This window comes from Triticum aestivum, chromosome 6B (genome assembly GCF_018294505.1).
Source record: "Triticum aestivum cultivar Chinese Spring chromosome 6B, IWGSC CS RefSeq v2.1, whole genome shotgun sequence".
In the NCBI taxonomy this organism is placed as follows: domain Eukaryota; kingdom Viridiplantae; phylum Streptophyta; class Magnoliopsida; order Poales; family Poaceae; genus Triticum; species Triticum aestivum.
Genome location: NC_057810.1, coordinates 458,851,717 through 458,923,805, shown reverse-complemented (window position 1 = coordinate 458,923,805; position 72,089 = coordinate 458,851,717). Strand labels below are relative to the sequence as shown.

At 45.2% G+C, this 72,089-nt stretch overlaps 2 protein-coding genes across 3 annotated transcripts; both read left to right on the top strand.

The window, feature by feature from the left end:
* Positions 1–26,997: 26,997 nt before the first annotated feature.
* LOC123137458 (uncharacterized) lies at positions 26,998–36,952 on the top strand. The gene is made up of 10 exons (XM_044557224.1): positions 26,998–28,374; positions 29,939–30,418; positions 30,507–30,808; positions 31,927–32,658; positions 32,742–33,020; positions 33,270–33,431; positions 33,533–34,462; positions 34,550–34,765; positions 35,084–35,344; positions 36,296–36,952. Exons 1-10 carry the CDS (start codon positions 27,078–27,080, stop codon positions 36,623–36,625), a joined length of 4,989 nt encoding a protein of 1,662 aa, XP_044413159.1. The 5' UTR covers positions 26,998–27,077; the 3' UTR covers positions 36,626–36,952.
* Positions 36,953–39,015: 2,063 nt separating this feature from the next.
* LOC123137457 (H/ACA ribonucleoprotein complex non-core subunit NAF1) lies at positions 39,016–43,040 on the top strand. 2 transcript variants are annotated; one of them, XM_044557223.1, is made up of 4 exons: positions 39,016–39,823; positions 40,284–40,361; positions 40,879–42,127; positions 42,773–43,040. In XM_044557223.1, the coding sequence occupies exons 1-3, from the start codon at positions 39,323–39,325 to the stop codon at positions 42,067–42,069; spliced, it is 1,770 nt and encodes a 589-aa protein (XP_044413158.1). In that variant the 5' UTR covers positions 39,016–39,322; the 3' UTR covers positions 42,070–42,127; positions 42,773–43,040. The 2 variants fall into 2 exon arrangements, with proteins under 2 accessions (XP_044413158.1, XP_044413157.1); XM_044557222.1 differs by having other exon boundaries at positions 39,021–39,823; positions 42,753–43,040.
* The last annotated feature ends 29,049 nt before the right edge of the window (positions 43,041–72,089 follow it).

Below are 72,089 nucleotides of genomic sequence, written 5' to 3'. Positions count from 1 at the left end.
TTTTATAATGGACTAACCGATGCTTCCAAGGACCACTTGGATAGTTGTGCTGGTTGTGTTTTCAGGGAAAGAACAGTCGACGAAGCTGAAATATTATTGAATAATATGTTGACTAATGAAAATAATTGGACTCTTCCCGAGCCAGTTCCTGAAGTAATTCCTGAACCAATTGAGCCAACTCCTGAGCCTATTCCTAAACCCACTCCGAAGAAGAGAGGTGTTTTATTTCTCAGTCCTGAAGATATGCAAGAGGCAAAGAAATCAATGAAAGAAAAAGGTATTAAAGCTGAAGATGTTAAGAATTTACCTCCTATTGAAGAAATACATGGTCTGAATATACCGCCTGAAGAACCACATTGTCTTGATAACCCGACACAGGTAGTAAAGGTAAATTCTCTCTATAGATATGATAAAGTTGAAATACCCTCTACTAAATTTCATAGCCCATGCTTAGATGAATTTGATGACTTTATGGCTAGACAAGAAAGTTTTAATGCTTATGTTGGTAGAGAGTTAAAGAATAATGCTTTTGAGATAGGACGCGTAGGTGATAATCTGGCTAGAGTTAAAGATGAACTTCACCGCGTTAGCAAATATGCTTCTATGGTTGCTACTCAAGCTGAGCAAGTGCTCAAGGCTCAAAATGATTTGCTTGAGGAATTGAATAATAAAAATGAATTTGCTGTTAGAGTGGCTACTAGAACTGGAAGAATGACTCATGAACCTTTGTATCCTGAAGGCCACCCTAAAAGAATTGAACAAGATTCTCAGAATAATAATCTAGATGTTCCTAGTTCTTCTAAGAAGAAGAAAAAGAAGAATGATAGGACTTTGCAAACTTCTAGTGAACCTAATGTTGAAACACTTGAGAATCCCAATAATACTTCTATCTCTGATACTGAAACACAATCCGGAGATGAACATGAACCTGATGATAATGCTAATAATGATGTTCATGTGGATGCTCAACCTAGTAATAACAATGATGTAGAGGTTGAACCTGCTGTTGATCTTGATAACCCACAATCAAGAAACCAACGTTATGATAAGAGAGATTTTGTTGCTAGGAAGCACGATAAAGAAAGAGAACCATGGGTTCAGAAACCCATGCTCTTTCCTCCTAAACCATCCAAGTCAAAGGATGATGAGGATTTTGAGCGCTTTGCTGAAATGATTAGACCTATTTTCTTACGTATGCGCTTAACTGATATGCTTAAAGTAAATCCTTATGCTAAATACATGAAGGATATCATCACAAATAAAAGAAAGATACCGGAAGCTGAAATTTCCACCATGCTTGCTAATTACACTTCTAAGGGTGGAATACCAAAGAAACTTGGAGATCCGGGTGTTCCAACTATACCATGCTCCATTAAAAGAAATTATGTTAGAACTGCTTTATGTGATCTTGGAGCCGGTGTTAGTGTTATGCCTCTCTCTTTATATCGTAGACTTGAATTGAATAAGTTGACACCTACTGAAATATCTTTGCAAATGGCTGATAAATCAACTGCTATACCTGTCGGTATTTGTGAGGATGTGCCTGTTGTGGTTGCAAATGTCACTATCTTAACGGACTTTGTTATTCTTGATATTCCCGAGGACGATAGTATGTCTATTATCCTTGGTAGACCTTTTCTTAATACTGCAGGGGCTGTTATTGATTGCAACAAAGGCAATGTCACTTTTCATGTTAATGGCAATGAGCATACGGTACACTTTCCGAGGAAACAATCTCAAGTTCATAGCATCAATTCTATTGAAAAAGTTCCAACTATCATTTTTGGAGGTTTTGAATTTCCTCTCCCTACTGTCAAGAAAAAGTATGATATTCTTATTGTTGGGGATTTTCATATCCCCGTTGAGGTAACTTAGTGTTATTCGAAATTTCTCCGGTTCCGTGTTATTCGGAATGAGTTTGTTAACAAGACTTGATCAACCTTGTTAGCGGGTTCATTTTGATGATCACGAGATGGATGAAACTAGAAGGCACAACCTTCTGTACCCTCTTTTTACTTTCTGTTATTTAGAATAAATAAAGCAAAAATAGTATTATCTGTCTGTTTTCTGAATTATCCGTGCAATAAAAAATAGTCAGAAAATAAAAGTGCTCCAAATACCCTGCAAATTTAGTATGATTTTTTCTGGAATATTTGAGGATTTTAGGCACTGAAAACACTGCAGGAGGGCCAAGCACCAGGCCACGAGAGAGGAGGGCGCCCCCCTGTAGGGTGCGCCCCCCTGTCTCGTGGGCCCCTGGTGGCTCCCCTCCACTTATGTCAGCACCCACACACTCCATCTTCTACCCAAAAAAATCCCCATCCAGCTCAAGCACGAGTTCTAGCTCGTTTTGCTGCGATTTTCGATCTCTTAGCTCAAAGCTCCATTCACAAAACTGCTTTGGGAGATTGTTGCTTGGTATGTGACTCCTCCATTGGTCCAATTAGTTTTTGTTCTAGTGCTTTATTCATTGCAAATCCTTGCTATCTTGGTGACCCTGTTCTTGAGCTTGCATGTTAAATTTTTGAGGTCCCAAGTAATTTTAATGCATGATATAAGATCTAGGCACTTGTAGGAGTAGTTGCTATCAATCTTGTTTAGTTTTATGTACTTTCATTTTTGAAGTTACTAAAATTTCAGAAATTTTCAGAAAAAGAAATATGCTTAGGAGAATGTATCAAGATGGTTCCTCGGCAAAGAAAGAGCCAAGGATTGCTATACGTGAGCAAGATGTTGAATTGCCAAGGAATGCATGTGTATGAGCCTGTGGGTGGCCATCCGATGATTTTATAATTGAAGCAGGCTTCAAGGAGGAATTTGACGCGTATGTGCGTAATGCTGAGTTGGAGGACTTCTTACAAGATAAGTGTCCTCATTACTCTCAATTGACCGATTCCTTTGTGCGGAGGTTTAAACATAACTGTACACGTAATTCTCCTAGTGTCCTATTTGATATTTATGATACATCTTACACCATGGACTTAGAGGATTTTACAACTGCTTGCAAACTCCCGCAGTGGGGTAATATTAATGATCCTCCCAAATCTGAATTTAGAGATTTCCTTGCGAATATTACTGTGGGAGAATCTAGGGACGTAGCAAAAGCTACCATAGGGAGCATTAATTTTCCTGCTTTACATTTCTTTGCTCTCTTTATTGGTAGATGCATTAATGGTAAGGACGAGGTATCTCACATGTGTGCACCTGATCTCTGTGTCCTCAAGAGTGTTGTGTCAGGTTATAAAGGTTATAACATGGGGGCAATTGTTGCACGTAGGTTGCAGAATAATAGTAGAAAGGGAAATTTCTTTGGAGGAATTTATGCAACCCGTGTGGCTAATTTTCTTGGTATAGCCCCGCGAGAAGGAGATATGATAATGCCTCCTGTTTATTTGGATAAAGAAGCTATGTTTAGTCATCATTTTCTTGAGAGGAATGTACAATTCCTCCATTATCGACTAATCTATGACAAACGCAACGTCGTTCCTGTCACTCTTCCTGCTCCCTACCTTTTTGATTATCAGGCAAGAGGAAGATATGTTGTCACCAGGGAAGAAGCCACTAAATATGAGAGGGGAATGGAGGTAGCTCGCGAACACGCTGCTGCCCAGGAGGTTGTTGCCTCTGCCTCTCAGTACAACCCCAGTTTCACTTATGGATATCAGCCAGGCGGTCCTTGGTATTAAACCAACTTAGGCCAAAAGCCTAAGCTTGGGGGAGTACGTATTTCTCACCGACTTTACATTCATGTTCACACATTAGTCATCGGTGCTCACACTCTTTCATTGTATTATCCATGTTAGTTTAAATTTCTTTTTCTAGTCTTCTTCTTGTGTGTTTGATAAACCTTGAGAAAACCAAAAAAAATAGTTAGTTTAATTTCCTTGCTTGTAGTAGAAATTAAAATGAAAAAAACCAAAAAGATTTCTAGTTCTTCTTTTACTTGTTGGGAGTTTTCCCGTGTAAATAGTTTTATTTTCTTTTCTTTCTTTTGAGGGTCGAGAAGACCATATTGAAAATGCTTAGTGTCTCTTATATTCATGATTGATTATTTAATTTAGAGACCATATTACTTGTCTTCTCTCTTGAGTTGAATGCTTGCAGATTCCAGCTTAGTCCAATGCACGTACACTCTTATTATTATACACGTCGTTTGGTCGTGCGAGTGAAAGGCAATAATGATGATATATGATGGACTTATTGGGATGAGAAAAGCTGGTATTAACTCAACCTCTCTTGTTTTTGTAAATATGATGATTCATCGTTCCTGAGTCAGCTATTATGAAGTAAACATATTTGCAATGACATTTAGAGATTATAGTTACTTGTGCCATGCTTGATTAGCTATGAGTTATAATGGTTTACCTTGCGTGCCAACATGCTATTAGAATGATTATGATGTGGTATGATGGGATGGTATCCTCCTTTAAATGAATTGAGTGACTCGACTTGGCACATGTTCACGCATGTAGTTGAATCAAATCAACGCAGCCTTCACGATATTTATGTTCATGGTGGATTATATCCTACTCATGCTTGTACTTGGTGTGAATTAATTTTAATGCATGCTTACGACTGTTGTCGCTCTCTCAGTTGGTCGCTTCCCAGTCTTTTGCTAGCCTTCACCTGTACTAAGCGGGAATACTGCTTGTGCATCCAAACTCCTTAAACCCCAAAGTTGTTCCATATGAGTCCACTATACCTTCCTATATGCGGTATCTACCTGCCGTTCCAAGTAAATTTGTATGTGCCAAACTCCAAACCTTCAAATGAAATTCTGTTTTGTATGCTCGAGCAGCTCATGTAACAACTAGGGCTGCCTATATCTTCCATGCTAGGTGGGTTATTCTCAGAGGAGTGGACTCCGCTCCTCATTCACGAGAAAGGGCCGGTAACCGGGATGCCCAGTCCCATGATCCAAAAAGATCAAAGCAAATCAAAATAATTAAACAAAACTCCCCCAGGGCTGTTGTATGTTGGAGGCACTCGTTGTTTCGAGCAAGCCATGGATTGATGCTTGTTGGTGGTTGGGGGAGTATAAACCTTTACCATTCTGTTTGGGAACTGCCTATAATGCATTTAGTGTGGAAGATACAGCCATCTCATAGGTGTTGCGTTGACAGCAAAAGTATGCCGCTCAAAATGTTATTCAATCTCTATTTTAAAATCGAGCTCTGGCACCTCTACAAATCCCTGCTTCCCTCTGCGAAGGGCCTATCTATTTACTTTTATGTTGAGTCATCACCCTTCTTATTAAAAGCACCCGCTGGAGAGCACACTGTCATTTGCATTCATTATTATTGGTTTATATTGGGTATGACTTGACTGGATCTCTTTTACCATGAATTACAATGTTTAGTCAGTCCTTGATCTTTAAAGGTGCTCTGCATTTATGTTTTGCGGTCTCAGAAAGGGCTAGCGAGATACCATTTTGTTATATCATGTTATGATTATTTTGAGAAAGTGTTGTCATCCGAGTTTTATTATTATGGCTCGCTAGCTGATTATGCTATTGATATGAGTAATTGTGAGACCTATGTGTTATTGTGAGTATGGTTAGTTCGTAATATTTGCTGAAACTTGAATGCTGGCTTTTCATGTTTACAACAACAAGAGCAAACAGAGTTTGTAAAAGTTTTTCTTTTTCACTTTCAGTTTATCAACTGAATTGCTTGAGGACAAGCAAAGGTTTAAGCTTGGAGGAGTTGATACGTCTCCAACGTATCTACTTTTCCAAACACTTTTGCCCTTGTTTTGGACTCTAACTTGCATGATTTGAATGAAACTAACCCGGACTGACGCTGTTTTCAGCAGAACTACCATGATGTTGTTTTATGTGTAGAAAAGAAAAGTTCTCGGAATGACCTGCAAATCCACGGAGGGACTTTTCAAAATTAATAAGAATTTTTGGCGAAAGAATCAGGGCCAGGGGGGCCAAGGCTTGTCCACGAGACAGGCCCCCCCCCCTAGGGCGCGCCCCCTATCTCGTGGGCCCCTCGGACTTCCTCCGACCTCAACTCCAACTCCATATATACCGTCTCGCGGAGAAAAAAATCAGAGAGAAAGTTTCATCGCGTTTTACGACACGGAGCCGCCGCCAAGCCCTAATCTCTCTCGGGAGGGCTGATCTGGAGTCCGTTCGGGGCTCCGGAGAGGGGGATTCGTCGCTGTCGTCATCATCAACCATCCTCCATCACCAATTTCATGATGCTCACCGCTGTGCTGAGTAATTCCATCGTAGGCTTGCTGGACGGTGATGGGTTGGATGAGATTTACCATGTAATCAAGTTAGTTTTGTTAGGGTTTGATTCTTAGTATCCACTATGTTCTGAGATTGATGTTGCTATGACTTTGCTATGCTTAATGCTTGTCACTAGGGCCCGAGTGCCATGATTTCAGATCTGAACCTATTATGTTTTCATCAATATATGTATGTTCTTGATCCTATCTTGCAAGTCTATAGTCACCTATTATGTGTTATGATCCGACAACCCCGAAGTGACAATAATCGGGATACTTCTCGGTGATGACCGTAGTTTGAGGAGTTCATGTATTCACCATGTGTTAATGCTTTGGTCCTGTTCTCTATTAAAAGGAGGCCTTAATATCCCTTAGTTTCCACTAGGACCCCGCCGCCATGGGAGGGTAGGACAAAAGATGTCATGCAAGTTCTTTTCCATAAGCACGTATAACTATTTATGGAATACATGCCTACATTACATTGATGAACTGGGGCTAGTTCTATATCACCCTATGTTATAACTATTGCATGAGGAATCGCATCCGGCATAATTATCCATCATTGATCCATTGCCTATGAGCTTTTCATATATTGTTCTTCACTTATTTACTTTTTCGTTGCTACTGTTACAACTACTACAAAACCCCCAAAACATTTATCTTTATTGCTACTGTTACCATTACTATCATACCACTTTTGCTACTAAATACTTTGCTGCAGATACTAAGTTATCAAGGTGTGGTTGAATTGACAACTCAACTGCTAATACTCAAGAATATTCTTTGGCTCCCCTTGTGTCGAATCAATAAATTTGGGTTGAATACTCTACCCTCGAAAGCTGTTGCGATCCCCTATACTTGTGGGTTATCACTGCCCGCCGCCATGATGCACTGACCAACCTCTTTTTCACGTGTGCCGGCACGGACGCAGGGACGGTTGCTGCCGCTAGTTCGTATCATCTCGCACGCGTGTCTCCTCAATGTAGATCATTGTTTCACACTTTTCGATCCACTCGCATCTATTCAACATGGCAATTAAAACTTGTTGGCAATTAAAGTGGCATATCGATCGACGCGGCTCGTTTGAACGTAGCAAATCCAAAGCGCGGCCGGTGCCACTCCCCTTCCCTTCACCTTTCCCTATTTAAACCACCACCCCTCGACCTATTCTCCACACATCGATTTGCACCGCCCCCTTCTCTTCTTCAACCAAACCCAGGGCACTCTCAAAGCAAGGCGAGGATGTAGTACAACAACCCCACCTTCAAGCTCCCACCAACCATGCTGGAGAGACGGTATCCGGTCGGCTTCGTCACGGAGAGGACGCTCCGCGTGTGGGCGTTCTCACACTAGAGGGGTGCAAGGCGGTTTGCCGAGTGGTTCCTCTGTGCAGGCTTCGCCCACCTCCCGATGAGCTCGCCGGTGATGTTCCGACTGGAGGAAGTGCGTCCAAACTCCAGGACACCGCCGATAGGGCTCACCATCACCTTCACCAACAGATTTGATGCGTACTACCTCCTCGGCAAGGTGTTTTGGTGTGGATGCGAATTCATCGCATTCACAACCCACAACATCTTCACAAACTTTGACTGCATCTTTCGCACCCGCGGCGGTATGCACAACCTCCCCTACTACATCGGCCAGGACAACATGGAGAAGAGGAGCAGTCAAGAGGAGGCGCAGTGAAGCTAGTGGTGAAGGCTCGGTCTCATGAGCTTGTCTTACCCTAGGGTGTTAGGGATTTTTATCTTTTATATATTTCTATCTTATTATGTCGTTGGTTGTACCGTGAACTTTTAATCTCTGTCGTGTTATCCCCTAAGAACTATGTTATGCTTGCTACCCTTATTTGATCCTATTTGATATGTCATTGGTTATCTGTGTTTTGCTTGCTATTTCTATCTTATTTGACGTGAGATATCGCTAGATGGATATGGTGCTGTACACGAGCCCTTCTGCTAAATCAATCAATGAAAGGGTATCCCTCAATGAAAACCAACTAATTTTTTTGAATTGTTGGTGGCCCTATTCCATATATTGTATGAACAAAAACAAGCTAACTTTTGTATAGTTTGTGGCATATGCTATGGTTTAGGGCACCCTATGTTTTATGTAAGAAGTATGCTATGGTTGCTAATTTCTATGTTATGGATGTATGCTTGCTACATGAGATATCGGTAGATGGATATGGTGTTGTAGCTGAGCCGTAGACGTGCTTTCTAGATAGATATGGTGTCGTAGCCGATCCCTAGACATGCTCTCTAGATGGATATGGTGGCTAATGGTGCCACCAGACTTTATTTTAGACGTGGTTTCAGATGGATATCATGATCTACATAATTAAGTCTGACATGCTCTAAAAAAATCAAGGGACCCAAAAATCAAAGTGTTGTGCCGTAGGCTATATACAGAAGGAAATTGCCACAATATGTGCAAATAAATTTGACATGGGCAAGTCCAACAATAAATCGATTTACCATATGCACTACTCCCTCCGTATCGGTTTATAGGGCATGCATGTGGTTCTAGGTCATCGATTTGACTAATTAAATATGTGTAATATGTCACCAAAAATATGTCACTAGATACTTAAGCGGATGTAGTTTCTAAACATATATTTTTCATCACATATAATACATATTTAGCTAGTTAAATTGTTAACCTAAAACTACGTGCATGTCCTATAAACTGAGAAGGAGGAAGTATTTTTGTTTGGCATGGCAATAATTTGATTTACCATGGCAATAATCAAGGAAAAAACAGAGCCAGTGCATGCACTATTTTCTAGGCCTCTTTTATCTTTGTGGGACTTCGACACTCAACACAATGAGACGGCCCAACCAGAGCTTAGTTTCAAGGGTTTCAATTTGGGCCCTAGAACTATGTTTTTTTTCTTCTGCGGTCAATGTTGTCTGACGAAACTGAAGAAACTAAAAGTGTACAAAACTGACATGATCCACAAATTAAGCAACACAGAGCATAGAACACATGATCCACAGATTTAAGCAAATCGTATAGCACATGATCCACAAATTTAACCAAATCCTAGAGCACATGACACCACACTAATAACATCTTTAACGAGTGATGACCAGCAAGTAAGCAAATCCTAGAGCAACTACACAAAAATAAAGGGGATAAAATCCTAAAGCTATCAGATTCGCCTGCTTGTTCAATTGAATCATCAACTTCAAGTTCTTGTTCATATTCTTTAATTCCCCCTTCAGATCTGCATCCCCAACTGTCAGAGCAACACTTTCAGAGACCAAATTCGTTGGTGCTGACAGCAGATTGAGCTCCCGGGTTGGGGCCCCATTGAATTGAATCCGCTTAACATAGTCATCCAGCCATTCAAAATGTGTGCATTTCTTCATGATCTGAAACGAAAACATGAACCCTAAATCCCAGATCAAAAAAGAATTAAAAGCAAATAGAAAAAGAAATCAGAGAAAAATCATGAGATCTAACCTGCCCCTCTGGCTTGCTGTCGCATTTCACAAACTCACGCCCATAGTTGCCATTCTTGACCTCCTTCGAAGCCAACCGTATTAGTGGCGCACTGCGTGGGCAGTCAGGACATCGCTCCATGGGAAGTGGACCATACTAGGTCCACGAGGGGCGGGAGGCTGAAGTGGAGCTCGACATATCGCCCATAGTCACCGGAGAAGAAGAAGCAGAGGAGTGGCGATGATCGTCGCTGGAGAAGAAGAAGCAGAGGAGGAGTGGCTCCTCTCGTCGCCATAGAATAAGCAGCAGAAGAAAGGGGAGGCACAACCAACAAGTCTCGCGGATCGCCCCACGATCCAACGATGCGGAGCCGTCCATGTGATCCAACGGCATGGAGCCTGCACGCGGCCTGCCCTTGGAATTCCTTCTAGAAGACCACATCCGAGGGCTGTCGCTTGGCGCTAGGGTATGATCGGACGGCTGACATTTGGAGCTAGGGTTAGGTGAAACCCCGCGGGGTTTAGAGGGGTTTTGAGCTGGTCAACGGGGTTTCCAAGGCTTTGACTGAGCATAACTATTTTTTAAAAAAATTGAAAAAATATGAAACCTTCATCAATCGTCGTTTTATAAGACACACTAACGAGGAAAAATACTAAACTTGGTATACGGACATTTATAGAAAAAACCTAGCTAGCAAGATTGAGGTCAAATGAGCACCATTAATTTAAAAAAATCAAAAAAATATAAAACCTACGCACAATGTTGTCTTGTGTGACATGTTACCCACCAAAAATCTTAAACTTTGTCTATGGACATTTTCATGAAAAAACCTTCACACATATGAGCTATCACGTACAACATTTCATAGAGACCAAGGAGAGGAGGTAGGGTTCCCTTCGGTTTTTGAAAATTAAAAAAAAATAAAAAAACACCAAAGCTTGATTTCAAAGTGAATAAGAAGGATCTAAACTTAGTTTTCCATTTTCATATTTTAAACGTGTTTTTAATGGTTTTCTATTAAAGTATATTTGTTTCAGAAAAATTGTAAAAATATAAAGATTAATTCAATAAATAGTGATTCTTTGAATCTACACTATATAGATTGAATAGGTGTTAATAAAATATATTCGGCTCATTTGGAGTAGGTCGAAAAAAACTTGATTACAAATGGGGTTGTTTACCCTATCTTGGGAGCTCATTTGGAGCACATTCTCATGACTACAAGTTTTACCAGCAAAAGAGATTGAATTGATCACCTAACGTTTATAATAGTTCAGCAAACTTTGTAACTCACACCACACGGGAATGGACTTCAAGTGTTGGTTCAAATTCAAAGTTTGCCTAAAATTCAAATTTTGCCTCAGTTTTGTATTCTACCTCAAATTTCACATCAAATTACAAATATAATTATTACACCTTACAAGTTTTCGCAGTAGTTCAAAGTTCAAATTGACAACAGAATTCTTATTACAAATCCTTAAAGTTCAAAGTTTATGACTTCCATTCAAGTTCAAATTCAAATCTTTGCCTTGCTCCTTGTGTTCCGGGATGGGTTAACCGTCTTGCTTCTGGTTTCCCTGGCTGGGATGATTCGTGCTTTTGAAAGCTTTGTCTTGTTGCTTCTGATCTTCACTTCTGGTGGTGGCGGTTTTGTTGACTAACCGAGCAAGTGATGACCACTTGACGGTCATCTGTGGGTTCACTAATCCTTAAAGTAACTTCAGACAAAATAACTTCCTCCTCTCTTATAGCTTGAAAACCTTCATAAGCCATGGTTTCAAATTCTGCATCAGATGATGGTTCAACCGATGAAGTTTCTTCCTCTCTTGGTCTTTTCTGTCTTGTGCCTCTAATTAACCTATAACCTGGGTCAAATTGAGCTTAGCCATTGATGAAAAATAGAACAAATGCAAAAAGGGGAAAGGTTGCACATGTACCTCGCTGCTACTTCAGTTGCTTCATTCTCCTCTGTTGCTGCATTCTCCTCTAAACTTGCTACATTCTCCTCTGTTGCTGCATTCTCCTCTAAACTTGCTCCATTCTCGTCTGTTGCTGCATTCTCCTCTGCATTTGCTTCTGCCCATTGTTCCTCTTCTCCAAATGATGCATCAACTGGATTGGTACAAGCCTAGCAATATGCCCTAGGATACCACATCTTTTGCACTTATGTTATTTTTTTACGCGGCCCTCTTCACCGGCTCTTATCCTCTTTTTCCTTGGTCTTCCTGGTGGTCTAGTCAATACAGGAGAACCGAGTTTGAACCCTGGGTCTACTATGTTCCATTGGTCTTTTCCCAAGAGTGCAGGCACATTTTCAGCATAAGCAACCCTAAATTTGGCAACAGAGAAATATTCAGAGCAATACTGATCAACTTCACCATCTTCACCTCCAATAACAGTCATGAGATGTTGGGCATGTATGCATGGCTTCCCGCGGATCTGCCATTGCCTACAACTGCATTCATTAGTTGCAAGGTTCACTGGATATCTCCATTCCCTATTTTTACTATCAGTGTATGTCACCTCAGCCTTGTATGTCGACGGTCGAATGCATTTCATCCTTAGTCCTCTTGCCTTGGCATGCAATGCCTTAATAAGAGATGGGAGCATAAGATGGCCAACATATTGTGTTTCTGCAATTCTTTTACAAAGAGCCATCTTTATCATGATCATCTGCCTGATCTTATCAAATGATTGCCACAACAAAATCCCTTTCATTGACTTGAACTTTGCATTGAAACACTCAGCGAGGTTATTGGTCACATAGTCTACTTTGTAGAATTCATTGAATTTGCTTCTTGACCACAACTTTCCATGATGTTCATCCATGTACTCCTTCACCAAAGGATTATGAGCATACAACACTCTCAAATGGTGCTCATGCTTCCTCAAGCTGCATGTGTATGATGCTGGCCATAGGTTCTCATCATAAACTTTGCCTCTGAATTTCTTTTTAAAATTTGGTGCTAGGTGTCGCATACATTCCCTATGTTCCACTCCAGGGAATACAATTTCTACTGCAGTTTATAAACCCTTGCAAGCATCTATGTGTATAACTAAACCTGAGGGCGTACCTATAATGTTGCGCAACTGCTGCAGAAACCAGACCCAACTCTCCTCGGACTCTACCTCCAACACACCAAATGCAACTGGGAATAGCCAGTCGTGTCCATCAACTGCAAAAGCTGCTGCTAGCTGGCCTCTCCATCTTCCATTCAAAGCAGTTGCATCGACAGTCAAATAGGGCCTACAACCATTCAGAAACCCCTGCCAGAAAGCCTTGAAACAAACAAAAGCCCTCCTGAAGTACTCCTTCTCGTGCCTTCCCTTTTATTTTGTACTTAACTGTATTCTTGTCAATCTCTACAACACTCCCTGGACAGCTGTCTCCACTTCAGCTTTGAAGGTGTAAAGCAACTGAAACTCTCATTCCATGGACCACTAATCTTACCAAGAGCCCTTTCCTTAGCATAGAAAATCTTCATGTAAGATATATTAATCTTGTACTTCTCAAATAGCTTCCCATAGAGTGATGTTGGACCAATTGTTGGTGTTTTCCTCATCCAATCCAAGATTGCATCTGCGGATCTGCCACACACCTAACATTTGCAAGCTTAGATTTGTCCTTTCCCCCTCCAGGTGGGCAAGTGTGCCCGTGTGGGTTGCTTTTATCTGAAACAAAATGAAAAATGATGTCAAATACAATTAAGAAACATTACACATGATCTGAATATAGAATGGATAAATAATATGATAAGAAGATTCAGTTGTAATACATGAATCAATTTGCTCTTTAGCATAGTGGATGTTGTTGGAAATATGCCCTAGAGGCAATAATAAAATGGTTATTATTATATTTCCTTGTTCATGATAATTGTCTATTGTTCATGCTATAATTGTATTGACCGGAAACCATAATACATGTCTGAATACATAGACCACAACATGTCCCTAGTGAGCCTCTAGTTGACTAGCTCGTTGATCAACAGATGGTCATGATTTCCTGACTATGGACATTGGATGTCACTGATAACAGGATCACATCATTAGGAGAATGATGTGATGGACAAGACCCAATCACAAGCATAGCACAAGATCGTGTAGTTTGTTTGCTAAAGCTTTTCTAATGTCAAGTATCATTTCCTTAGACCATGAGATAGTGCAACTCCCGGATACTGTAGGAATGCTTTGGGTGTACCAAACGTCACAACGTAACTGGGTGGCTATAAAGGTGCACTACAGGTATCTCCGAGAGTGTCTGTTGGGTTGGCGCGAATCGAGAGTGGGATTTGTCACTCCGTATGACGAAGAGGTATCTATGAGCCCACTCGGTAATGCATCATCATAATGAGCTCAATGTTACTAAGTAGTTGGTCACGGAATCATGCATTACGGAGCGAGCAAAGTGACTTGCCTGTAACGAGATTGAACGAGGTATTGGGATACCGAGGATCGAATCTCGGGCAAGTAACGTATCGATTAACAAAGGAAATTGTATACGTGATTACTTGAATCCTTGACATCATGGTTCATCTGATGAGATCATCGTGGAACATGTGGGAGCCAACATGGGTATCCAGATCCCGCAGTTGGTTATTGGTCAGAGAGCTATCTCGGTCATGTCTGCATGATTCCCGAACCCGTAGGGTCTACACACTTAAGGTTCGATGATGCTAGGGTTATACGGAAGATTTGTACGTGGTTACCGAATATTGTTCGGAGTCTCGGATGAGATACTGGATGTCATGAGGAGTTCTAGAATAGTCCGGAGGTGAAGATTTATATATGAGAAGTCATCATACGGTCACTGGAAGTATTCGGGGGTTTACCGGTATTGTACCGGGACCACCGGAGGGGTTCCAGGGGTCCACCGGGAGGGTTCACCTGCCCCGGAGGGCCCTATGGGTTGTATGTGTAAGGGAACCAACCCCTAAGTGGGCTGGGCGCCACCCCCTAGGGCCCATGCGCCTAGGGTTGGGGGGCCTAAAGGGGGCGCCCCCCTTGGCTTGGGGGGCAAGCCCCCTCCCCTTGGCCGCCGCCCCCCTCTAGATCTCATCTAGAGGGGTCGGCCCCCTTCCCCCTTCACCCTATAAATAGAGGGGAGGAGGGAGGGCAGCCGCACCACATCCAAGGCGCATCCCTCCCCCTCTCCAACACCTCTCCTCCTCCGTTTGTGCTTGGCGAAGCCCTGCCGGATAACCACCACGACGCCATCGTGCTGCTGCTGGAGCCTTCTTCCTCAACCTCTCCCTCCTCCTTGCTGGATCAAGGCGCGGGAGATGTCACCGGGCTGCACGTGTGTTGAACGCGGAGGTGCCATTGTTCGGCGCTTAGATCGGAATGCACCGCGATTTGAATCGCTACGAGTACGACTCCTTCATCCGCGTTATTGCAACGCTTCCGCATCGTGATCTTCAAGGGTATGAAGATGCACTCCCCTCTCTCTCGTTGCTAGTTTCTCCATGGATTGATCTTGGTGATGCGTAGAAAATTTTAAATTCTGCAACGATCCCCAATAGTGGCATCATGAGCTAGGTCTATGCGTAGTTTCTATGAATGAGTAGAACACAAGTTGTTGTGGGCATCGATTTTGTCAAGTTACTTGCCACTACTAGTCTTATCTTGATTCAGTGGCATCGTGGGATGAAGCGGCCCGGACCGACCTTACACGTACGCTTACGTGAGACAGGTTCCACCGACTAACATGCACTAGTTGCATAAGGTGGCTAGCGGGTGTCTGTCTCTCCCACTTTAGTCAGATCGGATCCGATGAAAAGGGTCCTTATGAAGGGTAAATAGCAATTGGCATATCACGTTGTGGTTTTGGCGTAGGTAAGAAATGTTCTTGCTAGAAACCTATAGCAACCACGTAAAAACTTGCAACAACAATTAGACGACGTCTAACTTGTTCTTGCAGCATATGCCGTGTGATGTGATATGGCCAAAACGATGTGATGAATGAAATATATGTGATGTATGAGATTGATCATGTTCTTGTAATAGGAATCACGACTTGCATGTCGATGAGTATGACAACCAGCAGGAGCCATAGGAGTTGTCTTAATTTATTGTATGACCTGCGTGTCATTGAATAACGCCATGTAATTACTTTACTTTATTGCTAAACCATTAGCCATAGTAGTAGATGTAATAGTTGGCGAGACAACTTCATGAAGACATGATGATGGAGATCATGGTGTCATGCCGGTGACGATGATGATCATGGCGCCCCGAAGATGGAGATCAAAAGGAGCAAAATGATATTGGCCATATCATGTCACTATTTGATTGCATGAGATGTTTATCATGTTTTTGCATCTTATTTCCTTAGAACAACGGTAGTATAAATAAGATGATCCCTCATAAAATTTCAAGAAAGTGTTCCCCCTAACTGTGCACCATTGCGAAGGTTCGTTGTTTCGAAGCACCACGTGATGATCGGGTGTGATAGATTCTAACATTCACATACAACGGGTGTAAGCCAGATTTACACATGCAAAACACTTAGGTTGACTTGACGAGCCTAGCATGTACAGACATGGCCTCGGAACACAAGAGACCGAGAGGTCAAACATGAGTCGTATAGCATATACGATCAACATGAAGATGTTCACCGATGATGACTAGTCCGTATCACGTGATGATCGGACACGGCCTAGTTGACTCGGATCATGTATCACTTAGATGACAAGAGGTATGTCTATCTGAGTGGGAGTTCATTAAATAATTTGATTAGATGAACTTAATTATCATGAACTTAGTCTAAAATCTTTGCAATATGTCTTGTAGATCAAATGGCCCACGCTAATGTTGCCCTCAACTTCAACGCGTTCCTAGAGAAAACCAAGCTGAAAGACGATAGCAGCAACTATACAGACTGGGTCCGGAACTTGAGGACCATCCTCATAGCTGCCAAGAAAGCATATGTCCTAGGTGCACCGCTAGGTGAAGCACCTATTTTCCTAGCAACTCAAGACGTTATGAACGCCTGGCAGTCGCGTAGTGATGATTACTCCCTGGTTCAGTGCGGCATGCTTTACAGCTTAGAACCGGGGCTCCAAAAGCGTTTTGAGCAACACGGAGCATATGAGATGTTCCAAGAGCTGAAAATAGTTTTCCAAGCTCATGCCCGGGTCGAGAGATATGAAGTCTCCGACAAGTTCTATAGTTGTAAGATGGAGGAGAATGGTTCTGTCAGCGAGCACATACTCAAAATGTCTGGGTTGCACAACCGCTTGTCTCAGCTGGGAGTTAATCTCCCGAATGACGCAGTCGTCGACAGAATCCTCCAGTCGCTTCCACCTAGCTACAAGAGCTTTGTGATGAATTTCAATATGCAGGGGATGGTGAAAACCATTCCTGAGGTATATTCAATGCTGAAATCAGCGGAGGTGGAGATCAAAAAGGAACATCAAGTGTTGATGGTCAATAAAACCACTAGTTTCAAGAAAGGCAAGGGTAAGAAGAACTTCAAGAAGGACGGCAAGGGAGTTGCCGCGCCCGCTAAGCCAGTTGCCGGGAAGAAGCCAAAGCATGGACACCTGAGACTGAGTGCTTTTATTGCAAAGGAAACAGACACTGGAAGCGGAACTGCCCCAAGTACTTAGCAGACAAGAAGGCCGACAACACCAAAGGTATATGTGATATACATGTTATTGATGTGTACCTTACCAGTACTCATAGTAGCTCCTAGGTATTTGATACCGGTGCGGTTGCTCATATTTGTAACTCAAAGCAGGAACTGCGGAATAAGCGAAGACTGGCGAAGGACGAGGTGATGATGCGCGTCGGGAATGGTTCCAAGGTCGATGTGATCGCCGTCGGCATGCTACCTCTACATTTGCCTACGGGATTAGTATTAAACCTCAATAATTGTTATTTAGTGCCAGCTTTGAGCATGAACATTGTATCTGGGTCTCGTTTAATACGAGATGGTTACTCATTTAAATCCGAGAATAATGGTTGTTCTATTTATATGAGAGATATATTTTATGGTCATCCCCGCTGGTCATTGGTTTATTCTTAATGAATCTCGAACGTGATGTTACACATATTCATAGTGTGAATACCAAAAGATGTAAGGTTGATAATGATAGTGCCACATACTTGTGGCACTGCCGCCTTGGTCACATTGGTGTCAAACGCATGAAGAAGCTCCATACAGATGGACTTTTGGAGTCTCTTGATTACAAATTATTTGACACATGCGAACCGTGCCTCATGGGCAAAATGACCAAGACTCCGTTCTCCGGAACAATGGAGCGAGCAACCAACTTATTGGAAATCATACATACTGATGTGTGCGGTCCAATGAGCGTTGAGGCTCGTGGAGGCTATCGTTATGTTCTCACCCTCACTGATGACTTAAGTAGATATGGGTATGTCTACTTGATGAAACACAAGTCTGAGACCTTTGAAAAGTTCAAGGAATTTCAGAGTGAGGTAGAATCAACGTGACAGAAAAATAAAGTTCTTACGATCAGATCGTGGGGGGGGGAGAATATTTGAGTCACGAATTTGGTACGCACTTAAGGAAATGTGGATTTGTTTCACAACTCACGCCGCCTGGAACACCTCAGCATAACGGTGTGTCTGAACGTCGTAATCGCACTCTATTGGATATGGTACGATCTATGATGTCTCTTACTGATTTACTGCTATCATTTTGGGGATATGCTCTAGATACAGCTACATTCACTTTAAATAAGGCACCGTCTAAATCCGTGGAGATGACACTGTATGAATTATGGTTTGGGAAGAAAGCTAAGCTGTCGTTTCTAAAAGTTTGGGGATGTGATGCTTATGTCAAGAAACTTCAACCTGAAAAGCTCGAACCCAAGTCGGAAAAATGCGTCTTCATAGGATACCCTAAGGAAACCATTGGGTATACCTTCTACCTTAGATCCGAAGGCAAGATCTTTGTTACCAAGAATGGGTCCTTTCTAGAGAAAGAGTTTCTCTCAAAAGAAGTAAGTGGGAGGAAAGTAGAACTTGATGAAATACTGCCTCTTGAACCGGAAAGTAGCGCATCTCAGGAAGATGTTTCTGTGGTGCCTGCACCGACTAGAGAGGAAGTTAATGATGATGATCAAGGTACTTCAGATCAAGTTGCTATTGAACTTCATAGGTCCACAAGGACCTGTTCCACACCAGAATGGTATGACAACCCTGTCCTGGAATCATGTTGTTAGACAACGGTGAACCTTCGAACTATGAAGTAGCGATGGCGGGCCCAGATTCCAACAAATGGCTTGAAGCCATGCAATCCGAGATAGGATCCATGTATGAAAACAAAGTATGGACTTGGACAGACTTGCCCGATGATCGGTGAGCGATAGAAAATAAATGGATCTTTAAGAAGAAGAAGGACGCGGATGGTAATGTTAATATCTATAAGGCTCAGCTTGTTGCTAAGGATTATCGACAAGTTCAAGGGGTTGACTACGATGAGACCTTCTCACCCGTAGCAAAGCTGAAGTCCGTACGAATCATGTTAGCAAGTGCCACATTCTATGATTATGAAATATGGCAAATGGACGTCAAAACGGCATTCCTTAATGGCTTCCTTAAGGAAGAATTGTATATGATGCAGCCGGAAGGTTTTGTTGATCCTAAGAATGCTAATAAGGTATGCAAGCTCCAGCGCTCCATCTATGGGCTGGTGCAAGCATCTCGGAGTTGGAACATTCGCTTTGATGAAATGATCAAAGCGTTTGGGTTTATGCAGACTTATGGAGAAGCCCGCGTTTACAAGAAAGTGATTGGCAGCTCTGTAGCATTTCTCATATTATATGTGGATGACATACTATTGATGGGAAATGATATAGAACTTTTGGAAAGCATAAAGGCCTACTTGAATAAGTGTTTTTCAATGAAGGACCTTGGAGAAGTTGCTTACATATTAGGCATCAAGATCTATAGAGATAGATCGAGACGCCTCATAGGTCTTTCACAAAGCACATACCTTGATAATATATTGAAGAAGTTCAATATGGATCAGTCCAAGAAGGGGTTCTTGCCTGTATTGCAAGGTGTGAAATTGAGCTCGGCTCAAAGCCCGACCACGGCAGAAGATAGAGAAAAGATGAGTGTCATCCCCTATGCCTCAACCATAGGGTCTATTATGTATGCCATGCTGTGTACCAGACCTGATGTAAACCTTGCTGTGAGTTTGGTAGGGAGGTACCAAAGTAATCCCGGCATGGAGCACTGGACAGTGGTCAAGAATATCTTGAAGTACCTGAAAAGGACTAAGGATATGTTTCTTGTTTATGGAGGTGACGAAGAGCTCGTCGTAAAGGGTTACGTCGATGCTAGCTTCGACACAGATCTGGATGACTCCAAGTCACAAACCGGATACGTGTATATTTTGAATGGTGGGGCAGTAAGCTGGTGCAGTTGCAAGCAAAGCATCGTGGCGGGATCTACATGTGAAGCGGAGTACATGGCAGCCTCGGAGGCAGCACATGAAGCAATCTGGATGAAGGAGTTCATTACCGACCTAGGAGTTATTCCCAATGCGTCGGGCCCGATGACTCTCTTCTATGACAACACTGGAGCTATTGCCCTTGCCAAGGAGCCCAGGTTTCACAAGAAGACCAGGCACATCAAGCGTCACTTCAACTCCATTCGTGGAAATGTTCAAGATGGAGACATAGATATTTGTAAAGTGCATACGGATCTGAATGCCGCAGATCCGTTGACTAAACCTCTTCCACGAGCAAAACATGATCAACACCAGAACTCTATGGGTGTTCGATTCATCACAATGTAACTAGATGTTTAACTCTAGTGCAAGTGGGAGACTGTTGGAAATATGCCCTAGAGGCAATAATAAAATGGTTATTATTATATTTCCTTGTTCATGATAATTGTCTATTGTTCATGCTATAATTGTATTGACCAGAAACCGTAATACATGTGAGAATACATAGACCACAACATGTCCCTAGTGAGCCTCTAGTTGACTAGCTCATTGATTAACAGATGGTCATGTGTTCCTGACTATGGATATTGGATGTTATTGATAATGGGATCACATCATTAGGAGAATGATGTGATGGACAAGACCCAATCACAAGCATAGCACAAGATTGTGTAGTTCATTTGCTAAAGCTTTTCTAATGTCAAGTATCATTTCCTTAGACCATGAGATTGTGCAGCTCCCAGATACCGTAGGAATGCTTTGGGTGTACCAAACGTCACAACGTAACTGGGTGGCTATAGAGGTGCACTACAGGTATCTCTGAGAGTGTCTGTTGGGTTGGCACGAATCGAGACTGGGATTTGTCACTCCGTATGACGGAGAGGTATCTCTGGGCTCACTCGCTAATGCATCATCATAATGAGCTCAATGTGACTAAGTAGTTGGTCACGGAATCATGCATTACGGAAACAGTAAAGTGACTTGCCTGTAACGAGATTGAATGAGGTATTGGGATACTGACGATCGAATCTCGGGCAAGTAATGTACCGATTGACAAAGGGAATTGTATACGGGATTACTTGAATCCTCGACATCGTGGTTCATCTGATGAGATCATCGTGGAACATGTGGGAGCCAACATGGGTATCCAGATCCTGCTGTTGGTTATTAGCCGAAGAGCTGTCTCGGTCATGTCTGGATGATCCCCGAACTCGTAGGGTCTACACACTTAAGGTTCGATGACGCTAGGGTTATAGGGAAGATTTGTACGTGGTTACCGAATGTTGTTCGGAGTCCTGGATGAGATCCCGGACGTCACGAGGAGTTCCGGAATAGTCCGGAGGTGAAGATTTATATATGGGAAGTCATCATACGGTCACCAAAAGTATTCGGGGGTTTACCGGTATTGTACCGGGACCACCGGAGGGGTTCCAGGGGTCCACCGGGAGGGTTCACCTGCCCCGGAGGGCCCTATGGGCTGTATGTGTAAGGGAACCAGCCCCTAAGTGGGCTGGGCGCCACCCCCCTAGGGCCCATGCGCCTAGGGTGGGGGGACCCTAAAGGGGGCGCCCCCCTTGGCTTGGGGGGCAAGCCCCTCCCCTTGGCCGCCGCCCCCCTCTAGATCTCATCTAGAGGGGCCAGCCCCCTTCACCCTATAAATAGAGAGGAGGATGGAGGGCAGCCGCACCACATCCAAGGCACATCCCTCCCCCTCTCCAACACCTCTCCTCCTCCGTTTGTGCTTGGCGAAGCCCTGCCGGAGAACCACTGCTCCACCACCACCACGTCATCGTGCTGCTGCTGGAGCCTTCTTCCTCAAGCTCTCCCTCATTCTTGCTGGATCAAGGCGCGGGAGACGTCACCGGGCTGCACATGTGTTGAACGCGGAGGTGTCGTTGTTCGGCACTTAGATCGGAATCCACCGCGATCTGAATCACTACGAGTATGACTCCTTCATTCGCGTTATTGCAACACTTCCGTGTCGCGATCTTCAAGGGTATGAAGATGCACTCTCCTCTCTCTCGTTGCTAGTTTCTCCATAGATTGATCTTGGTGATGCATAGAAAATTTTAAATTCTGCAACGATCCCCAACAGATGCATGCAACCTACACCTACACCTATCATAAGGGCAATGAACAGTGAATCTTTGTGGCTCACTCCTATCAACCTCATAGGAGTTTTCAGTGAGAATGCAATATGTAGTCACTGCATTACGACAGTCCACCATCAATTCGAATACGGTTCCTGGAGTAAGCTCAGGATTCTCCCTGTTCCACTCAATTGTTGGCATGTCCTCGCCATCATATTCTTGTAAAACTAAGGATTCGATGTTCTCCTCCCTCTCTTCATCGTTAGTGTTATCAAATCTAGCATGACTGCTAGGCTCCTCTGCATATTCATCTTCCACTGCCCGTTGACTAACTCTATCTACCAGTTCAGGAAATTGAATCTCATCCTCATCATCATGTCGAGGCACTTCCTCGTCAGGCTCTGCATCTACTTCTACATCAAGTGCAGAAGGGAGAGGAGAAGTGGCAGAATTAGCAGCAGCCGATATGTTGTGGCTTTCAGAACCACTAGGTTTACTTGGTCTCGACCTACAAGGAGTGCGAGGACGCTCGCTATTAGCAGAGACAGATGATGTATGAACACCCTTCCCCTTTGGGATACGTTGTTTGCGTGCTTGAAGCACACCGATATGGATTTTATCGAAACGGCTGTCAGCATTCAAACTAAATAGCAATCCCAGATGCTCATCACAAGTTAATGGGACAAATCTTTGCTCGGTACTGTCAAAATATCACAGTTCAACAGCATCGGCAGGGCTCCACGAATACTCACAACAGAGTGCCTCGCGAAAATCTGTGAACGATACGCTGGTTTCTACCACTTTAGGATAGAAAAACCCAGAAATCAGACACGGTTTAGTTCCACATAGCTCGCTAGTTTCCATTCTAACCGCCAGCCGAAAAGCAAGTGCAGGATCAACCCTATTTGATTGAAATAAAATAAAGGGCGCAGTTAGGCCAAAATTTTTCAGATGAATTGCACTGATTGACGCTAACTGTGGTCAAATATAGCCTAATTTACAGATCTCGTAATCAATTTGAGAGCAAAATGATGCTTACCCAGGTGGAATCCATGAATTATCCGCCTCTGATTCGACCCAATCATCTCCACGGTTGATGGGCCGGACGGGGTGCTCCCCCGGCATCGCTTCCTAATCCTAGATGGGGAGAGAGGGTAGATGCGACGGAGGCGGCACGACTGCGGCAGAGGCGACACGACGGCGGCGGAGGGGGCAGCGCGTAAGCGACTCGATCTGATTCAGGTTATAGTGAGGGGAACCTACAGTGAGTGTCAGTTTCTCGGGCCCACTGGTTAGCACGTAATGGTCAAAATGTGGACTCGGCCCTACGCGGCCCCACTCGTCAGAGTTAACGGTCAAGCCATTGACCCGACGACAACGTCCGCTGTGACCAGTTCTAAGGGTTTCAGGCAAGGGAGTGGGCAAAGTGAGCAAAAGTTAAGATTGTGGGGATGATGAGTAGAACTAAGGAACCCGGGGCATAGAAATAAAAAACCCTACGAAATAACGCATAAACTAGGATTTAAGTTTTTGTCACTCTAGCAACCCATCATCTAATAACTACTCCACAATGCATTCTCTTAGGCCCAAAAATGGTGAAGTTCGATCTAGTCGACGTTCACATAACACCACTAAGGGAATCAACAACATACATATCATCAAAATATCGTATGAATACCAAAGTCACATGATTACTTATGACAAGACTTCTCCCATGTCCTGAAAACACATGTAACTACTCACAAAACATATTCATGCTCAAGATCAGAGGGGTATTGAATAGCCTAATAGATCTGAACATATGATCTTCCACCAAATAAACCAACTAGCATCAACTACAGGATGTAATCAACACTGCTAGCAACCCACAGGCACCAATCTAAGGTTTGATACAAAGATTGAATACGAGAGATGAACTAGGGTTTGAGATGAGATGGTGTTGTTGAAGATGTTGATTGGCCCTCCGACGATGAGAGGGTTGTTGGTGATGACGACGACTTCTATTTCCCCCACCCAGAGGGAAGTGTCCTCGGCGGAATCTCCCTGCCGGAGAGCAAAGTGCTCATACCCAAGTTCCGCCTCGAGACGGCGGCACTTCATCCCGAAAGTCCTCTCTTTATTTTTTTCTAGGGCAAATGGGCTTATATACCAGAAGGTGGGCACCAGAGGCTGGCCAGGCCCCCCTACCCACCAGGGCGCGCCAGGGGGGTAGGCGCGCCCTGGTGCCTAGTGGGCACTGGGTTGCCCCCTCTGGTACTTCTTTTCTCCAATAATTTTTATATATTCCAAAATAAATCTTCGTAAAATTTCAGCTCATTTGGAGATGTGCAGAATAGGTATCTCCAACGTAGCTTTTTTAGGTCCAGAATTCCAGCTGCCGGCAATCTCCATCTTCATGTAAACCTTGCATATTAAGAGAGAAACGACATTAGAATTGCTCTACAAAGTGCTACAATGATTAAAAACACTCTAAATAACAGTAGGAAAACATGATGCAAAATGGACGTATCAGGCGGTTGTGGCCCTTCTTTCGCGGCAAGAAAGCTAATATCGGGAAAAATCGTGTTAAAATTTCAGCCCGATCGGAGTTACGAATCTCTGGATATTTAAGAAACGGTTTTCGGCTAGAAAATAGGAACGCGAAATGGAAGAGAACACAAAGAGAGAGAGAGAGAGAGAGAGAGAGAGAGAGATCCAATCTCGGATGGGCTCTCGCCCCTCCGGGTGCCATGGAGGCCAAGGACTGATATGTCTCCAATGTATCTATAATTTTTTATTGTTCCCTGCCATTATAATATCAATCTTGGGTGTTTTATATGCATTATTATGCTATTTTATATCATTTTTTGGGACTAGCATATTAACCTAGTGCATAGTGCCAGTTGCTATTTTTTTCTTATTTTTTTCTTTACATAAAATCAATACCAAATAGAACAAAACTTTTTGACGATTTTTCTTGGACCACAAGACACCCTGGAAGCCTCGGGAGGAGGCCAGAAGGGCCACGAGGTGGCGACAAGCTCATAGGGCGCGCCCTAGAGGGGCACCCTCCAAGCTTGTGGGCCCCTCGTGGCTCCTCCAGCCATAATTTTTCTTCTATAAATACCCAAATATTCCCCGGCGGATCAAAAATACTTTTCCGCCGCCGCAAGTTTCTGTCTTCGTGAGATCCCATTTGGGGACCTTTTCCGGTACTCCGCCGGAGGGGGATTCGATCATGGAGGACTTCTACATCAACCTTGCTGCCCTTCCGATGCTGTGTGAGTAGTTTACCACAAACCTACAGGTCCATAGCTAGTATCTAGATGGCCTCTTCTCTCTCTTGGATCTTCAATACAATGTTCTCCTCGATGTTCTTGGAGATCTATTCGATGTAATCTTCTTTTGCGATGTGTTTATTGAGATCCGATGAATTATGGATTTATGATTAGATTATCTATGAATATTATTTGAGTCTTCTCTGAACTCTTTTATGCATGATTAAGATAGCTTAGTAATTCTCTCCAATCGATCGATTTGGTTTGGCCTACTAGATGGTTTTTCTTGCAATGGGAGAAGTGCTTTGTGATAGGTTCAATCTTGCGGTGTCCTCTCCCGGTGACAGAAGGGACAACGAGACACGTATTGTATTGTTGCCATTAAGGATAAAAAGATGGGGTTTATATCATATTGCTTGAGCTTACCCCTCTACATCATGTCATCTTATTTAAGGCGTTATTCTGTTCTTATGAACTTAATACTCTAGATGCATGCTGGATAGCGGTCGATGTGTGGAGTAGTACTAGTAGATGCAGGCAGGAGTCGGTCTACTTGTCACGGACGTGATGCCTATATACATGATCATTGCATTGGATATCGTCATGCTCAACAGTAATTTGTTTACCCACCTTATGCTTTCTTTTAAGAGAGAAGCCTCTAGTGAAAATTATGCCCCCCAGGTCTATCTTTTAGCATATTATTTTCAGATCTATAAAATCAAAAACCCAATAATACCTTGATGCAATTTATTTACTTTTATTTTATTTCACACTTTTACTTATCTTTTATATCTATCACTATCAGATGTACACGTCCAATATTGCGTACTTGATGTGATCTTCATTTATTATCTACCTTTTCATGCTTGATGAAACAAAAAACAAGTTTTCTCCTGCTCGTGTACGAACAATGAATCATATCTCCTACCAGGGTTAGCGGTGAGCCATGATTGGAGGAAGCCTTGTCCCTCGTCTGAAGGTCGAAGTAATTGGCCACGTGAAGACCTGACTAACGTAGGATCTTCTGTCGTTTCCAATGGCAATACTAACGAATTTGACGGTTGCATCATTGAGAAATCTTGCAAAATACGGACAATTCTGGTCAGCATTACATATATTGTACATCAAGCAATAGTTATATACACAAACCTGGATCATGGTGGGACTTACCCCCTCTTCCTCCTTCAAACATTTTCCTTTTCGTCTGGTCATGGTTTACTCGACACCATCCAGCGATCCTAAAAATCGCTCTTATTGAACATGGAACCGATGTAGCAAAAGTATTCTTGCACCTTCGCGGTACTAGCAATATAGATGACTTTAAAGCCATCACCCATTATTCGGTGGACATCTTGAAGATTTAAGAGTCCATAGATCTTGGAGCAGCCTGAGGGGAATGGAGGTGTGCTAGTTAAAAAAAATGATATAAGTATTTTTTTTCCGAGACAAATGATATAAGAAACGGAAAAGGCTAGAAAACCAACTGGAAGGACACTCCTCCTCCTCACCTCCCCCGCGGCTTCGCTGCGGCCGTGCCTTCGTGAGAGACCAAGGAAACCAAAACCATCGCCCCCAGAAAAAAACATCTCGAGAAAACAAACGAAAAATCCCCAATCCATGAAGCCCACCACTGTCTCGCCTCCCGCGGCGGCGCCGGCGGCGGCGGCGCCGGCCACCGACGATCCCTCGCCATCGCACTCCGACCCCGCCTCGGCCACTTTCTCGGTCGAGCGCCGCGGCGACGCCTCCGCCTCCTGCCGATGGACCCTCCCGGACTTCCCCCGCACCCGCGCCCGCACCTTCTACAGCCGCTACTTCGAGGTCGGCGGCTTCGACTGCCGCCTTCTCCTCTACCCGCGCGGCGACACCCAGTCCCTCCCGGGATACCTATCCCTCTACCTCCAGGTCCTCGACCCCAAAACCCCATCGTCCTCCTCCTCCTCCACCACCACCACCACATCCTCCAAATGGGATTGCTTCCTCAGCTACCGCCTCTCCGTCGTCCACCCCTCCGATAACTCCAAGTCCCTAGCGCGCGATTCCTGGCACCGTTTCTCCTCTAAGAAACGTTCGCACGGCTGGTGCGACTTCGCTCCATCCGCCGCCACCTCCTTCCTCCTGCCGCCCCACGATTCCCTTGTCATTGCTGCCGACATTTCGGTGCTATCGGAGACCGCCTCCTTCTCCGAGGCCGACGGCCGTTTCACCTGGAAGGTGTTCAACTTCAGCCTGTTCCGGGAGATGATCCGCACACAAAAGATCATGAGCCCCGCATTCTTCCCTGCTGCCGCCGCTGCTGGTGGGAGTGACTGTGGACTCCGGATTAGTGTCTACCAGAGTAATGTATCTGGTGCAGAACATTTGTCGGTGTGCCTGGAGGGCAAGGAGCCAGTGGTTCAGGCAACCTCGGCGTCATCTGCGTCAGCGTTGGCGTCAACTAGTGCAGGGAGTGGCGTGCCTGATGCTGACCGTGGTTGCTGGTGTCTTTTCCGTGTTTCAATCCTTAATCAGAAGCCTGGGGGGAGCCACATTCATAGGGACTCATATGGGCGGTTTGGAGCAGACAGTGCCAGCCTTGGATGGGGGGATTACCTGAAGATGGATGATTTTTTGGCTGCCGATGGGGGTTACCTGTTTGATGGGGCTGTGGTGTTTAATGCCTCGGTGCATGTGATCAAGGAGTCTAACTCATTCACTCGTAGCTTACCGACGGTGGCGGGCATTAGTGGTGCTGGGGGTGGACGATCTGGGACTAGAAAGTCGGATGGGCACTTTGGGAAGTTTGTGTGGAGGATCGAAAACTTCACAAGATTGAAGGAGCTGCTCAAGAAGAGGAAGATCACTGGTTTGTGCATCAAGAGCAGACGATTTCAGGTCGGGAATCGTGACTGCCGCCTTATTGTTTATCCACGGGGTAAGTATTTGGAAAAATGCCTTCTCAAGATTCATCTGGTAGTTTCAACATCAACTCTATGAAGTTTGCTGACATATACTGCTAAAAACGTGATAACCAAACCTAGAATTTTTATGCCTATATGATTTGATCAGAACTGTCACCTGCTAAATGGGCTGAAGTTTCTTAACCATTTGCAACATTGAGAATCCACTAGATTTTGACCCGTTCCGAGTTGCAATTTTGCATTCAGTAAATGGAAATTCACCAGAAAATTCATGTTTGTGGTTTTATTTAGACAATATAGCTACTAGCTTGTATCACTCAATAGATTCAGTGGTGTGGCTCTGATCACCTTTTTTAGAAATTTGAATCATTGCCTATGAATGAGGCACAACCCCATTTTGTTCATTTCTTGCAATTATTGTGTCAGTTATCCCTGTTTGATATGGTCTATCACTATTTCCTCTGATTGACAGCCAACCTTGTGAATAACATGCGCTTGGATATTTGTTTTGTTAAATAGCTGTTAGCCTGTTACCTTACCTCTTCCAGAACAATATGCCATGACTCATGGAGCACTACTAAATTGATAACAAGTCCATCTGATCGCTATCGAAAAATCAACTTCCATGTTATAAAAATATCTAAATAAGGGTATACATTTTGGATGATCTGTGCAACAGCATTTTTTTAGCCCATTGTATCCTGCACAGAAGACAAAATGTGTACTAAATTAGTTGTCATTTTAGACCCTCCACACTTGTTTTTCTTTTCACAGCAGATTTGGTGCAAGTGCTTGCATCTGCAGCCTCTTGTTGGTTGACGTGCCTTGTTGGTCCACATATTATAGCATGCTCTACATCCATGTTTATTCTTTCATGGTTTTCTCTGAGGTGCCTCAACCAACAAGTAGGTTGCGGGTACAACCACTTGCCGGGAGTAATTATTTCTCATCTTGACCATCCAAGGTCCATGCTTGCATGATGTCCATCCACTGTAAACCTGTGAAAATTTCAGACTGTTCTATGCACTTCCCCCCAATAGTAGCAACCACAGTGAATTAACTTCAGCTGTTAAATCACGAGTGAGATGAATATATCTTACCTAGAGGCTACATAATGAGTTCATTTATTCTATGAGTTGATCATAAAAGAATTATAAGTATATCGAACAGCAGTAATAAAATCATTTGACATTTTGAGTGCGACCTGGGTTTACCGGTGAGTTGTTGTTAAGTTTGGAGTGTTTGTTGGTTCAGCCTCTGCATCACAATTTCTTAAACGACACTGTATACATATGTAGGTAGAATTTGAATTGCCGTTTTTTATTTACATGCCACATATTTCAATCACCTACTTATTTATCCTTCTGAATGAATTGCCATTTATTTAATTTATCTTCCACATATTTCAGCACCTTACTTATTTATCCTTGTGAACTTATGGTCTCAATGCAATCAAATCACTGCTAGTTTCCTTTCAGTTAGCTATCCGTATTGTTACTTTTTAAATTTAGGTAACTGCACTATCAGAATGTATGTATTGACTTCATCAGTTGGTTCTCTTAATGTTGCTGCAATCAGGGCAGTCTCAACCACCATGCCACCTCTCAGTGTTTCTGGAAGTGACAGATCCCCGAAATACTACCAGTGAATGGACCTGCTTTGTGAGCCATAGATTGTCTGTTGTCAATCAGAAAGGGGAGGAGAAGTCAATCATGAAAGAGTCTCAAAATCGTTACTCTAAGTCAGCGAAGGATTGGGGTTGGCGTGAATTTCTGACATTAACTAGCCTCTTCGACCAGGATGCTGGTTTTCTTGTACAGGACACTGTTGTGTTCTCTGCAGAGGTTCTCATTCTGAAGGAAACTGCAACTATGCAAGAGCTTAGTGACGAAGATTATGAAATATGCAGTTCAAGTTCTGGATATCAGATTGATACTTTACCAAAACATCCGTCATTTACGTGGAAGGTAGAAAATTTCTTGTCCTTTAAGGAGATTATGGAGACAAGAAAAATTTTCAGTAAATATTTTCAGGCTGGTGGCTGTGAGCTGCGGATAGGTAAACGAAGTTTACTTACTATTCAGTCTTGTACCGTATAGTTTCTTTTGTATTTTCATATTTTGTGCTTACATAACACAACCTGCAGGTGTATATGAGTCATTTGATACAATGTGCATATATCTGGAGAGTGATCAGTCATCTGGGGTTGATCCTGATAAGAACTTTTGGGTACATTATAAGATGGCTATACTCAACCAGAAGAACTCTTTGAAAACCGTGTGCAAAGAATCTTCAATTTGCACAAAAACATGGAACAATTCAGTTCTCCAGTTTATGAAGGTTTCAGACATTCTGGATCCTGAAGCTGGCTTTCTTGTCCGGGACACTATTGTCTTCGTTTGTGAAATCATAGACTGCTGTCCATGGTTTGACTTCTCTGATCTCGAGGTGAGGTTAGGTTTGCTCATCTTTCATTGGGCCTGTCTATTTGTGCTTCTTCTGCTAGGTTCTAGGGCGTTCTCTAAACTGCTTTGATGTGGCAGGGCATGCAAAAAGGCTGTAGTTGTAATAACCAAAAGTTCAGCTTGAATGTAGTTGTGCAGCATATGTTATATCGTGTATGAAGGTACACAAGGAGAAATAATTAAGAATGAGAAGTCCTAGGGTACTCTTATTTGACCAGGATGTAGGCCACTTCTAATTAGATCTTGATTGCAATATTTAGCATTTAATAAACTGGTCATACCAATCACTGACTAATTTTAAGCCTGGCAAATCTGCAATTTGAGTACTTCAAGGTACAGTTAAACTGTGGAATGCAATACTTAGATAACTCTGAAAATTTTATGAACTTTCAAGACTAGCGCTTTATGATTTAGCAAGTATTGTTACAGACTTGTAATTCATTAGCTGCAAGTACATGCCAACTTTAACAGTACAGCTGACAAATGTTTTTCTTAAAGCACTCCAGTTTGTTGTACATGATAAATTGTAACACTGATCAGATTACTGTTAGAGATAAGTTCGCTCTCATACGTGTATATCTTTTCATCAACTAACCCAAGAACCTTAAGTGGATATTTTGTGTGTAGTCCATTGACGATAACAAGGCTAAACATGAAAAATGTTCTTGATTTTGCTTTTATAAGTCCTAACTATGGTCTATAACAATGTATGTGTCATATCTGGTCATCTTCCATCTTGATGTCCATTTCTATCCAGTATTTTACTCAAGCAATGGGGTATTCTCTCTATATATATTTAGGTTCAGTTCAGAAATATGCTGTCTGAATTATCACTCAATGATGAGTACATGACGTTTGCCTCCTTTTTACCTCTAAAAGAAGTTATGGTAGATAGGATAACATTTATCTGTGAGAACTATGGTCATGGGTTCAAGTCCTGGAAACAGCCTCTTACAGAAATGTAGGGAAAGGCTGCGTACTATAGACCCAAAATGGTCGGACCCTTCCCTGGACCCTGCGCAAGCGGGAGCTACATGCACCAGGTTGCCCTTTTTTAACTATGGTTTGTATATAGTAATTCCCAATTAACTTATCTGGCAGGTATTTGCCTCAGATGATGACCAGGATGAGTTGTCAACAGATCCTGATGAACTTATCGAGTCTGAAGACAGTGATGATGTGAGTGGTGATGAGGAAGATATGTTCCGGAACCTCCTCTCAAGAGCTGGATTTTCACTTACATATGGAGACAACTATACTCAGCCGCAGGTTACCTTGAGAGAGAAAATTTTGATGGATGCTAGTGCGATTGCTGGATTTCTTACTGGCCTGCGTGTTTATCTGGATAACCCAGCAAAAGTGAAGCGCATGCTTCTTCCTGCCAAAGTGTCCACCAAGGGTGGTGGAAAGAAAGATTCTTCAAAGTGTGATTCAAGCTCCACAAGTCTCATAAATTTGTTGATGGGTGTTAGCGTCTTAAAGCAAGCTATAATTGATTTGCTTTTAGATATAATGGTTGAGTGCTGCCAACCTTCAGATGAAAGATCATCATATGGCTCCTCCTCCTCAAGCTCTAAAACTGCTCCTGATTCAAATGGGGCTAGCTCTCCATCAGAGCTCATTGTGGAAGGCGAACAAACAGAATGTGCATGCAGAAATCAGTATGAAACGGCTGAATCTGATACTGTTATTTTTGGGCGTAATCTTGGATTAGAAAATGCAGAGCTAAATGCAAATGAGATGCCTGTCAAGATTCTAGAACAGTCCAGTTGTCCTCCAGAGACACCTGCCATCGATCTGCCAGGGGATGAAAGTTCTGATCAAGCTTCTGGGGTATGATTTGAGGGTCCTATCATATTCAGCCTCATTTTCATATTTTATTTTACCAAGTATGCTAACCTGCTGTTTTTTTCCAGACAAAATGGCCAGACCAGTCAGAGGAACTGTTAGGACTGATTGTTAATTCATTGAAGGCACTAGACTCTGCTGTTCCACATGGATGCCCTGAACCAAGAAAGCGGGCTAAGTCTGTCCAGAAAATTGCACTCGTACTAGAGAAAGCTCCAAAGAAGCTTCAACCTGATTTCATCGCCCTTGTACCAAAGTTGGTTGATGGGTCTGAACACTCACTTGCTTCTTGTGCCCTTTTAGATCATCTTGAAAAGGCAGATGCTGAGCCATCACTGAGGTTACCGGTAAGTTTGACGCTTTGAACTAATCTTTTTTTTGGTGCCTAATTTCATTTTTGCAAAGAAACGTAACACTTCCACTTCTTGGGTGAGCAGATGTCTGAATTGCCTGAATATTATGACGCTCATGTCTCTATATTTGTGACTTAATGTCTCTATATTTGTGAAGATAGCCATCATTCATGATATAGCAGGCTAGTAATATACACAAGTGAGTCTGATATCTATTTTGATTTCTTTTTCCCATCATGTCAGGTTTTTGGTGCCTTATCCGAGTTAGAATTTGATGCTGATGTCTGGAAACGAGTATCTTTTCATGCACTTGAATTGTTGTCTGATTCAAATGATGAGCCTCTTGTAGCAGCCATTTCATATGTTCTCAAGGCGGCATCACAGTGCCAGCATATTCCTCAAGCTGTATGTTTACCATCGATAAATCTCTTGTTACTTTCTCTATACTTGTATAATCTTTTCATATTACTACTACTAAGTGCACTTACCTTTTTCCCTCCCCAAAGGTTAGAGCTGTTCGATGGAGATTAAAACGTTTGGGTGCTGATGTTCCACCGTGTGTGCTTGAGTTTTTGTCTAAAACGGTGCATAACTGGCCAGATGTAGCTGAAGCATTATTGAAGGATATTGATTCTGAGCCTGAACCTGATAACAGTTGTCTCTCCACGCCTTCTAGTACTTGTAGTAAAGATGGGCTTTCAGCTGAAGGGATGCCTTCTTGGCAAGAGCAAGCTGTACATGAAAGCAATCATCTATCAGATGTTTTTGTACTCATAGAAATGTTATCAGTACCTGGATTATTTTTGGAAGTTGCACGGGTTTTTGAAAGGGCTTTATTGCAAGGGGCCTTTGGGCTGCAGTTAGTAGCCATGGTGTTGGAAAGACGGCATTCTCACAAGTTAAGTTCAAAGTCTGGGGCTGTCGTGTATGATTTACAGAGCAAACAAGTTTTATTAGATGGGCAGTTTGAACCCTCACCCATCCAAGAAGGTGATTTCACTTCAGTCCTTGCACTTGGTGAGGTATTGTCTCTATCTACCTCAGCGAGGGTCCAAGACTTCGTGCGGATGCTTTATGCCATCATGTTTAAGATCTATGCCGAGGATCATTATAGATGCAGATTTCTGAAGGGCCTTGTTGACCGGGCAACAAATACCTCAGATAACTGCCGAGAAGTTGACATAGATATGGATGTCTTGGTATTTCTTGTTAAGGAGGAGTTTGGAATTGCTAGACCTGTTTTAAACATGATGCGTGAAGCTGCTGAAGTTGCTCAGGCCGATCGTGCTAATCTTTGGCACCAAATATGTGCTACTGAGGATGAGAATATTCGTTTGAGGGAGGAGATGGACATGGAGCAAACCAAATTTTCCAATGAAAAAGCTGCATTAGCCCAACGACTAACTGAGTCTGAGGCAACTACAGGACATCTAAGGGTATTTCTTTGTTGTGATTCAGCTGGTGACCTGCCTTTCTTGTTTGTTTCTCAGCTTAACACTTTGTTTATTTTATAATTGTTGTAGTCTGAACTAAAAGCCGAGAAGGATCGTTTTATTCGGGAGAAGAAGGAACTCTCCAGGCAGATGCGGGAGATTGAGAATCAGATGGAATGGGTGCGATCAGAGAAAGACGAGCAAATTGCAAAGCTGTCTGCTGATAGGAAGAATCTTCATGATCGTGTTAGTGAAGCAGAGACACAACTATCACAGTTTAAAGCACGGAAACGCGAAGAAATAAAGGTAAGAGTTACTGTCAAAAACCATACAATACATATTTTCCCTACAAACACACCCTTTAAGCAGTGCCATAAGTGCTAAGATTTCCTACTTTTTCCTAAAATGCATGCCTTGTTGATTAACTCACACTGGCAAAACGCTAGTAGATTTATTCATAGATATCAAGGGTGTGTTTCTTATTTCAAGATCATATGAAGCAAGTCATGTTGGTATGTTTTGGTATTACTGTTAACTAGAATTTGCCTTGTGATACCATTGGAAATTTCAGTGAGAAAGACAACATTGATGTTTTACGGTTTGCATCCATCTTGTATGCTGCAGAAAGTAACTACTGAGAAGAATACATTGGCAGAGAGGCTGAAGAATGCTGAAGCTTCAAGGAAACGATTTGATGATGAATTAAAACGACATGCAGCTGAAACACAGGCTCGTGAAGAGATTAGAAAATCACTTGAGGCTGAAGTAAGGAAGCTGACACATAAAGTTGGACAAACCGAGGGAGAAAAGAAAGAAAAAGAAGATCAAATTTCTCGCTGCGAAGCTTACATTGATGGAATGGAGTCAAAATTGCAAGTTTGCCAGGTTTGCGACCTTGCTAGTTTCAAAAATAGATAATTTCATATTCTCCAATTTTCCAGAGATATACTTTTGAGCTAAGCTATGAAATATCATTATAGTGTTCTGGTAGAAAAAAAATACACACAACGGAGTTGATTTTCCTATGATACTGTCATAAAAACAAGGCAGACGAGGATAGAATAAGTAACATGTGAAACCATTGTTGGAAAGTAATCATCTTTAAATTTAAATTGTAACCATGCATAGATAAAACTGGGTGGCCCTACTATGATACTGCCATAAAACAGAGTAGGCAAGGGTAGAATAAGTAACACGTAAAGCCATTTTTAAGGTGTAATCGTCTTGGAATTTTGAATTGTATCCATGCATAGATCAAATTGGGAGCTCTACTTTTTCCGGGGTGCCAGTTTACAATACAACAACAACAACAACAAAGCCTTTAGTCCCAAACAAGTTGGGGTAGGCTAGAGGTGAAACCCATAAGATCTCGCAACCAACTCATGGCTCTGGCACATGGATAGCAAGCTTCCACGCACCCCTGTCCATAGCTAGCTCTTTGTCGATACTCCAATCTTTCAGGTCTCTCTTAACGGACTCCTCCCATGTCAAATTCGGTCGACCCCGCCCTCTCTTGACATTCTCCGCACGCTTTAGCTGTCCGCTATGCACTGGAGCCAGTTTACAATGTTTTAAATTATTTATTTTCCGTTTCTGATAAGTTTTACCTATAGTTTGCATGTTTACAAAATTGTTGGGACCCTGATATGTGATATGAACAGATGCAGTAATAACTAGTGAGCCAAACACCAACTAAGGAAGTGTGGCATGCCGAAGTTAATGCAGCAAACTTAGGGCACCAAACCGAACACCTATATCATCACTATTTATATATTAGAAATTTTGCATCAAAACATTACTGCATGTTGTATTTACTATTGTATCTTGTTATTGCAGCAATATATTCGTACTCTGGAAACATCACTTCAAGAAGAGATGGCTCGGCATGCCCCACTGTATGGTGTCGGCGTGGAAGCTTTGTCACTGGAGGAGCTTGAGACCCTTGCAAACATCCACGAGCAGAGTCTGAGACAGATCCATACAATCAGGGAAAGGAAAGGCAACAGCCATCTCTTGAGCGTCCCTGGCTTGTTCCCCTCGTCTTCGATGGCTGTTGGGCCGCCTTCCTCATTGATCCACACGTCCTCCATAGCACCTAATGGCGTGGGTACCCATGGAAACGGGCACATGAACAATGCGGTGGACCGCTGGTTCAATCAAACCTAGCCACGAGATGCAACTGCAAGCGGAAGGCCCGAAGATGTCCATTTTGTGCATTGGTCCGATAGATCCCATTCACCAGCTGCCGAGCAATCTGGCGTGGCAGCCTTTTTTGTTCTTGCCTTTCCGTTTGGCTTCTCGCTTTGTATTCTGGAGTGGTAGTGCTGTCGGCTCGAGATGTCATGGGCGCCCGTCAAGGGGCTCCATGTGGAATAAGCTGTAATAACAGAGATCCGATGGAACTATCAGGTGCAAGTGGAAAGCTATGGAAATGGTTGATATCACCCATTGCTTGATTATTTCGAAAAGCACTGGGATTCCTTTCTCCCTTCATTTTCGTTTCAAAAAGGCGCAACATGAGTACGTGTTTCATGTTTACATCTATTGTTGTGTTGGGCCTGGTAGATACACACTGGCGCTAGAATTTTCCTTTTGCTGCATTGACATTTGAGAGAATCATACATGCAACAGAGATCAAAGATGCTGTTTTTTTAGGGGATTTTGTCTTCTTGATTAAATGGAACTTTAGAGCATCCAAACCACTTAGGGCTAATTCTTTTGTTTGATCCTCCCAGAATCTTTGACCTCTTTCCAACTTCTCTCAAAATCTTTAACCCTCATTTTGTTTTTGAAAATCCTACCTATTTAGACCCTATAACCAGCTAGAATTGTCAAATGAACGAAGGTTGAACGAAGGTTGAAGATTCTGGGAGAAGCTGGGGTCTAACTAGCTAGGATTGTCAGACGAACAAGAAGCTGGGGTCTAACTAGCTAGGATTGTCAGACGAACAAGGGTTGAAGATTCTGGGCGAAGTTGGGAGGGATTCAAAAACTTGCCTTTCTTTTCTAGTTACTGGGATGAATGCTCTAGCAGATCCCTGATAAACTGACCTCACTAGCTAATAGGAGTGACATATAAGACCCACTTGTCATTCAATCAGCAACGGTGGTCCGACGGTTTGTGGCAGCACACTGACGTGGCAGTATTGGGTGAATCGGAAGACTTGCCAGTTTTTCTTGCCCAACTCCCTTTAATAAACAAAAATTATTGAGGAAAGTGGAGCTGGTGGAGATGCTCGTTAAGAACATCTACAGCCACGATGAGCTAATTCGGCCCCTTAAACGTCTGTGGACGCGCCCATCATTAAGAACATCTACAGCCGCGATGAGCTAATTCAGCCCCTTAAACGTTCGTGGACAGGCGTGGGCGCGTCCGGGGGCACTGACCGGACACGCCTCATATTTCGTTCTTCACATCCGTATGTCTCATATCTGGCACCCTATATCCATACTATACATGCAACGTGAGCTACTTTACGTGATCAAACAACGGCGACAAAATCGGGTGCAAACGGACAACAAAATCAGCTCTAAACGGACATTAAACGAGCTTGACATCATCCAAAAGATCATCTGAGTTCGTCGCTGGGAAAGTTCTTAAACACCAACAACTAAAAACGATATAAACATAAGAGGAGGTGCGAGATCACACTTCCGCACCAAACCTTTGCCCTTTCGGTCGTCGACACAGCTGCAAGCGTCCGCGGCTGGTGGAGGATCTAGGTCGTCGGAGGAGGAGGTGGAGCTGTCGTCGTCGCTAGAGGAGGGGGAGGAGGAGGACAGGACGATCAACCCCTTCATCCGGCAGACGACCTTGTCCTGCTGTCGCTTCAGCTCAGCGAGCCGATCAGTCTTTGCCGTTGCCTCCTTCGCCTCCCGCTCCGACTGCTCTATAGCTAGCAGGAGGGCCGTTGCGTTCTTCCGGTGGAGGTGATGAGCGTGTGTCTCCGTCGTCGTGAGTGACCAATGCCAGACCCATGCGAGGAGGCATCCCGCAGCGACGGCGCACGGACCGCTCCACCGCTTCCCTCTTCCTTGCTCGCTGCCTCTCGAGGCAAGCGGCGTGCGCCTCCGATTCCGGAGTGCGCATGCGAGCCGGCGATGCAGGGACTAGCACCCACCGTTGCCTGCATGGAGGAGCGGACGACAGGGGAAGGGAACGACGTGAGGGAGGGGGGGTGCTGGCTACGCTGTCCTGCCGGAGCTGAGCTCCAGCCGGGAGGGTCCAGCTCCGGCGTCCGTGCTGCGCCAGTGTGGGAGTTACGACGATGCTGCAAATCCGGAGCTGCCCCTGGTGTTGGACCGCTCCAAGGCAATGCGGAGGGCCAACTCCTCATCGTAGTCGAGGGCGGAGCCCGGGTAGTTGCCGGAGCTCGACATTGCTCTGGATTGGATCAAAATGCGGGAGGGGAGAGGACAGGATGGAGCGAGAGAGGCGAGTGGAGTGAGCTAGGGTTCGGAGCTGGAAGTCGGATTGGAGATATAGGCCGGATATAAAAGACGTCGGACAATCTGGATATTTGAGGCTGTTTTGAGACATCTTTGATTTTTTATAACCGGTCGCTCGAAGCCTCGTCTCCTTTGCTCCCCGGTCGCCGTGGCGAATCCCGCAACAAAACCCTAGCCCAAAACCCCCACATAGGCACCCCGCAGTCCTGAACCCTCCTTTGCGGCTTTGCCTCGAGCCCCACCCCGAGCCACTATCACACTCCGTCGCGCCTTCCGCCTCGCCCCTTGCGCTCCCGTCGACCCCGGCGGCGCGGTGCCCTCGCTACACACCCCCGGCACCACCGCCCAGCTCCGCCGGTACCGCCATCGCGTTCGCCTCTCCCAGCACGCGCGCTAGCTGCTATTTACACTGAGATGGATTCTGAGGTTCTGGCGAAAGAGGTACTGAAAGATGGAGGGGGGAAGGGGGAGGAGGGGAGCAAAGACGAAGCTGCTGTTCGTGCTGAGATGAAAGAGGAAGTGGAAGGTGGAGGAAGTAAGGGGGAGGACCAGAGCAACGGCGAGGCTTCCGTTGATGCTGAGATGAATTCTGAAGTCTCAGCGAAAGTGGAAACGGAGAATGGAGGAAGCAAGGGGAAGGAGGAGAGCGAGGCCGAGGAGGAAGATGGGGAATCAGGGGAGGCTACTTCGAGTAGTGAGGAGGAGGAGGAGGAGGAGGAGGAGTCAAGTGAAGCGTCGTCGAGCAGTGATGAGGAAGAGCAGAGGGCCAATAACCATTGTGGTGTCGGTGACATGGCAGCCCTCATTGAGGAGGGCAAATTGATGGTTGGAATCAATGATGATGATGATGAGGAGGAGGAGGAGGAGGAGGAGGAAGCATCAAAGGGTCATATCAACTCCAAACATGAAGCAGAGGTATTGAGATGTATCTTGTTCATTTTTTTCATGTAGTAGTAGTTGAGTGTGAATCATTTGCTAGCGAGTTACAGTTCGTCTAATCAGCACAATTGACTTTGCAATCAAGCTCTATTAGATGATGAATATATTTTAATAGTACAAAATAGTACTCCTAATACAAGAGCTTGCAGCCATTTCAACAATTGTTTATCCAGTGTGCTAAGTACTCCAGCTAAATCAACAGTTGATTAGAAGTTTATGTTCAATTGTTTATACAGTGTGTTAACTTGTTGATTTGTTATATCTACGGTGTTGTAGAAGTTTATGCTCAATTGTTGATTTGTTGCTACAACTTGTATAATCAATTGCTAAAAACCGTAGATATAATACAAGAGTACACTTAATGGTATGATCCAGTATGTTTACAAAATAAGTTGTTAGCATGCCTATTATAATATCGATATGTCATACCTTGCAGATCCTTCCTCCAGTGCCGAAGATCGAAGTCCAGCTGGAACCACATCATAAGGCACTCCCAGTGGGAACAATTTCATCTGTAAGTCTTATGTTGAACTTGACTTTTCATCTAAAGTCTTATTCTCATTTATTTTGAACAAAAATCTATTAGCACTTCTTTTTTATTTCACATCTGGTGAACATTCAGCCAGCTACCTCCCATTTTGTGTATGTATAGATTATTTGCCTGGAAAAGCTAGAAATCTGTTGCTTTATAATATAAAGCGGGGGGAAACCCTTTTTCGGTAAAGCTAGAAATCTGTTGGACTTGTATTTGTATGCGCTATGATAATTTGACCATATCAGTAGGGTTTTGGGATTCTGGATGACAGTGTTTACATATTTCCTGCATCGCAACTATTATCTAGTACCATTTTTTAATGGAATTTTTGTATTTGCATACTTCTCCCGTATGGTGCTTGAGATTTTTATTGATAGACAGGGCTTCTCATTTAGTCATAGAGTAAATGAAATGCACATTTATATTTCCTCTTTTTAGATAATACACAGTGTATTTCCTGTGCGGTCCATATCTTGACTGTTTGCTGTCACACTAGATCATGGGTGAGAGAGTGATTGTTGAAGGGTCAGTGCAACACAATCCCCTGAATGAGGGTTCTATACTCTGGATAACTGAAAGCAGGACACCACTTGGTATTGTTGAGGAATTATTTGGACCAGTAAAAAGCCCATACTATCTCGTGCGGTATAACTCTGTGGAAGAAGTCCCTTCTGGGATTAGTGCTGGAACTGCTGTCTCTTTTGTTATGGAATTTGCAAATCATATCTTAAATGTGAAGGAGCTATACACCAAAGGCTATGATGGATCAGGAGATAATATTGAGGACCAAACAGATGATCCTGAATTCTCTGATGACGAGAAGGAGGCTGAGTACAAAAGATCATTACGGCTGGCAAAAGGGCAGACTGATAGGCAACTTGACTCTAAGAAGCGTTCTGGTGATAAGAAGAGGAAGCAGCCCAGAGATGCTGGATTCCATAAGGGTATACCTAGGACCCATGATGTAGCAACACCAGCTCACCAATCAAAACACCGTATTTATCGCTCAGATATGGCTCCTGTTGCTGATAAGTCAGGACGTTCACGTACGAGTGTACCAATAATGACACCACCAGTCACAGTGAATCCTGCTATGGCATCAGCCATTCAGTTTGCAGACCAGAAAGGTGGCTGCTTCCCTAACCCATCACAGCAGTTCTTACCACAGCAGCCAAATGTTTGGCCTTGTGGGTTTCCACCTTCTATGTACCCGAACATGGGAATTAACGGAGCTGCTCTTGCAGCTAATATTATGCAGAACATACTCAGTGGATCCAATCAATACCAGCAACATTACCAGAATCAGAATTTTGGTGGATTCTTCAATGGAATACCCATGACCCCAACACAGTTTATTCCGCAGAGCGGAATTCCTGTAAATCAAATGCCTTTTGGTGGACCACAAGTAAATCCTCCATTTGGTCCAACATCTGAACTGGGGATGGGGCAGGGGAACTTTGGTAATCTTGGGTACTTGGCCGGGGACCAAGGGCTGCCGCACCCTGGGTTGCCTAATGCTCAGGGATATGGGCGCCTACCATCATCGCATGGAGGTGGTGGTCAGCGTCCTATGCAATTCAATTCTGGGCAGTTTAATCAGGGGAGCTCGTCCTTCTCTGGAAGAAGGCCACAACAACAGGGAGGCCAGCACTCACAGGGGAGAGGTAGTGGCGGGCATCACAAATAGGATAACTGGCAGGCGTGTATTTTTCTTCGTTGCAGGAAGAGTTATACTTGAGAGCAATGTAAGTCTCCCTGTAATTGTAGTGTTTACTCACTCCTACTTCATATAATTAATCCATGCGACTATTGGTGCATGTTGCTCATTACTTCTGGAAAAGATATTTGTTAAATTACTTAAGGATGGATAGACAATGAATTAGATAGCTGGTAGTTTTGTATTTTGGTTTGCACCTCAAAGTCAAGTCAAAAACGGTTTATCGTGGGGTAATTTTCTGCTGCCGTCACGGCATTTGGAATTAAAAGGAGCAATTCAGCATGGTAACTCGCTTCTCATTTTGATTCTGTAGTCATATCATACTATAGTAGGTAGCAATTTTTGTACTTTGTGTTTATATGGAACCCGAAAGCAATAGCGTGTTTTCTTGAGGTTGAAAACTGAAACCCTCGATCTGTCCTTCGCTGAAAAAAATGGATGTGACAGTGGCGTCGAAAATGTGCTCCTTCTGTGTTGTAGGCGTTATTGCAAGAAAACATGTCTTCTAGTGTCACTAAGGTGTTTGAACTGGTAGCAAGAGTAGCAATGATGGGGTGGCGGGTTTATCACATAATGGCATCTGTTGCCACTTAAATAGGAAACCTGTCTTCCAGTATTGATCGAACCTTAATGTTTCTTATTTACCTTCTCAGGTCTTTTAAAATGCCTGCAGTTACGAAACAAATCAAGAAGCCTTTTCGGATGAATGAATCAGGAAGCTGATGGTGGTATTTTGCCGAGCCTCACATTTTGGGAAGATCTGGAGAAGTTCAGATTTGGGGAGTTAGGCTGATAAACTCGTTGTACTTTCGTTTTCGGAAAGAGGGACTTGCTGCTTGATGCGATACCTGAAAAATGTGAGAGTTGTTTCAGTTTGCATTTGCACGACAAGGAAAAACACACCTGCACGACATGTTTATGCAAGGGATTATCTCTCGATAGTTTTTAGGCCGAAATTTGGGCAGACCGCTGCGGATGTGCCCTCCCCCAACCGTCCAATCCATGAAAAATGCTCGGTCTGTTCGCTCCTTCTCCCCGCGTGAACGCTCAGTGTTGTCGCCCGCTCCCTCGAGCCCCTACCGTGGCAACCATGAGCTGGAGCCACTTCCGACGAGGCCGGGGATAACAATTTGGCGATGTGGGACCGTATTGGTTGATGCTGGAACGGGCGAGAGCATATGCTGGAACGGTCAGAGAGGGAAGCCGAAACTCGCGAGAGCAGCTGCCATGCCGTCACTGTCAAATGCTCGAACCGTAGGTTCAAAAGCTGAAACCAACGATAGAATTTGTTGTCCGGCATCGCAAAAGGTTGTGATCAGGGTGCAAGGAAGTTGCAATCAATCGGCAACGACGACAATAACGATACTGCAATCTGGAGGCGCCGTCCGTGGGTGCACGCGGAAGGGGCAGAGAAGAAAGGAGACGGCAAACTTATGGACTTGTTGAGGATAAGGTTAAAATGAATGTGTGTGGTTCCCATAGCCGCGTGCGAGCGCACGACCGACCAACTCAGAGTTCTTCCCTAGTTTCTAAATTGTTTTGTGCATATATAATGCGTGCCATGACGCGTCATGGATGACTAGTGGAGGCAAACACACATGACGAGGCTGCAAACGAATCGAGTTCGAGTGAGTTGGCCTAGATTCAGCTCAACTCGTACAATTTGAGCCAGTACAAACATGGCTCATTTTTTTGGAATCGATCTCGAGTCAAGTCAGAAAGTGACTCAATCTTGAACGGCTAACATGCCTTGACAATTTTTCAGCCCTAAGAGCAACTCTAACAGCGTCGTCGTATGACCCTGATTGCCAGAATAACAATCAATATAGAGAATTCAGGTTGTTCAATCATGGATCTGGTGGCCGTGGGGGATCCCGCGCTTCCCGTGGCGTCCATGATGGCCGCAGGGAATCCCATCTCCTCCTTCGAGTGAAGGAGGTGGAGGACGCCGACCCCATTGTTCTCCTCGTCCCGGTGAATGACACCATCCCCGTCGAGACCAAGCCGGAGCCGGTGTCGGAGCCTGAGAAACCGATCGACACTGTGATGCAGCCCTCTTCCCTCAAAGCTGCCACAAGAAGCACATCCTTCAAGAGTACAACCCCGCACTCACCAATAATGAGGAGTAGCGGCAGCTAGTAGCTCCTGCTCGTGAGTCCGACCCCTGCGCCTACTTCGACGGTCTCTCAAAGGAGAAGGAGGAGGAGGAGGAGGAGGGCGACAATGACTAGATGACGCCGACCACCGAATAGTTTAGGTAATACCGAGTAGTAATGTCGCTTGAATAGTGACAATGTTTATCCTTAGTTGCTAATTATATGCAAGCGGTGCATTTTGTCCATTGAATATAGTCATCATTACGTTATTGTGTTGATTCATGCATTTCTTTAGACCAATTTAAGCTTAAAGTGCTCCTACAAAGTTGAAGCAAATGACAAAATTAAATTAAACTACGAAGATCATATTATGTCGACTATGTGTTTATGGCCACGGCCTCCGTATCTGTATAGACCACGTTTCATATCTCATATGATGAGTGAAGACGTCCGGATTGTGTGGTCCGGACCGTGAAAGCCAACCAACATGGTCTTGTAGACTCTTACTCCCATGGCCCACCCAAAAAAAAGGCGGACTCCACCCTTTTGTCGTATCCCGCACTGTTTCTGCACCAACATCCCGCACTTCCCTTCCATCCCATCGCTCTCCACCCATTTCCCGCCCTTTTCTCCCACTTTCTTCTTCGATGCTGCCGCCGACGCATGGAACCGGACTAGGACTCATCGGAGATGGAGGTGGTGAAGGTGTAGGAGGATCCGAGCATCACCCTCGCCCGAAAGATCAACTCGGCGACGCGGCAAAATCGCCGCTGTCAAAGCGAATGTCGTAAAGGAGGCAACACTCGTGAAGAAGTGGAAGGTCGGTGGAGGGCGTGCTGATGGCGTATGTGACGGTGGGCGTGCTAGTCACGGACGTGGTGGAGGTCGCGGCTAGGATCGCAGAGCGCAGATGGTGTCGCCCACCGTCCAGACGCTAAGATGTTGTCTTTGAAGGTGGAGTCTTTGGATGCCGAGGCAAGAATTATCGTGCAAGTTGTCCGCTACAAGATGTTGCAGCGGCAGAAATATGAGTTGAAGGCGGCGACAAGGAGGAGGAGGAGGCTGCGTACGCGGCAGCGGTGGCGCCACCTTGAGTGTGGAGAAGCCTCGGATTGCAGGTCCGGCAGGGCAGAAAATCTCAATTTTGTGCACGGACCGCCGGACTGGAATTCTTTTGTGATCGAGATCGAGCATGTAAAAAACTTAAGTATACTTGCTTTTTTCTGGTTGTGATCAGGCGTGTGATCTGGCGCTGGTGTGATCGGCACGGGCTATGGATCAGACTTTTATTTGAATTTTAAATAGCTCTTTACTGCTGGACATATACATGATAGCATTGGATAGTCGGCTCCCCTAGTCCGCGGACTGGTTTTTCTGTCCACGAATGGATGCCGAAGCAAATTTACGGGTCAGCATCGAAAATGCCGTAATGATGCATCATTAGACAATTTCGAAAAATATAAAATAAAAATAAAAATCATGCATCACACTCTAATACGCACCACTTCCTTCGTTTCTAAATATAAGTCTTTTTAGATATTTCAATAAAAACTACCTACGCGCATATATAGACATATTTTTATGTGTACATTCACTTATTTTGCTTTTTATGTGTACATTTACTTATTTTGCTTTGTATGTAGTTTTAATTTAAATCTTAAAATATATATATAATATTTAAAAGAACGGAGGGAGTACCAAAAAAAAGGCGGATGCTACGCGTCATCCGGCTGATACGCGTTAAGAAAATCAGCCGGTTCGCTAGCTACCCGATCCGTTCACCAGCATGCGTCTACAGCCGTACGATCCGCGCTAAGTAACTCAGCTTTGCTCAGCCTTTTCCCTTCACGTGGGTGTGCTCAGCTGTGGGGCATTGCTTTTCCACGCATCACGATGGGTTGAGGCCATCGGTACTGGTTTAAGTTTTTTCTCCAATGAAGTTTTTGGGTCATGCAACACAAATTATATACGATCATACCCGAAAATTGCAGGGAGCGCTCGTCCTCGCCTGCACACTTTATCTCCGCTGCATGTTTCATCTGTGGATCTGAACTAGCAGGAGTATACTATTAATGTTAGGAGTCATGGGGCCAATTGCACAGTACAAGGCCATGTGAGACCATCCCGGTACAGGTTACTCATGCCATCAAGTACCGTTTGCCCACAAGGAAAGTTTCTCACGTAGGTGACGAGCGTGCGTGAGTTTGCTCAAAAACAGAAAAAAGGTGACGAGCGTGAAGCATATATGAAGTCTCCATTGATGCATCAGCTTGAAACTGGATTGCACGTATCATTATTCTTTTTTTGAGTTGGATATATCATTAATTCATTATGAATGAATGGCGGAAGTATGATTTGTATTGTTCTTTTTTCTATTGATGGTTCAATGCTTCGTAAACCATTCTGAAAACAAATTCTCCATTTAACAGGAACAAATCTTCATCGTTGTGAAAATATTCTCGTGTACTTTACAACATTATTTACTAATTCTAACCAGAAAATAATTAACAATGTCTATCCAACTCTTATGCCATTATTTTACGTGAAGAATTATAAGAATCTTTTCCGTTTGATTGATTCGTATCTATTTTGAGTTTAATTTTATTGATGTGCAACAAGTCGTCTGGCTGAGCAACTGAAGTTGCACGTCTGTGTCCGGACACATTATAGCACACAAATAATAAACTTTTAATGCATAATGATTATTTTTTAAAATGCACAGCGGATATATTTTCGTACACTATGTTTTTTAAAGATATGTATCATGCACATTTCAATACACGGTTAATATTTTTTAAATACATGTTGAACATTTTTAATACAAAATGAACACTTTTCAATATATGGTTAAAGTTTTTGAATTATATTATGGCAATTTTGGCAAACACAATGATTTTTTTAATACATGAGGAACAGTTTTAAAATTTTCTGATGAGTATTTTATAATACAGGATGAACACTTTTTAAAAAGTGTTCACAATTTCAGAAAAAATTCATGTAACCATAAAGAGTGTTAATGCATGATGGGTATTCTTATATCACATGATGGGCATGTTTGAATTATGCTATGAATATTATTTTTAGTGCACGGCAAACAGGATTTTAAATACAAGATGATTTTTTTAATATACGATAATCTTTTAACATGATGAACATTTTTTACCACACTTTTTTTTGTAATGCACATGAACTTTTGTTATATCCGCGAACATTTCTGATGTATGTGAACACTCATATTTTTAGCTCGTGTAGTTTTTACCCAAAAGAATAGTAAAGCTGGAAAAAAATGTAAAGAGAAACAAAGGAAAATAATAATAATAATAATAATAATAATAATAATAATAATAATAATAATAATAATAATAATAATAATAATAATAAAAGCAAGTTTCAAACTATAGTGAGAAACCCATCCAAATATTCATAGGAGCGCTCGTCCTGGCTTGAGCACGCTAGTGTCGGGATTCACATTGGGGTATACGTCGATGCCAATATTAAAGCGTCATATGTGCGAGTAAGACGGGCAAATATAAACTATTACTATCGCCGGTGATGGACCTGCCAGGCCACCACGTAGCATATCGTCAAAATACCACTCGCATTTCAAGTTGTATCACTGAACTAGATGACATGAGTAGACGCACTCATCCGGCTTATCGCCACACTCATTTGCAACATGGAAAATTTAAGAAAAATAATAATCTAGTAACACGTGACATGGCATTTTCATAAAAAACTTTGCCATGTCACTTGTACGAATTTTCTTACACTTCCCTACACATGACAAATTTCTTATCCACATCATTTTTTATTGAGCTTACCATGACAAATTTGCAAACACACCATGGCAAATTTATTGACACCTATGTTTTGCCATAGCAAATTTGCTTTGTGATTTATTTATGTCCACTTTTTATATACTCCCTCCGTAAAGAAGATAGAATCGTTTAGATCAATCATATAGTGATCTAGATGATCTTATATTATTTTTTTTACAGAGGGGGTAGTTTTTGACATGGATAATGGCAATTCTTTTTTTGTACATAACATGTATACAACGATATTTCTTGGTTTTTTTTCGGGTGCCTAAGAAAATGCAGGTACATTTGTTTTTGTGACATGGGAAATTAAGAAATATTGATCTCGTGAAATGAATTTTCAAAACGAAAAACACATGTGAAGTTCAGTTCCTGCCACAGGGGAGTCGATATGTATATGAGCTCGTTGCTTGGGATACTAGCAGTACTAGTAGCATGACGGCACAATATTTGCATCAAATAACGAGTTTTTTGTCTGGATTAATAACGAGTTAATAATGCCAATCTTCATCTTGCAGTGCTGTACCAAACGTACACGGCAACGTACGGTGATGGTAAAGATTCAGTACGTCTGCCCAAACACATGGGCCCACAGCTGCATGTGTCCTGTTCCCTCAAGCCAGTATTTTCTTCGGCCTTTATTGCTGTCCCCACGCGCCTTTCTTCCATTGGTACATATAAGAGGAGCAGGCGAGCTCGTCCACTCTAACGCTGCTCTCCGATCATACCCTGCTATCAACGTCCATATGCATGAACTGCGGTCACATCAAAAGTGACGGTGGCCCCACTGCTTCAAAGTCGTGCTGCGACAGAAGCCGAACTGCTTCAACGATGTTGCAATGATATGCTTTGATGGCTGAGGCGGTGGCGCGCCGATGATGTGCTTCGGCGGCCGCAGCGATGATGTAACAGCAACTAGACCGCTTCGATGTTGTTGCGACGACATGCTTTGGACGGTCGCAGCGTGCTTTGACGGCAGCCTGGCTACTTCAATGATGTTGCGACGACATGCTTTGATGGCCGCGGTGATGATGCGACAGCAGCCCGACTGCTTCGATGTTGTTGCGACGGTGTGTTTTTGGCGGTGGCAGTGTGCTTTGACGACAGCCTGGCTACTTCAATGATGTTGCGACGATATGCTTCGATGGTTGCGGTGATGTGCTTCGGCGACCGCGGCGATGATGCGACAGCAGCCCGACTGCTTCGATTTTGTTGCCACGACATGTTTTTGGCGGTCGCAGTGTGCTTTGACGACAACTTGGCTACTTCAATGATGTTGCGACTGCGTGCTTCGACGGCCGTGACGGGTGCTTCAACATCCACGGTGATGCTACGATGGCAACCCGAATGCTTCGATGATGTTGCGACGCTGTGCTTCGACGACCATGATGGGTGCTTCGACAACCGTGGCGATGCTGCAACCGCCCGCGACAGTGGCATGCTTCAAAATGGTCACGACGATGTTGCGGTGCCGTGCTTCGACGACAACAACGATGTTGCGACGACATGCTTCCCGGCCGTGGCGGTGCTGTGATGACGATGGCATGGGTGCTTCGACGATTCTACGACGACAACCCGGCTGCTCGGCAAATGCTGTGATGCAACGATGGCTCCTTGAGATTGCTAGTACCAAATACAACAAACATCCACGACCAACGTTAATAGTGGGGGAATCCTTGTTGGTGCTTGCTGCGTGTTTCATCCCGAGATTTTCGTCTTTTTGAACATATCATATTTTGAGATTATTTGTAGCATCATATAAGTAGCTATGTGGCAAAGCACTACGTGTGCTGTAAAGGTAAAAAAAAGAAAAAGAGAAACAGTCCCAGTACCACGGACCTTTTTAGGCGAGCAGCTACGATAGGTGGGCTACCCTCAAAAAAGTTAACAATTTAAAAAAAAATGTTAACGTAACTACGCAGGCCAACTCACGTCATGGACAGAGGCACTCCGCGCGCGCTCGGCGCCACACGATCGCACGCGATCAGACGGTGCCCGACGCGGTTGACAAACCAGGAAATCATCCGACTGATTTTAAACATTTTCCAAAAAAAAAACGGAGGGAGTACGTGCGACGGGTTCCCCCACAATTGCCGCAGCACGTCGGTTCTTTCGAGAACGCAGCCCAGCATGACTGCGATACATCAGCGCGAGACACGGTGGCAGCAGCGGAGCAATTCGACGAGGCAAGGCGTGGCACGCAAAACTTAAACTAAGCCAGGCGCCTACCTGCTACCGCTACTACGTTCACGTGTCACCGGGCTCGCGCGAAACGCTCTCAGGTGGAGGGACTCGGCCGACAACACGAGGCACGCCGACATGATAGATCGCAAGAGAAAATTAAGGATCACAAGCGAATCGATCGGTAGGCCCGTGCAGGCACCGATCCATCCATCGTCCTCCGCTCCCATCATGCTCGTTGGCGCGCGGTGGCGTGCCATCGCCGTCCAGTGTATCCATACGTCGCCGAATCGGAAGAAAAGGATGGGCGGAAAAGAAAGGCGTCACCGTCAATGCGCATCTAGGCTCTAGCCGACCAGCTTAGAGCATGTACGTCAGGGCGTTTCAAATTGGTCTCAAGCGTCCAGATGGCTCGCCTGGTCATTGATCGGTCATGTTTTTTCTACGCCCGGCACGTCGGTCATGTCGGTCCGGCCCACCCTGACCCTACTCCGTCCCAACAAATATTCCCAATCCGGAAACCCTACCTCACTTCGCTCTCGATCCATCTCTTCTTCTTCTCTCCGATTCGATCCACTCTGGTCACTCCGACCACTCTGATTACCGTGACGACCATGTCAAGCGTCGGCAGCCGCTCCTCCTCCGACTCCGACGAGGACCTAGCCATCTGCATTGTAAGGTGGACACGGGTGGCAGTTCCGGATCGGCCTCACCTCCCCCTGCCGCTGCAGCGAGGAAGCCGACCCTGGCTCCTCCCGGCCCGCGCATGGCACCATGCGGGCTGCGCAGTCCGCGCCTCCCCCACGCCGTCCCTTGTCCCCGCCGCCTGCTGCTCCCCACGAGGGGCAGCGGTGGGTGCTTGTGCCCGGCCCGCCGGTGCGGACACACACGCCGAAGTCAGAGCGGGCAAGGGGGAGGGACGCGATGGAGAGCTCTATCGTTGCCGCCGTGGTTTCCCACGGAGCCCGATGAGGACGAGCGGCTCCTCGCGTGGGTCTACCGCCGGTTGCTTACGACGACAGAGACAAACGCTCGGCGGCTCTGCCTGAAGAATGTGAAGGCTCTCGGGCTAGCTATCAAGCAGTCCGAGCGCGAGGCAAGAGAGAAGGCGACGGAGGCGGCTCAGCTGGCGACGCTCAAGCAGCAGCAGGACCGGGCCATCCGGTGCCTCAAGGGCCTCATCATCGTCTCCTCCTCCTTCGTCGATGACGGCTCCTCGTCCGACGACTCGGACGATCTTCCACCAGTCGCCGACGGCTACAGTTGCACCGGCGACCGGAATAGGAAGGGGCCAACCCGGAAGTGGTGAAGATCCACTTTTCTTCAATTTAATTTCAAGTTTTAGATATAGTTTCAAGTTGTCCGTCGTTTACGTGAACTTTGGTGGTTGTTTGAACATCCGATATTTTGATGAGAGTATTGTGCTTGCCTTTGTTCGTTTGCTGATCTACATAGTTTGATCGACGTTACATTGTTTAGTATAGATATAGGGATCAGATATGAGATACACGGATGTGAACGACGCTATTTGAGGAGCGCTCGGTCGCGTCCGCGGGCGTTTAAGGGGTCATATTTGTCCTCTTCGGCTGTAGATGCTCTTACATTATCATCTACAGGCGCAATACCCAGAGACCAGCTCTAAACATGTTCGTGGACAGTGATCGAACACAAAAAAACATCCGCCATAATCATAAAACTCAAACTTCATACCTCAAATCCATAATACCCATGCAAATAAAAATCTAGGTACTATGTACATAGGCTAAACTATACTTATCGTCAGATATCTCGGCAGTCTCCGTGCCCGACGCCAGGTAGACGGGCAAGTGCGGAAGCTCCTACGCCTATGGAGGCTTCGGCACCCCCTGCCTCCACGTCCATTTGGCAAACAGCGCTTTCGTCGCCGCCTGTTCTTGCCAGATGAACTGTCGATTGACCTCGATGTAGGCCTCGTCTTGGATGGACTTTAGGATGGTGGTCTGCTTCGCCATCTCCATTGCTTGAGCCACCTTGTACTCCTCTCTGCGTCTGCCATGGTGAATCCCGCAACCGGTAACACCTCCACCTCCTTCCCGCCTACCCCACCTCCTCAGATGATGATGAGTTCAGAGGAAGGCCGACGCTGAAACGAGTAGCCCGCCTCGCCTGGATCTGCCCCAATAGATGCACCCTCCGCTCCGGAGTGAGCTAGGGGTGGTTGGTGATCCGGTGCCTCGGCATGGCAAGAGGCGGAAGGAAGTGGAAGTGCTGGCGACAGAGAGGAGAAAGAGGAAAAAATGGGGCGTACTAGGTGATGCGGAGCATCCCTCGCTCATCCCAATGGACGTGCCTACATCTCCCTCAACATCACTTGGACCCATGACACGAGCCCGAGCTAAGGCTATTGAAGATAAGGTGAACTCGCTCCTCTCCGAACTCCCTCTTCCTACTCGCGAGACATGGCTACTACCTCATTCGGAAACTCTGTGTGTGATCAGGTGCCTGGAAGCGAGCCACGGAACAGCTACATACAAGAGCCAAGACGGCGAGGACCCCAAGCATGATGGACAAGAAGAGCTGCCGCGGAAGCTACAGGCGTCGGACGTCCGACCAAGTCCGCACGTCCGACGAGTCCCAGGACACGGACGACTGAGCCCTCCGGACGTCCGGTACCTGGCCACCCGAACCAATTCTATGGATGTCCGAGACGCCCCGGACGACCGGGCGACAAGCACCCGAGCCAAAACTACGGACGACCGACAGCCTACGGACGTCCGGTCCATCCAGAAGCTCCGGACGACCGACCCTCTCCGGACGTCCGACGCAACCAAGACAGAGCGGAATCTACGGACGTCCGAGCACTGCCGGATGTCCGGACCGTCCCGAGCCTTCGGACGTCCGACGCCTTCCGGACGTCCGACACCTGAGTAACCGCACCTGCGGGCTGGAGCCCTTGTATCCCTTCACTTTGACTTCCATTTGCACTAAGACTATAAATAGGACGCCCCCACCTCCTAGTGAGGGTTAGCATAGGTTTAGCTCATATTTGGTGTGAGAGCCTTGCTCATCCACTTGGCTACTTCTCCTCGGAGCTCAGGACCTCTTCGGAGAAGATCCCCCAAGCGGATTCAAGACCCCTTTCTAGGGAAGACCATCAAGACCTCTGTACAGATAAGAACGGTTCCTTTGTATCCCTACCTTGGTTGATTGTGGATCATATGTCACTCTATGTTGTCGGTGATCTAGCACTCGTGTGATTGATTCTATGTCGGTTTAGTGATTCTCTCTCTCGTTTTTCCCGTGTTTCCCCTTTGTGCTTCCGCGTGTTCTTCGTGATTCCCCATAGGATCCACTCCAAACGTGAAAGATCGTCCACATAGGGTTCCACCCTACATCATCTTGGTATCATGAGCCATGTTGATCACGTTTTTGGAGCCCCTACCCCGTGTTTTCTAGCTTGATTTTGTTGTTTTCGTCCTAAGTCCGAAAATTCCCCACCAAAAATAGCCCCAATTTTTTTTGTAATTTGTTCGTGAGTTGAGATTTTGTTGGATTTGGTCCATGGATTTGTGTTGCTGCGTGTGGATCTAGCTTTCCCCACCCTCCCCACCCTTTTCCATCCACCAAATCACTCGATTTCGACCTCACCATCTCCTTCTTCCCCGAAATCTCGCAGTTCATCACGAGCCCGATTTTTGCCCAGTCTCCGGACGACCGGAAAAGGTCGGACGTCCGACGACGACCGGACGACCGTAAAAGACCGGACGTCCGTGAAACCCTGAAGACACTGAAGTTTGACAGTGCGGCCACCACCATAACCCCCACATTCCACCACATTTTCCAAACCGACATACACCTACATCTTCCACGATACCTCCTATGACGATTTTGACACATTTTGGTCCTTGAGATTTTGAGTTGTGGTTCCCGTATCCTTTTGTGTTTCGGCTATCTAGGTACGGTTCGACTTCATCAACACCACAACTCAACTTCTCGAGGGTCTCATCATCGCCAAGAACGGTAACTTCGACGACATCTTTGTCATAACTTGCAATTGCATTGATAACCCACATTGCCTCATTTTGCGTAGCTTACCCATCGAGACTAGCGGTTGAGTATTGCAGGCAACGTGACTTGTGCACATTAGTGATCATACAACATAGCATACATATCATACCATAGTGGTGCATATCTTGAGATCAACTTGTGTGTCACAAAGTTGTCATCGCATACACAATTGCTACCTTGGTTCATGAGTTTTGCATGAGAAAAGAGCTCAAAAGTGAAAGAGCCACCCAAGCTTTTAAGCAAAGAGGAAAGATAAGCAAAGAGCTTATAAGCAAGAACCATAGCATCATACAACATTAAGATTGTCATATCCGATCATCTTGGATCATAGCACCGAAATATCATACATATAGAATACTTGGGATAGAGATCGTTGCATTTTTGCCTAGTAGGTTGTGCACAAGTTTGCGTATCCACCTATTGTGCAATCGTGCTAGGTCTCTCTAGTATTGTGCAACAAGAGCATTTCGTGGTTTCCACATTTTGGCTCAATTTTGGATTGCATAATCTCATTTATCTATTTGCGTGCGTGTTTCCGTGTACCCATACTTGCTTGGTCTACTTGTTGCATTTGCAAATTTGTGAATCTTTTCCAACATTATTGAAGCTCACTTACTATTGCATCAAATTTTGTGCCACCATCCTAACCAAGCTCCACCATAAGCTTTTACGTGTGTAGGTGTGAGAACCGACAAGAATTGGTACCAACAGTGCTATTTCATTGTCCGCATTTGAGTGAACTTGATTCATCTTCAACTTCGGTCAAGGTACATTTGGTACACGTTCTTTTCCTTCTACCACTTACATTTTGCTTGGTATGATGGATAGGCCAAGTTATTCTACCACTCCACCTCTCACCGAGAACGACGACGACATGTCATCATTCGTCACCAAGAACCACCTATTTGGACCTCAAAAGGCATTGCACCAAGAGCAACAAGCAATGAGGGACTACTTCGACAACAAATTCGACGCTCAAAAGCAAGAGAATGATGCAAGAATGGATGAGATCCGCGCCTTCATGAGGAACCGGCGTCCTTCTACTTCTTCATCCTCAAGACGGAGCCGCTCAAGTCGACACTTCGATGACACCTTCTCCGACACAAGTACACCGTCATCGAACATTCTTCGTCGAGCTGCGCGTCAAGACCGGCATGCATCTCGGAACCCGCTACATGACAAGCATTCACAAGAACAAGTCGACGAGCAAATCCCTCGTCCTCAATCAAACCAAGTCGTTTTTGCTCAAGCTCAAGAAAGGCAACGACTAAGGCGCCAAGAAGAAGAACGAGCACGTTTACACCAAGAGGAACAAGACGTCGAGGCTCAATGTCTTCAACAACAACAACGTGAAGCGCAAGCTCTTGAGGCGCAACGTGCCCTTCGAGATTCGAGCCGAGCCATTGCCAACCGCAATCATGAGCGGTGCAATCAAGAGGAAGCCCTTCGAGAAGAAATGCAAGAGAGGAACTACCAACCGCGTGTGCAACGTCAAGCTCCACAAGGTCCTCCACAAGCTCGTCAAGCTCCACCTCAACCTCAAGTTCAACAAGAGCAAGTTGATCATGGACTTCCCCCGCGCCAAGAGCAACATGAGGATGACTATCCTCCACGTCAAGGACGTCACCATCACCATCGCCAACAACACAATGAAGAGCAACGCTATGGCAAGCTCAAGTTCACAATGCCCAAGTTTAATGGAAGCAATGATCCGGAAGAGTACCTTTCATGGGCATTGAAAATCGACAAAATTTTCCGCTTGCACAACTATGAGGAAGAGAAGAAGATCGCTATGGCATCACTTGAGTTCCAAGATTATGTGCTCATATGGTGGGGACAAGTACTTGAACGCTGTCAAGCAAGAGGTGAACCACCAATCACCACTTGGGCTCAAATGAAGGATGTCATGCGAGCACGTTTTGTGCCAACCTACTACAACCGCGATCTCTTCAAGAAGCTACAACTCCTCAAGCAAGGAACAAAGAGTGTTGAAGAATACTACAAGGAAATGGAGATAGCCATGATTCGAGCCAATGTCACGGAATATGATGAGCAAACAATGGCACATTTCTTGAATGGACTCAATCATCCCATCAAGAAGATTGCCGACTTCCAACTCTATTCCAACCTCATTGAGCTCGTACATCAAGCAACCAAGGCAGAATGTCAAGTGCAAGATGACTTCAAGTACGCCAAGTACTCATCCAAGACCTACGGTTTCTCCAACACCCAAGCTTCAACGACTCCTTCAACATCTACATCAACCAAACCTTCTCAAAGCAACGACGACAAGTCAAGTTACAAGAAAACTTCGGCAAGTTCAAGTCGTCTTCCTCGTACTACAAGCAACTTCAAGCCGCGTGCGTCATCATCTACTCCAACCGATGAGACCGTCAAAACAAGCTCCTTCAAGTGTTTCACTTGCGGCGGCCGAGGCCACAAGTCCTTCCAATGCATGAACAAGCGCACCATGATCCTCAATGACGACGGCACATATGACTCAATGAGTGAAGAGGAGATGGAAGCCCTTGAGAAAGTGGCCATGCACCGGCGCGTGAACGAGGATGAAGATGATCAAGTCTTTTGTGATGAGGATTCGAGCCCCGCTCTCGTTGTCTCCAAAGTCTTGACACTTCAACATCAACAAGAAGAAGACCAACGATGCCACATCTTCCACACTAAGGCCGGCATCAACGGAAGGTCCGTCAAGGTCATCATCGATGGAGGTAGTTGCCACAACTTGGCAAGTGAAGAACTATGTTCCAAGCTTCAATTGGTCAAGAGGAAGCACCCGCACCCCTACAAAGTTCAATGGCTAAGTGACTCCGACACTATACGAGTCGAGCATACGGTCCAATTCTCTTTCAAAATTGGTGCTTATGAAGACACTTTGGAGTGTGATGTGGTCCCAATGACCGTTTGCCACCTCCTTCTTGGTCGACCATGGCAATTCGACCGTGGTGTCATCCACAATGGGCGTACCAATCACTATAGCTTCAAAATGAAATGAAAGGAATATGTGCTACGACCTATGTCTCCTAGTCAAGTGATAGCCGACAAGCAAGCCACCAATCATGGAAAGACGAGTGAAAAAGTGACACACCCAAAAGTGAGTGAGAGCCACAAGCCAAATTTGAGCGCCTCTTCGCCTAGAGAGAAAAACCTCATCCTATTTGCCACCAAAAGTGAGATAAGAGAAGTGTGTGAGAACCCATCGAGTGTGATGCACTTCGTCCTTGTGTGCAAAGATGGAGAGCCAACAACTAACACCTCTCACGAGTTACCTTTAGTTGTTCAATCTCTTTTGCAGGAATTCAAAGATGTTTTCCCCGATGAGCTACCTCCGGGTCTACCACCACTACGAGGCATTGAGCATCGAATCGACCTCATCCCTGGGGTGCCACTTCCAAACAAAGCTCCATACCGTGTCAATCCCGAAGAAACCAAGGAGATTTAACGGCAAGTACAACAACTCATCGACAACGGTCATGTACGTGAAATCTTAAGCCCTTGCGCTGTTCCCGTTATACTTGTGCCTAAGCCCGATGGAAGTTTCCGCTTGTGTTCCGATTGTAGACCCATAAATGCCATTACCGTTCGATATAGGCATCCCATTCCTCGTTTAGACGATATGCTTGATGAACTTAGTGGAGCCAACTTTTTCTCAAAAATAGATCTTAAAAGTGGCTATTATCAAATCCGCATTCAAGAAGGTGATGAATGGAAAACCACTTTCAAAACAAAATTTAGCTTATATGAGTGGTTAGTGATGCCTATGGGTTTGTCAGAAGCACCCGGAACTTTCGTGCGTCTTATGCATCATGTGCTTAGACCTTACATTGGAGTCTTCATTGTGGTTTACTTTGATGATATCCTTGTGTTTAGCAAAACCATGAAAGAGCACATTACTCGTGTTAAATCTGTGTTGCAAACCCTCCGCAAGGAAAGCCTTTATGCGAACTTGAAAAAATGCACTTTCGGCATTGACAAAGTGGTTTTCTTAGGTTTTGTTGTCTCTTCCAAGGGTGTCCATGTTGATGAAACTAAGATTAAAGCAATTAAAACTTGGCCCCAACCCACCAATTTGCAACAAGTGCGTAGTTTTCTTGGCCTTGCAGGATTTTATCACCGCTTTGTGAAAAACTTTAGCACAATTGCCGCTCCTTTGCATGATTTGAGTAAGAAGAATGCACCTTTTGTTTGGGGATCTTTGAAATCCACCGCTTTTGTTGAGCTCAAGTCTTTGCTTACTCATGCTCCGATTCTTGCTTTGCCCAACTTTGAGAAAACTTTTGAGGTTCATTGTGATGCAAGTGGTACCGGAATTGGCGGAGTTTTGATGCAAGAAAAACGAGCCATTGCTTATTTTAGTGAAAAACTCTCCGGTGCTCAACTTAACTACCCAATCTATGACAAAGAATTGTATGCTTTAGTGCGTGTGCTACATGTTTGGGAACATTACCTTAGACCTCATGAATTTGTCATCCATACCGATCATGAAACGCTTAAGTAGTTAAAAGGCCAAACTAAGTTGAACAAGCGTCATGCCAAATGGAATGAATTTATTGAATCTTTCCCATATGTGATCAAGTACATTAAGGGTAAAGAAAATGTTGTTGCGGATGCACTTTCACGAATATGCACATTTGTCACTCAACTTGAGTTGAATGTTATTGGTTTTGAGCATATCAAAGACTTGTATGAGCATGATCCTTCTTTTGCTACTCCTTATGCTAAGTGTTTGACGCACATGTCTTGGGAACGATACTACATAAAGGACGATTATCTTATGAGAGCTAACAAACTTTGCATTCCCGAGTCTTCTCTTTGTTTGCTACTTTTGCAAGAGGCTCATGGAGGTGGACTCATGGGACACTTTGGACGCGACAAAACTTTCGCCACGCTCTCCAAGAACTACTTTTGGCCCAAGATGTTCCGTGACGTCTCACGCTTCACCAACCGTTGCTCTACATGTCGCAAAGCTAAGTCTAAAGCTCAATCCCATGGTCTTTACATGCCACTTCCTATTCCTTATCAACCTTGGGAAGACATTAGCATGGATTTTATACTTGGTTTGCCTAGAACTCAAAATGGCAAGGATTCGGTCTTTGTTGTTGTGGACAGATTTTCTAAGATGGCACATTTCATTCCTTGCAACAAGATAGACGATGCTTCACATATTGCTAATCTATTTTGTAGGGAAATCTTGCGACTTCATGGAATGCCAAAGACAATTGTCTTGGACCGCGACGTCAAGTTCTTGAGTTACTTTTGGAAGACCCTATGCGCCAAGCTCGGAATCAAGCTATTGTTCTCTTCGGCATACCATCCTCAAACCGACGGCCAAACGGAGGTGACGAACCGTACACTCTCCACTCTACTTCGCGTGTTGATCAAGAGGAACATCAAGGAGTGGGAGGCGTGCCTACCAATCGCTGAGTACGCCTACAACCGTGCAAGACATTCGACAACCGGCAAGTCCGCCTTTGAGGTCGTCTACGGCTTTAACCCGTTGTCCCCATTGGACATTCTACCTCTTCCTCTACAAGAGCGCACCAACCTCGACGCAAGTGCTCGTGCCAAGCTACATCAAGAAGATGCATGAAGATACAAGGCACACCATTGAACGCCAAGTACAACGCATCGCGACCAAGCTCAACGTCAACAAGCACCCCATGATATTCAACATTGGAGACCTAGTGTGGCTACATCTTCGCAAGGACCGCTTCCCCAACGAATGCAAGTCCAAGCTTCTACCTCGCGCCGATGGACCTTTCAAGGTGCTAGCACGCTACAACAACAATGCTTACAAGATCGATCTCCCACGCGACAAGTATAACGAGAGCGACATCTTCAATGTCTCTGATCTCTCCCCGTACCATGGTGATGAGGATTTCGATCTGAGGTCGGATCTTTCACAAGGGGGGGGGGATATGATGCGGAGCATCCCTCGCTCATCCCAATGGATGTGCCTACATCTCCCTCAATACCACTTGGACCCATGACACGAGCCCGAGCTAAGGCTATTGAAGATAAGGTGAACTCACTCCTCTCCGAACTCCCTCTTCCTACTCGCGAGACATGGCTACTACCTCATTCGGAAACTCTGTGTGTGATCAGGTGCCTGGAAGCGAGCCACGGAACAGCTACATACAAGAGCCAAGACGGCGAGGACCCCAAGCATGATGGACAAGAAGAGCTGCCGCGGAAGCTACAGGCGTCGGACGTCCGACCAAGTCCGCACGTCCGACGAGTCCCAGGACACGGACGACCGAGCCCTCCGGACGTCCGGTACCTGGCCACCCGAACCAATTCTACGGATGTCCGAGACGCCCCGGACGACCGGGCGACAAGCACCCGAGCCAAAACTACGGACGACCGACAGCCTACGGACGTCCGGTCCATCCAGAAGCTCCGGACGACCGACCCTCTCCGGACATCCGACGCAACCAAGACAGAGCGGAATCTACGGACGTCCGAGCACTGCCGGATGTCCGGACCGTCCCGAGCCTTCGGACGTCCGACGCCTTCCGGACGTCCGGCACCTGAGTAACCGCACCTGCGGGCTGGAGCCCTTGTATCCCTTCACTTTGACTTCCATTTGCACTAAGACTATAAATAGGACGCCCCACCTCCTAGTGAGGGTTAGCATAGGTTTAGCTCATATTTTGTGTGAGAGCTGTAACACCCCAAAAATTTAACCAGGTTTTAGTTATTAAAATTTTGCCAAGAGTTAAGATTTTTGCCTGCAAGAATATTTCTGTTGATTTCAAAACCTTTCTTTTAATATTAAGGATTTATTTTTCCCAGGTGGATCCTTCCAAACATATTGAACTTCTATGCCATCTCATTAAAACAAATTCCTAATCAGTAGGATTATTTATTAAATTATTTCACCCTGAGCTATATTCATTAAAATGACTTGTTTTAAGTTTTGGAGCTCTTTTTCAACTACAACCATTTGATAAATTTAACTAAAAATTCCACCAAAATTTGGAGATGTCCTGTGATGCCTCTAAATCACTTTTGTGCATTAATATATTTATTTCATTGCATATTTTGAGTATTACACATGTTTTTCTTCTCTGGTCCAGTAGGCATTTTTGCACCGCAACCCTTTTAAATATTTGTTTCTAGCTTCCACCAAAATTATGGGATGTCAGTAGTAGCATACGATTCCATTATATGCAAAGATCCAAGGATGTTCTTTGAAAATTTTGAGTGAATCAACCTAATCTTCATTCTGGTCCATCATGATGGTTTGTACACCATCCCTATTATTGCTTACTCTTTGGCCCTAGATTCCTTCTCCTACTTGTAGTCCTCCATGCTAAACCCCTAAGTCCAGGAGCATGCAACCATTGGCATATTTTTGGTTCATGAAATAATGCCACTCACATCCTGTCCAGATTTGAAGTTCTGCAAAACTTGCACTAGCAAGTTTGTGCTTTTCACCAACTAACCTCACCACCCTCTTATGCATCCGAGGAGACACTGATCTGGAAGATTTGGCCCCTCTAAGAATAGCCCAGGTGCCTTTGGCATTTTGACAAACACCTGGAGTGCATGGACCGATTTGGCAGGATCTCAAGTATACACTATGAACATGACAACCTGACCAAACCACCGTGTCCCTTGAGCCTTCCTCTATCACTAGCCTAGTTATGTTGCTTGCCAACCTCACCTGTGACCTGTAGCGTGCCACGACATTGTGTCGAACACCTTCCGTGCGTGCACTGGACGTGCCCAGAGCGCGCGTATTGCACGAGCGGCGCCCGAGCCACCGCGTCATGCCCCGCACTCACCCCAGCCCGTGACCGACCGCAGCCGGCACGCCGTGTCCCCTTGCACGCTACATGCTCCCCCTCACCGCAACGCGCCAAGCAGAGCCTCGCCGCATCCCCGGCAAGCCAAGGACTGGCCGCCACGGCCGCCCGACAGCCCTGCTCAGGCCAGCGCCGCCCAAGCCACCCCGGCTCGCCACCTGCCCCTGTGAACAATGCAAGCTTATCCCCTCGCCCGTCGGCTAGCTACCGTCATCGCCACGACGCCCTGACGCTACAAGGAGGCGGTTTGCCGTCGTCCTTATCGCCGGCCGCCTCGAACCGACCTTCACCGCCTATATAAGGGCCCGAGAGCTCAATCAAGTCCTCGATCAACCTCCAGTGATCCTCCTAGAGCTACCCTGGCCAGCATTCGAGGAGGGGAAGGCCTTCTTCCCCGAGTCCGGCCAGTTCGGTCGCCGCCAAGCCCCGGTCGATTCCATCACCACCAGGGCCTCTCCCTCTCCAATCTCTCCACCAAGAACTCTCCCTCCCTCTCGCGAGTGCAACCCCTCGATCAATTTTGGTCGGAGACCACCGCAGCCCAAAGATCACTTTGTTCCCGAAGCCCCCTCCGTCGCGAAGCTCGCCGCCGGCGACTCCCTCCACCTCCGGCGACCCTGCGGCCACCGAAAGGACTGCCTAGGAGTGGCAGATCCATCCCTGCTCTTAGATGCCCACGAAAAGACGCCGTTCTCCAGCGATGATCGCCGGACGCCCCGCCTCTGCTCGGGCAGAGAAGAGGAGGGAGTGGGGACTGGTCAAACCTGACCAGTGGGCCCCCTGGACCCACTGTCAGTGACCCAGCCCCGCCTCCACACGTTTAAGTGGAAGCGTAAAGACCCCGAGTACGTCTCCCCATTTTGAAGGCGTATTCTGCCCGAAGCGTTTTCTTTTCTGTTTATTATTAAAAACAGATTTTGACCAAATCTTTGACTGGCTTTATCTTTTTAAATATGACTCCAAATGAATTAATTCTTTTTCCTACCTCTCTCAAAATTGATCTAGTTTATTTTAAGATTTAATTGAAAAAAATTCCAAACAACTTTTTGTGCAATTTTTATTTTTGTGTGTTAATTCTTTTATATGTTTAAAATAGGATTTTGAAGGAAGGAGAAATATTTCAAGAGGTTGAAATGCACCCTGCCTTCCCTTGACCTGAAGGCAAGCATTCTGAACCCTGGCATGATATTTTTGAGTGTTCGTTGACACATTTATCACACTACCTCTTTTTTTGAGAAATTGTTATTTCATGTGAGATGATCATGTGCATGGATGCATATTTGTGATTTCCATGCTGTTGGAAATGATCACACTTGTGATGATAATCATCCTCATGTGCCTTGCATGCATACCGGCAGGAACCCGGGAAAACCTCTGCCTTGGGTAGGCATGAGTTTGTTGCCGGTCTCCGTCGGGATGGTTATGTCTTGTATGGCATGGTAAGGTAATATGAGCGGTGACTCTGTTGGTTGAAATATATTCGTTATGCTAATCATGCAGGGAATACCTAAACCTCCTGAGTCGACCATAGATTGAGTCTTGTTCCAGTAACCCCCATACTTGTTTCGTACTACCACTCGTCTCTACAACAAGTAGAGTACGGTTCAGTAAGTTGTCAACCTCTTCCTAGCACACACCGTACAGAGAGGCCAGGGTGGAAGATACCGGTTGTAGCTGGTAGGCAGGCCACCTGGTCCGGGGGCATGGGTGTTTCCGGTTGAGACCGAGAGGGGAGGCCACCCCTTAGAGCGTGCAATATAAATTCGATCCCATGCTACGCGAGGTTGTAGCCTCCCCACTTAGAGTTTGCTTGACAGGTGTCTTGGGTGACTCCAGACACGTGTGAGTTAAGCTGGTGTGTGCAAGTTAGGTGTGTTTTCAACAAAAAGACCGTAGACGAAATTAGTCCCGATGGACTAAAGAAATCCGTTACTCGTGGGTAAAGAGTACACCCTCTGCAGAGATTAAACCTATTCGAATAGCCATGTCCATGGTTAAGGATTACAGTCTGGGATGGGTCGAGTGTCGGTCTTAGTGTCGGTCTTCGGAGGTGAAACTGTTAAATCAGAACTGGTATCACGACTTGTGACATGTGATGATGATGATGATTATTTTGTTGTGGACTAACCCATGATATTATTGGTATTATTGAATATCCCTGGGACGGTTCTACCTCCTGGATATTCACTATGATTGTTATTTTTTTAAAGCCCTTTCTGTGGTGTCGCTCAGACGCCCGACTGTGGCATTTCTTTTAAAGCCCTTTATGTGGTGTCGCTCAGACGCCCGTCTGTGGCATTTCTTTTAAAGCCCTTTATGTGGTGTCGCTCAGACGCCCGACTGTGGCATTTCTTTTAAAGCCCTTTATGTGGTGTCGCTCAGACGCCCGACTGTGGCATTTCTTTTAAAGCCCTTTATGCGGTGTCGCTCAGATGCCCGACTGTGGCAGGCTTGTTGTTTATTTCATTATTATTTTTAATACTTCTATGATATTACATATTCATATATAACATGCTTATACGCATCAGAGTTATATTTATATTTTTGTGACTGACGTCATGAGTATAAATTATTTTTAGCACATCGTTATTATATTATACCCGTGTTCATTATGTTTGCAAGTACATTCAAAGTACTCACTGGCTTGTCGCTGGCTATTGTCTTGGCCAGATTTCTTGCACAGAGAGAAGCGACGTGATGACAGCCACGGAACCTAAGCAACGGTGATAGCAGTCTCGCGAAGATAGGAGCTAGCCTGGTCAGCTGTTCCCGTGGGAAATGGAGTCCCATAGACACTGATGTTTTACAGCCCGCTTCCGCCATCAACCACTAGAAACCATTTGTTGTACTCACAGACCAGAATGGTCTTGTACTACATATTTTATGTTTTGCTTAGAATTTCTGTATCAAGTTGGTGCCTCATCAGCTAACAGTTATCCTGGGGCTGATGAGTACAAGGGCCATTTTTTGGGAATTAATACCCGGAGAATCGGTCCCCACAGACTTGGTATCAGAGCCAGGCTGACCATTGGCTAATCCTATCTTAGCTAGGTCGGATAACTTAGGTAAACGAACCTAACAGACCCTAACCAAAACCCCAGCCAAGCTTCCCGTGCAAGATAGCCACACAGTAATTCCGACGCTTTTGGTACTTGGTGCCCAACCTATCAGTCTAGGCTGTCGATCACACGCAAATGACTGATGGCAAAAATATCTCATTCGCAAGCGTGCGAAGGAAGACTCCGTTCCCTTTTCTATAAAAGGGCACGCTAACCTCAACCCGGCCTAGCACGGCCTCTTCCCCAACCTAGCCACAATGCCTGGTCCCATAGTGCACAATGAGACCACAACAACCAATCTTGAAGGTTTCGTGACCATACTCGCAAACCTCACCCGTCGTGCCTACGCGTTAGAAGAGCCCCCAGAATATGTTGTGTACCAAGGACCCATGAGCGGTGAAGACCGCCAATTCTGGGCCACTGTGCACATCTATGGTAGGGGTTTGTCGCCAGAACGCCCCTACAGGTTCACCGGAAGAACAACTTCCTTCGAGCCACAAGCCATCCAGCTAGCCGCTCAAGAAGCTATAGTTCAACTTCGGCAGTTGTCGCCCAGAGTTAACTGTCGCTCGTTCTACTACTACCCCAGGCGTGAAGGGTATGGTAGACCACCCCAAGTTGCCAACGGAGATCACGAGACAGATCCCGCATTGTTGCACCTAGTGCGCTATGTAAGTGCACTAGAGGCATTGTTTGATCAAATCACTATTGATCTGATCGCAGCTCGAGGAGAGCTGGTTCGTCGAGCCCCAGCAAGAAGAGAAGACGAGCCTGATGCTGACAACCCAGTCGTGCTGTTCGAACACCCGATCGAGACCCTGAGGTCAGCCCCAGCCATCATCCAAGATACTGTGGTGACCCTAGAAGTGCTTCAACGCCTTTTGGGAACACACTCCAACGGGATTGTGGCTAACAATCCACGCGATGGTCATCATCGCTACCCCGACCCTGCAGTTCCTCCACCATCTCCGATTAATCCCGGCAGTGAGACCCGTGGAGAAGCCTCGACATCCACCAGGCACGCCCATTTAGACGTAAACGAGGTAGACTAAGCTGTACGAGTAGTGCCGAGTCTCAGTGTATCCCCGCTTTGTAATCACGTAATCTTGTGTATTAACGCAACCTATCGTTGTGCCCCTGTTTTAGTGGTAGCCTCGCGTATTTTTGTCAGCACATAGTGCACATTTTCCGGGCACAGCTACCAAAACCAACCCCGACGACACGCACAGTAACACGTCTCTTTATGAGATATGTATATCTCCTGACACTGACCCCGTCCTTTGGAGCTAATCTGGCATATTTATTACCTTTCACCATGGTAAAGTGACCCAGCTCCATTGCTATATAAGGGCCACCTTGTGACCTTACCCAGCACCCGTCACCTTATGCACCACCCTCACAACCTTTTTCCTGTCATGCCGAGCCCCAGTATTCATCTGAGAACCCCAGATGCAACCCCGGGTAGCTTTGTCAAAATATTGTGGGACTTTACCTGCAGTACCATGGGTTCTTCCCAGCCACCCCAGTACGAGCTGTTCAAATCAAGAATCACTTTTTCCACCTCGGAATATTGGGCAGCAGTACACATTCCTCCCATAGACCCCAACCAAGATCCAACGGAAGTTTCCTTCGTGGAGAAATCTATGCCGACCCCACACTTGGCCATAGAAGCTGCTGCGAACGAAGCGATTGCTCGTCTTCGATCCGCAGTACCCTATGCCCGCGAACGAGGATATTATTACTTTCCGAGCCGTGCAGCACCCGGGGGAGTAACGACTTTTCCCGGTGGACGGATTGAGAGAGACCCAGTACTGGCCAACCTTATCCAGTATATCATCGCGCAAGAGCATTTGAATCAGCGGGTGATGGATTATCTCCAGAATCTCACTGATCTGAACCCTCAGATTGCAATCGGCAGACCACTGAGGCCCGATCCGGAGAGACTCATACATCGATTGGTCAATCCACTTCCTCCAATTGAGGAGGAGTATATCCCTTTACCAGAGACATTTTATCGGGACCCTGTCCAGTTACCATTATCATTTTAGACGTCACTGTTGTAGTTGTTATTTCAGCATTTACTATTATGTTGTAACTTATACATGGTACCTCGAATTTGTGCAACGAGTCGAGTATTTAGTTTTTACGTTTGTGAGTGGTTTTCTTCGTGAGCAACCTGTGTAACCGCAAAAAAATCCTGGAATGAGATTTTCTTCTTCCAGAATTTGCTGCATCGTTTATCCCCTCACTGCTTGGATTATTTTTATTTACGCAGCACCACGGCAGCAGACTCACAACCGCTCGGACACATATGGAGCATTTGTTTTTCACAACGGCTCTTAGCAAATCTCGAGGATGAGATTTTTTTCTTAAGGGGGGTAGTAACTGTAACACCCCAAAAATTTAATCAGATTTTAGTTATTAAATTTTTGCCAAGAGTTAAGATTTTTGCCTGCAAGAATATTTCTGCTGATTTCAAAACCTGTCTTTTAATATTAAGGATTTATTTTTCCCAGGTGGATCCTTCCAAACATATTGAACTTCTATGCCATCTCATAAAAACAAATTCCTAATCAGTAGGATTATTTATTAAATTATTTCACCCTTAGCTATATTCATTAAAATGACTTGTTTTAAGTTTTGGAGCTCTTTTTGAACTACAACCATTTGACAAATTTAACTAAAAATTCCACCAAAATTTGGAGATGTCCTGTGATGCCTCTAAATCACTTTTGTGCATTAATATATTTATTTCATTGCATATTCTGAGTATTACACATGTTTTTCTTCTCTTGTCCAATAGGCATTTTTGCACTGCAACCCTTTTAAATATTTGTTTCTAGCTTCCACCAAAATTATGGGATGTCAGTAGCAGCATACGATTCCATTATATGCAAAGATCCAAGGATGTTCTTTGAAAATTTTGAGTGAATCAACCTAATCTTCATTTTGGTCCATCATGATGGTTTGTACAGCATCCCTATTATTGCTTACTCTTTGGCCCTAGATTCCTTCTCCTACTTGTAGTCCTCCATGCTAAACCCCTAAGTCCAGGAGCATGCAACCATTGACATATTTTTGGTTTATGAAATAATGCCACTCACATCCTGTCCAGATTTGAAGTTCTGCAAAACTTGCACTAGCAAGTTTGTGCTTTTCACCAACTAACCTCACCACCCTCTTGTGCATCCAAGGAGACACTGATCTGGAAGATTTGGCCTCTCCAAGAATAGTGCCTTTGGAATTTTGACAAACACCTGGAGTGCATGGACTGATTTGGCAGGATCTCAAGTATACACTATGAACATGACAACCTGACCAAACCACCATGTCCCTTGAGCTTCCCTCTATCACTAGCCTAGTTATGTTGCTTGCCAACCTCACCTGTGACCTGTAGCGTGCCACGGCATTGTGTCGAACACCTTCCGTGCGTGCACTAGACGCGCCCAGAGCGCGCGTATTGCATGAGCGGCGCCCGAGCCGCCGCGTCACGCCCCGCACTCACCCCAGCCCGTGACCGACCGTAGCCGGCACGCCGTGTCCCCTTGCGCGCTACATGCCCCCCTCACCGCAACGCGCCAAGCAGAGCCTCGCCGCGTCCCCGGCAAGCCAAGGACTAGCCGCCACGGCCGCTCGACAGCCCTGCTCAGGCCAGCACCGCCCAAGCCACCCCGGCTTGCCACCTGCCCCTGTGAACAACGCAAGCTTATCCCCTCGCCCGTCGGCTAGCTACCGTCGTCTCCACGACGCCCTGACGCTACAGGGAGGCGGTTCGCCGTCGTCCTTATCGCCGGCCGCCTCGAACCGACCTCCACTGCCTATATAAGGGCCCCGGAGCTCAATCAAGTCCTCGATCAACCTCCAGTGATCCTTCTAGAGCTACCCTGGCCAACATTCGAGGAGGGGAAGGCCTTCTTCCCCGAGTCCGGCCAGTTCGGTCGCCGCCAAGCCCCGGTCGATTCCATCACCACCAGGGCCTCTCCCTCTCCAATCTCTCCACCAAGAACTCTCCCTCCCTCTCGCGAGTGCAACCCCTCGATCAATTTTGGTCGGAGACCACCGCAGCCCAAAGATCACTTTGTTCCCGAAGCCCCCTCCGCCGCGAACCTCGCCGCCGGCGACTCCCTCCACCTCCGGCGACCCTGCGGCCACCGGAAGGACCGCCTAGGAGTGGCAGATCCATCCCTGCTCTTAGATGCCCGCGAAAAGACGCCGTTCTCCGGCGACGATCGCCGCACGCCCCGCCTCTGCTCGGGCAGAGAAGAGGAGGGAGTGGGGACTGGTCAAACCTGACCAGTGGGCCCCCTGGACCCACTGTCAGTGACCCAGCCCCGCCTCCACACGTTTAAGTGGAAGCGTAAAGACCCCGAGTACGTCTCCCCGTTTTGAAGGCGTATTCTGCCCGAAGCGTTTTCTTTTCTGTTTATTATTAAAAACAGATTTTGACCAAATCTTTGACTGGCTTTATCTTTTTAAATATGACTCCAAATGAATTAATTCTTTTTCCTACCTCTCTCAAATTTGATCTAGTTTATTTTAAGATTTAATTGAAAAAAAATTTCCAAACAACTTTTTGTGCTATTTTTATTTTTGTGTGTTAATTCTTTTATATGTTTAAAATAGGATTTTGAAGGAAGGAGAAATATTTCAAGAGGTTGAAATGCACCCTGCCTTCCCTTAACCTGAAGGCAAGCATTCTGAACCCTGGCATGATATTTTTGAGTGTTCGTTGACACATTTATCACACTACCTCTTTTTTTGAGAAATTGTTATTTCATGTGAGATGATCATGTGCATGGATGCATATTTGTGATTTCCATGCTGTTGGAAATGATCACACTTATGATGATAATCATCCTCATGTGCCTTGCATGCATACCGGCAGAAACCCGGGAAAACCTCTGCCTTGGGTAGGCATGAGTTTGTTGCCGGTCTCCGTCGGGATGGTTATGTCTGGTATGGCATGGTAAGGTAATATGAGCGGTGACTCTGTTGGTTGAAATATATTCGTTATGCTAATCATGCAGGGAATACCTAAACCTCCTGAGTCGACCATAGATCGAGTCTTGTTCCAGTAACCCCCATACTTGTTTCGTACTACCACTCGTCTCTACAACAAGTAGAGTACGGTTCAGTAAGTTGTCAACCTCTTCCTAGCACACACCGTACAGAGAGGCCAGGGTGGAAGATACCGGTTGTAGCTGGTAGGCAGGCCACCTGGTCCGGGGGCATGGGTGTTTCCGGTTGAGACCGAGAGGGGAGGCCACCCCTTAGAGCGTGCAATATAAATTCATCCCATGCTACGCGGGGTTGTAGCCTCCCCACTTAGAGTTTGCTTGACAGGTGTCTTGGGTGATTCCAGACACGTGTGAGTTAAGCTGGTGTGTGCAAGTTAGGTGTATTTTCAACAAAAAGACCGTAGACGGAATTAGTCCCGATGGACTAAAGAAATCCGTTACTCGTGGGTAAAGAGTACACCCTCTGCAGAGATTAAACCTATTCGAATAGCCGTGTCCATGGTTAAGGATTACAGTCTGGGATGGGTCGAGTGTCGGTCTTAGTGTCGGTCTTCGGAGGTGAAACTGTTAAATCAGAACTGGTATCACGACTTGTGACATGTGATGATGATGATTATTATTTTGTTGTGGACTAACCCATGATATTATTGGTATTATCGAATATCCCTGGGACGGTTCTACCTCCTGGATATTCACTATGATTGTTATTCTTTTAAAGCCCTTCCTGTGGTGTCGCTCAGACGCCCGACTGTGACATTTCTTTTAAAGCCCTTTATGTGGTGTCGCTCAGACGCCCGACTGTGACATTTCTTTTAAAGCCCTTTATGTGGTGTCGCTCAGACGCCCGACTGTGACATTTTTTTAAAGCCCTTTATGCGGTGTCGCTCAGATGCCCGACTGTGGCAGGCTTGTTGTTTATTTCATTATTTTTTTAATACTTCTATGATATTACATATTCATATATAACATGCTTACACGCATCAGAGTTATATTTATATTTTTGTGACTGACGTCATGAGTATAAATTATTTTTAGCACATCGTTATTATATTATACCCGTGTTCATTATGTTTGCGAGTACATTCAAAGTACTCACTGGCTTGTCGCTGGCTATTGTCTTGGCCAGATTTCTTGCACAGAGAGAAGCGACGTGATGACAGCCCCGAAACCTAAGCAACGGTGATAGCAGTCTCGCGAAGATAGGAGCTAGCCTGGTCAGCTGTTCCTGTGGGAAATGGAGTCCCATAGACACTGATGTTTTACAGCCCGCTTCCGCCATCAACCACTAGAAACCATTTGTTGTACTCACAGATCAGAATGGTCTTGTACTACATATTTTATGTTTTGCTTGGAATTTCTGTATCAAGTTGGTGCCTCATCAGCTAACAGTTATCCTGGGGCTGATGAGTACAAGGGCCATTTTTTGGGAATTAATACCCGGAGAATCAGTCCCCACAAGAGCCTTGCTCATCCACTTGGCTACTTCTCCTCGGAGCTCAGGACCTCTTCGGAGAAGATCCCCCAAGCGGATTCAAGGCCCCTTTGTAGGGAAGACTATCAAGACCTCCGTACGGAGAAGAACTGTTCCTTTGTATCCCTACCTTGGTTGATTGTGGATCATATGTCACTCTATGTTGTCAGTGATCTAGCACTCGTGTGATTGATTCTATGTCGGTTTAGTGATTCTCTCTCTCGTTTTCCCTGTGTTTCCCCTTTGTGCTTCTGCGTGTTCTTCGTGATTCCCCGTAGGATCCACTCCAAAGCGTGAAAGATCGTCCACATAGGGTTCCACCCTACATCACTAGGGTTCTGTCGCCACCGTCCGGTTTAAATAGCTGGCTTCCTCCCTCGGACGGCACGCCAAAGCGGCGCCACGCGACGCGGGGCGAAGGAGGCGCCTGTCAGAACAGTTGTCTCTCCGCATCTCCGTGTGGGCCCTATCTGT

Excerpts from the sequence above, each read along its gene's own strand:
- LOC123137457 (XM_044557223.1), top strand. The coding sequence starts at position 39,323 with ATGGATTCTGAGGTTCTGGCGAAAGAGGTACTGAAAGATGGAGGGGGG. Across the intron at positions 39,824-40,283 it reads ACTCCAAACATGAAGCAGAG|ATCCTTCCTCCAGTGCCGAA; the intron begins GTATTGAGATGT and ends CATACCTTGCAG. Across the intron at positions 40,362-40,878 it reads CAGTGGGAACAATTTCATCT|ATCATGGGTGAGAGAGTGAT; the intron begins GTAAGTCTTATG and ends CTGTCACACTAG.
- LOC123137458 (XM_044557224.1), top strand. The coding sequence starts at position 27,078 with ATGAAGCCCACCACTGTCTCGCCTCCCGCGGCGGCGCCGGCGGCGGCG. Across the intron at positions 33,021-33,269 it reads AGCCATCACTGAGGTTACCG|GTTTTTGGTGCCTTATCCGA; the intron begins GTAAGTTTGACG and ends CCATCATGTCAG. Across the intron at positions 34,463-34,549 it reads CAACTACAGGACATCTAAGG|TCTGAACTAAAAGCCGAGAA; the intron begins GTATTTCTTTGT and ends TAATTGTTGTAG.